At 33.5% G+C, this 69462-nt stretch overlaps 10 protein-coding genes and 1 non-coding gene across 20 annotated transcripts; 7 read left to right on the top strand and 4 right to left on the bottom strand.

Annotated features, from left to right (window-relative positions):
- Positions 1-10649: 10649 nt before the first annotated feature.
- On the top strand, positions 10650-12038 carry LOC120267208 (protein ALTERED XYLOGLUCAN 4-like). Its single transcript, XM_039274902.1, has 3 exons — positions 10650-10782; positions 10877-11175; positions 11280-12038. The coding sequence occupies exons 1-3, from the start codon at positions 10650-10652 to the stop codon at positions 12030-12032; spliced, it is 1185 nt and encodes a 394-aa protein (XP_039130836.1). The 3' UTR covers positions 12033-12038.
- Positions 12039-13254: 1216 nt separating this feature from the next.
- On the top strand, positions 13255-15336 carry LOC120267794 (protein ALTERED XYLOGLUCAN 4-like). The gene is made up of 3 exons (XM_039275479.1): positions 13255-13429; positions 13542-13834; positions 14478-15336. The coding sequence occupies exons 1-3, from the start codon at positions 13294-13296 to the stop codon at positions 15255-15257; spliced, it is 1209 nt and encodes a 402-aa protein (XP_039131413.1). The 5' UTR covers positions 13255-13293; the 3' UTR covers positions 15258-15336.
- Positions 15337-16058: 722 nt separating this feature from the next.
- On the top strand, positions 16059-17591 carry LOC120266686 (protein ALTERED XYLOGLUCAN 4-like). 5 transcript variants are annotated; one of them, XM_039274325.1, is made up of 3 exons: positions 16059-16275; positions 16361-16650; positions 16739-17591. In XM_039274325.1, exons 1-3 carry the CDS (start codon positions 16092-16094, stop codon positions 17486-17488), a joined length of 1224 nt encoding a protein of 407 aa, XP_039130259.1. In that variant the 5' UTR covers positions 16059-16091; the 3' UTR covers positions 17489-17591. The 5 variants fall into 5 exon arrangements, with proteins under 5 accessions (XP_039130259.1, XP_039130258.1, XP_039130262.1 ...); XM_039274324.1 differs by having other exon boundaries at positions 16358-16650; XM_039274328.1 differs by having other exon boundaries at positions 16085-16279.
- A 493-nt stretch (positions 17592-18084) lies between these two features.
- TRNAG-UCC lies at positions 18085-18156 on the top strand. The gene has a single exon. It is a non-coding gene; the product is annotated as a tRNA-Gly (tRNA).
- A 542-nt stretch (positions 18157-18698) lies between these two features.
- LOC120267207 (protein ALTERED XYLOGLUCAN 4-like) lies at positions 18699-20470 on the top strand. Its single transcript, XM_039274901.1, has 3 exons — positions 18699-18773; positions 18860-19149; positions 19703-20470. The coding sequence occupies exons 2-3, from the start codon at positions 18952-18954 to the stop codon at positions 20468-20470; spliced, it is 966 nt and encodes a 321-aa protein (XP_039130835.1). The 5' UTR covers positions 18699-18773; positions 18860-18951.
- A 4194-nt stretch (positions 20471-24664) lies between these two features.
- On the bottom strand, positions 24665-25443 carry LOC120266609. The gene has a single exon (XM_039274250.1). The coding sequence runs from the start codon at positions 25351-25353 to the stop codon at positions 24799-24801; it is 555 nt and encodes a 184-aa protein (XP_039130184.1). The 5' UTR covers positions 25354-25443; the 3' UTR covers positions 24665-24798.
- A 1114-nt stretch (positions 25444-26557) lies between these two features.
- LOC120266614 (probable serine/threonine-protein kinase PBL28) lies at positions 26558-29021 on the bottom strand. 3 transcript variants are annotated; one of them, XM_039274257.1, is made up of 8 exons: positions 28852-29021; positions 28582-28697; positions 28289-28473; positions 27830-28028; positions 27580-27743; positions 27389-27493; positions 27142-27264; positions 26558-27062 (listed from the first exon to the last, which is right to left on the bottom strand). In XM_039274257.1, exons 2-8 carry the CDS (start codon positions 28649-28651, stop codon positions 26859-26861), a joined length of 1050 nt encoding a protein of 349 aa, XP_039130191.1. In that variant the 5' UTR covers positions 28652-28697; positions 28852-29021; the 3' UTR covers positions 26558-26858. The 3 variants fall into 3 exon arrangements, with proteins under 3 accessions (XP_039130191.1, XP_039130193.1, XP_039130192.1); XM_039274259.1 differs by lacking the exon at positions 28582-28697 and having other exon boundaries at positions 28852-29020; XM_039274258.1 differs by lacking the exon at positions 28852-29021 and having other exon boundaries at positions 28582-28823.
- A 9685-nt stretch (positions 29022-38706) lies between these two features.
- On the top strand, positions 38707-42089 carry LOC120266508 (MLP-like protein 423). The gene is made up of 2 exons (XM_039274141.1): positions 38707-38921; positions 41557-42089. The coding sequence occupies exons 1-2, from the start codon at positions 38741-38743 to the stop codon at positions 41826-41828; spliced, it is 453 nt and encodes a 150-aa protein (XP_039130075.1). The 5' UTR covers positions 38707-38740; the 3' UTR covers positions 41829-42089.
- A 679-nt stretch (positions 42090-42768) lies between these two features.
- Positions 42769-47141, bottom strand: LOC120267424 (rac-like GTP-binding protein 3). The gene is made up of 8 exons (XM_039275069.1): positions 46969-47141; positions 46394-46481; positions 46189-46298; positions 46021-46084; positions 43778-43842; positions 43603-43668; positions 43255-43355; positions 42769-43173 (listed from the first exon to the last, which is right to left on the bottom strand). The coding sequence occupies exons 1-8, from the start codon at positions 47071-47073 to the stop codon at positions 43134-43136; spliced, it is 639 nt and encodes a 212-aa protein (XP_039131003.1). The 5' UTR covers positions 47074-47141; the 3' UTR covers positions 42769-43133.
- A 9891-nt stretch (positions 47142-57032) lies between these two features.
- Positions 57033-62005, top strand: LOC120267580 (probable inactive receptor kinase At2g26730). 4 transcript variants are annotated; one of them, XM_039275258.1, is made up of 3 exons: positions 57033-57208; positions 57847-61083; positions 61271-62005. In XM_039275258.1, exons 2-3 carry the CDS (start codon positions 59859-59861, stop codon positions 61843-61845), a joined length of 1800 nt encoding a protein of 599 aa, XP_039131192.1. In that variant the 5' UTR covers positions 57033-57208; positions 57847-59858; the 3' UTR covers positions 61846-62005. The 4 variants fall into 4 exon arrangements, with proteins under 4 accessions (XP_039131192.1, XP_039131194.1, XP_039131193.1 ...); XM_039275260.1 differs by having other exon boundaries at positions 57458-61083; XM_039275259.1 differs by having other exon boundaries at positions 57033-57222.
- A 1316-nt stretch (positions 62006-63321) lies between these two features.
- LOC120267205 (disease resistance protein RPS2-like) lies at positions 63322-65220 on the bottom strand. The gene is made up of 3 exons (XM_039274900.1): positions 64920-65220; positions 64544-64783; positions 63322-63956 (listed from the first exon to the last, which is right to left on the bottom strand). The coding sequence occupies exons 1-3, from the start codon at positions 65218-65220 to the stop codon at positions 63322-63324; spliced, it is 1176 nt and encodes a 391-aa protein (XP_039130834.1).
- Between the last annotated feature and the right edge of the window lie 4242 nt (positions 65221-69462).

Raw genomic sequence — 69462 nt, 5'->3', positions numbered from 1 at the left:
AAATGGAATCAAGTCACATAATTATAAATTATAAATTACTCTCTCTCTCTAGCTTTTTTTTTTTAACTTATTCATTTTAACTAAATTACATAAATTAAAAAAAATTAGTACTGTAATCTAAAAATTATAAAAATTACATTAACTTTCTAAAATTATCTTTATTTAAAATTTGTTTAAAAAAATGTATAGTTGAATATAATACTCCTATTAGAAGTTGTACAAATGTATTAAATATTAAAAGTAAATTTAAAAAAATAGTATTTAATATTTTACAAATTTTTAAATAGATATATAAAAAGAACCAGAAAGACAGAAGGGACTATTTATTTATTTATTAACAATATAGACAAATCACCTGATATTTTTTTTTATTATTATTAGATATCAACTGTGTATTGAGAAAAAGTTGAATTCTCAATTTCCTTCATGGAGTAAGTATTTTATTATTAAACTATAGTCGCATTGATCAAACTATTTAATTTAACTATAAGAGCATTTGTACCAAGTAATAATAATTATAATTAATAATAATAACCATAATTTACAGGTATACATTCATAAAAATTAAAATTATGCATATTTTACAACTATTTTGTCAATATTTAATTAAATTTTGTTTTTGAACAAGTTCAAAAAGTAAAAAAAAGTAAAAGATGGAGAAGTTCTTCCAATCAACACATGGTATATAATAATAAAAGTGTTCTTGATAGTTACATATATAAATTATTCATAATTCATGATTTTATGAGATTTTTTTCTCAATTTATAGTTATATATATAAAAGGAAAAAGACAAAAAGAGCAAAAAGAAATTGGTGGATGTAAATGGACTGAAGAGTCCCTTTCATTTGATGGCAATGACATGAGGTGTCCAGCTACACCAGTGTCTGCAAAAATGAATGGGAACAGCAAAGCACAATCTATTGACTCTGTTGTTCCCTTCTTCTTTGAGCTGGAGCTTTCACTTTTATTAAAATTGCATGTATAACCCTTGTTTATATACTCTTGCAAAATTTTAAATCTTTAAAATATAATTTATTTTGATTTTTTTTTCAAGATAATTTTTTTTTTTTTTTTTTTTTTTTTGACAAAAGAAACAAATCTATCTGTATTAGTCAATGGATGTGTGTGGAATTAAAAGCCTCATGTGCTTTTACATTGGGTTACTAGAATCCACATGGAGATCAAAATTCTCACAGAGTTAATTCTTCTGTATGGGATTCGAATTTTGGTCATCTTTCTCCTCTCTCAAAAGATCCAGGGTTAGTACCATTAGCCTGCCGAACCAGGTGGGTTTTGTAAGATGAATGCTTTTAGTTATTTTTTCATAAAAGTATATAAATAATTAAAAATAATTGATTAGGATATATTAGTATTTTCTATTTGTTGACAGGTATGCAAGTAAAAAAACCCTTTTATTTTTTTTTATATTATTATTATTATTATGACATCACCATAACGTTGGTTTTCGTTTTCAATTAATTAATTACTATAAATATAAAAATGCAACTTTTTCTTTATGCTTGGAATTTGTAGGTAGGGTTTGGATAGAGAGGAAGCAGCATCATTTTAGCACAATTTGACGGACGCATCTCATCTTAAAATTAGGGTTTAATCTTATCTTTAATGAATGATAGAGTGCCGCTTGTCTCTTCCTTTTTTTAAGGGTTGAGGTCATCTCTCAAATCATTCATCACTTGTGATAGCTATGCATGGTTTACTTTTTTGGTTTTAGATTTAGTTTTAGTTTTAAAAAGGGATTTAAATGGACATGTTACTAACTTACTACTAATTTTTATTTATTTATTTTTAACTTGTATTCATATTTTTTTTGTAAAATTATAAAGAAAAACCATGGTTATTAGAATTTAGAAATTTTATTTATAGTTAGTTTTTTTTTTAGAAAATTGAGAAACCATAATAAGCATTATGATATTTTTGTTTTGACCAAAGTTTTTAGTGGAGCTAATTTTTTTAAAAAATATGGATAAATTACATGTTTGACTGTTATCAGATTGTTTTTTTTTTAATAATGGAATTTGATAAAATTAATAGAGTTGAAAAAAAAAAGTATTATTCCATAAAGAAGGCATAAATTTCTAATATATATATATATATATATATAGGCAAATAAGTATAGATATAAATTTGCCACCTCACTATAAGTTGCTTGATATTTTAAAAAAATATATATTTTTTTGACCCATATTTTTAAATATTTATTTTTAAAGACTAACTAGTGTTTTTGGAGTTCAAAAAGGGTTTTTTTAAATAAATATTCAAAACAAAAACACATGGATCTAAAATTAAGTAAAAATTTTAGAAGGACCTACAAAGAAAGTCGGCAACTTTTCATAAATTTTCTAGAAAAAGCACATATATTAAAGTTCACATGTATAAACCTTTTATATATATATATATATATATCTGACACTTTAATGGGATGTCATTGTTATCCCAGTGTGATTTCAAAACTTTTTAATAAATCATTTCCTAATAATTAAAATATAAAAATTTCCACTTTTATAATAAAATAGTTGGTTTTTTATTTATTTATTTTTTCAACTCAAAGATCAAGAGTTAGATATTGGATTTGAATCCATCCCTTAGCTTGATAATATTAAAAATAAATAAATTAAAATATAGAATGATTAAAAACTTGAAACCAATGGTCATATACCTACCATTCAGCAACACTTTAATTAAAGAAACATAGAGATCGCATTCATTTCTAGTCACTAAAGAGCCTTCCTTTTCTGATTATGATATTTTTGATACATTTTATAAAATTCAAGTCCATTATTTCATCCCAATGGATCTTTGACAACTTACTGTAGAAGAAAACAGTACTTAATTATTTGTGGTTAATAAATAAATAAATAATTAATTATAATAATATTAATGAGGATAAAAGGGATATAAAGGTGTTCAAGTTCTTTTTTGATGGGGCAAGCGTCATATTCAAATTTTGAGCTCTATATTTAGTGGACCCATCAAGTTCTTCGCTTTTTTTTTTCAATATTTTAAAATTAAATAGATGTATATTCAATGTAAAGCTAATAATATTTGATCCAAATTGATATTATGATATATGTTTTTAGTGTTTAAAGTGAAATATTATTATAATTTTTTTTAACCTATTGGGTTTTTAGAAACCATAGATGCTAAGAAAATTACTAGAAATTTTTATAATAATAGACCTCTCCAAAAATATTGATTTATATATTAGTATAATAATATTTATTTTTATGGATTTATGTGTATATATATATAGAGTTATACTGCCAAACCACGAGTGAGAGGGTTTTATTCTATATTTAAACATTTAAAATTTTAAAAACTTTGGAAATTAACTTTTTATTTACTATAAATTAATTTTCTCCCTCTTTATTATTATTATTATTAGTAGTAGTATTATTATTATTATAAAACTTGTGAGGAAAGCTATAATAAGAATTGTTCCTATAGAACTCATTTCTATTATATTTAGCCCTATTGCAAAAATTGGTCCTAACATTTAAAACCCTAACTACATTTTTGGCTAAGGCAGACCAATCTATTAATGGCCATTTAATTCACCGAATTTTCTGAATTTTTTTTTTGAGCAATTAGTGAATTTTTGGGCTACTTAGTTAATTCTCTGAAATATGTGGTAATTTAAAATTATACTATAAAAATTTAAAGAGTATGTGTTTGATTGATATAATAATAATTATTATGTTATCCAAACATAGTTTTCTTTTTCTAAAATAATGTGTATTCTTGTACCATATTCTAATTTGAAAGATATAACATGCCAATTAATAAAAAAAATCCCCTAATCATAAAAAATTCAAATTCCTCATTAATTTAGAATATTAACCTAAGCTCCAATTTATGAACATTATTATTATTATTATTATTATTATTGTTGTTGTTGTTGTTGTTGTTGTTGTTGTTGTTGTTGTTGTTGTTGTTGTCGTCGTCGTCGTTATTATTTCTAATAAGATTAAACATACATTTTCATAATATAATAAATTATTAAATATATTTGATCATATGTAACAGGGTACAAAGAAGGATTAAACCATGTATGATAGCTTTACATTAATTTTGGGCTAGTGTTGATTGTGCTATTTATTTATTAAGGGCGTAATGAATAACAAGGAAAAGGAAACGCTAACTAAATAAATGAGGGGCCCTTTGAGTAAAGAAACTAGAAAGAGAACCTTGTGATATATTTACACAATATATTACTATTGATTCAATCATGGGATATCAATTTTTCATCAATTTCATGGCTTAGTGGTTGAGTTGCTCTAGGCTTCTGGAGCCAATCCTTGCTTTGGACCTTGTGCATTCCAATCATTTTATACATACTTATAACTTATAAGTACACGCCCGTGAAGCATAATTTTTTTTTAAAAAAAGAATTAAAAAAACTAGCTTTTTGAAAAAGCTGTTTTTCAGAACTCTTTTTCACAACTGCTTTTCGAGAAAAGCCCAGCATAAACAACATTTTTGGAGCCCGAGAGTGTTTAACTTATAAAAACAGCTTTTCGGGGTTTTCCAGCTAATCCAAAACAGTCAGTAGTGGTTGTTAAATGTACCCAAATTATATCACATAAATGTCTAGAATTATATAATCTAGAATTATATAATTTTTAAAAAGATTATATAATTCTAGACATTTATGTGATATAATTTGGGTACATTTAACAACCACTCTTACTGATCTTACGTTTGGATGACTGAAAATCCGAAGTGTTTTTCTAGGATTAAAGCACTTTTGAGTCAAAATGTTGTTGTATTGAGCTTTCGAGACAGTGTGCAAAAGCGAAAATGCTCAAAAGCTAGTCATGACTAACTTATGAAAAAGCTTTTTTAGCTTTATTTTTACACGCACGCATAGATAAAAGCTAATCCAGCGAAAATACAATGCTTAACTTTCGTATAAAGCAGACTTTTTCAAAAGCACTTCTGCTAAACTAAAAAAAAAACACTTTTTTGATAAGCTAATCAAAACAAGGCCTTAATGTAGTGATATGTTACTTGAATAGTGAATAGATTGATTGTACATATACTATAAACATTAAATAAACATTGTATATATAGGCCTTGTTTGGATTGACATATAAAAAAAGTGCTTTTTTTTAGTTTAGTAGAAGTGCTTCTCTAGAGTAAGTTAAGCATTTTTTGTATTTTCTGTTTGGATTAGCTTTTGTGTAGAAGCAGAAGCCGTAAAAAAAACTGAAAAACAGTTTTTTTTTTCAAAAACTAGTCATGACTAGCTTTTGAAAAAAGCTGTTATTCAGTTTTTTTTACAGCTTCTGCTTTTCAGAAAAGTCAATACAAACAATATTTTTGGAATCCATAAGTGCTTAGCTTATAAAAAAACACTTTTGGGTTTTCTAAAAGCCAGTCCAAACAATGTCATACTGTTCATTTACTGTTTATGGGTCCCTTGTGGGAGGATGTCGTTTCTCCCCTCTAGAGTTACAGGTAGAGGAGATTTATTAATTTTGTTTGGTTCACATGGTATGAATCTAATTGTCTCATGTAACGTCTGTCCAAGTTAATAAATCTCTAGAAAATCATTAAGCCACCATAATTGGTATATCTTCATATATGTCTATCCCTTGACATTTTATTATGGGGTAGCACTTGTCATCTTTATAAAAAAAAAAATTTTGGGTACATTTTAATATAATTTTGTTAAAACAGTATCAACGTTATTGGATTTGTCCATTGATCGAGTAACACCACACAACTTTAGACTCGGCGAAGGAGTGAATTTCTCTTGCTCATATGGGCTACATAGATCATAAATGATTTATTCTAGGATGTTTTTCACTTGCATGTTTTCACATAATGAGTTTCATTTTCATTTTTTTTATTTATATTAAATTATGTGGTCCCTCTAGTACCTAACCATTCAGATGTCTTTCTTTATAGTTACTATTTTTACTTGTTTTTAATTTTAATCATTACAATCAATGGTATGTAAATGATTTCTTTAAATAAAATTATAGTTCAACCACTTTTAGTTTTAAAAAATTATATTAAAAGTATAGGTGGGTTTTTTTTGGGCATATGGGTGTTTTTGATTTAACAAAATAACAACAACAACAACAACAATAATAATAATAATAATAATAATAATAATAATAATAATAATAAAATACAACTATTAAAAATATACAAGATTGATGAAATATTATTTTTGAAAAAAAAACACACCAAATCATTTCACTACAAATAAAATGGATGATAGCAGGGAAGGTATATATGTGATATGTCTAATTATGAGTACCATAATGGAGCTCTAGGCTTGTGGAGCCAATCTTTGCTTTGAATCTTTTGCTTTTTATTATTATTATTATTATTATTATTATTATTATTATTATTATTATTATTAATTTATAGTTTTAAACAAGTGCATTATTTAAAGGAAGAATAAAGAGAAATTGAGTGAGAGTGGACACTTTATGCAACGGAAGTTATTAATAACTAGTCTATGCTTTTAATTTTTTTCACCCAAATTATTCTTAATAAATATGTAACTGTTATTATTTATTGCGATGTTATATTTACATACAAGATTTATTGAATATATTTCTCAAATGTTGTGAATGTGAAGTTGACATCTATATTATTATCCATGCCATTCTTTTTTCATAAATTTTGAATTCAAATTATGGAAACCTAAACTCCAAACACTATAAAATATTATAAAACATAAAATTTAGAACACTAAAAATTTAAACTCAAATACTATACAATCTATAAGTAAAATTCTAAACCCCTAAAATTTAAATACTAAACATTAAGCGCTAAATACTTTATCCTAAACTTTAAATCCCAAACCCAGAGGTTTGAGGTTTACCATTTAAAATATAAAGAGAAGTTTCCGATTTATCATTTACTGTTTATGGTTTAGATTTAAAGTATAGATGTTGAAAAAACTAATTTTTTTTTTAAAGGGTTATGAAAGAGAAGGAATGACGTGGATGTTGATATGACATTTATGTCATTCAAAAAAACTATTCGATAAATATATTATATAAAAACATTGTTAGTGCAACCGCACTATTTATTGGCATGATTTGATACCTAGACCAAGTGACGTGGCAACCAAGGTGACAAAGCATAATTAATGATGTGCATAGACGTGGTGACATGCAGGAGACTTGGGTGCAAAGCGAAACATCTTGAAGATCTTGATGGAGCTATTTTTTTAGTAAGTCTCTAACATGGAGCCAAATATCTTGAAGATCATGGTGAAAGCTATCTTAAAAGATCTTGGTGGAGTTATTTTTGGCAATGCCTCACAACTTGAAGACAAGATCATATCGAGACCATATTTAGGGTGATTTGATTGAAGACAAAAATATGGTGGAGCTTAATTAAAGAAAGATCTATTCATGGTGTGAATGAAGGAGATATGATTTGAAGAATCCTTGATGAGAATCATTGAAGTCTATTAATCGCAAGATTTGAGGACCAAACTTGGGTGAATTGAAGATCAAGTTTGGAGAATCTTTGAAGACCAAATTTAGGAGAATTTGGCAAGTTTCATGGAAGACGACAAGGACGTGCGCCCTTGCGAGGGGATCGCGTGATGAGGAGTCGAGGAGGTAGGCTAGGTTGCCGCGATCGGGATCGGGAGATTTAGGGTGCATCGACTCGGACTAAGCATGACCGGGAGGTTGATGGGTCTTGAGGTCGTCCGCAACGTAACAAGAACTCAGTCAAGTCAGCAGTCAGGGCTATGTTGCAACTTATGTTACAACGGGGAGTTGCAATGACTAATTTTAGCGAGTTTTTAAATTAGTAGCGTGAGATTCTAAAAGAGGTATGTGCTATATTTGGGACGTTGAGGCGTCTATATAAGCTACCTTGCTCGTAGATTATAAGGTGTGACTCTTGAGTGACTCTTTGAGGAGAGTGTGTGAGCACCAAACAATCTAGAGAGGTAGTGATCTTCATTGTTGAGAGTGTGGTGACAAGTGTTTGTACTCATCTATTTTTTTACCTCTTTTAGTGGATTGTTTATCTCCGAGCTTGGCCCCCGGACGTAGGGCGAGTGGAGCCCTGAACCCGGGTTATCAACGTTGTGTGTCTCCTTGTGTTTGTTTGTGTGCTTTTTCTTTATTGGTTTGTGTGAGACTTCTACGAGTGCTTAAGTGCTACTTAATACCCACAAACCACACCGGAGGAACTAACAAACATCATTACTCATTAGTGTTTGGTGTTGCGATAGAGTTGGGATGTGCATATGCTTGTATTAGACCATTAGTGTTAGATATGGGCTAACATCCTAAAATGAAAATTGGCTGGCTTTTATGATGTGGCCCAATTACTATATTGTTGAGATAGTAAGCTGGGAAAAAAAATATTGGAAATTTCTAAGTATTTTTTCCTATTAATTGTTACTAAAACATATTATAGATATTTTATACTAATGTGAAATTTAATTATTATATCAGGGCCATAAATTGTTGTTCTGGTGAGGGATTTGTATGGGCTTAGCCCTCTTGCCAGGTCCAAAACGTTGGGCCTGAGCTCGAGTTAAAATGAGCTGGGCTTGAGCCTGTAAGCCTAAATTGGGTGAGCAAAGCTAAGGTTGGTTTCAATTTAGTTAAGTTAACTTAAATTAACTCATTCACTCTTGGCACTCAATCAATATATTTGTGATTTATCTATTTAGTTTTGTTTAGTAAAAAAACTGATAAAAATATTTTATTTATCAAATTATTGAAATTCTTGATCGAATCGAACTTTTCAATACTTTTGATTAACATGAAAATAAAGCTGTTTTTACCATAAATTGAGACATTTTTTTTTGAGTAAAATGGATAAACCACAAATTTATTAAAAAAAATGAAAGTATAGAGGTACAACGGAGAAGAAACAAACAACGAACAAAAAGAAATAAAGCAGGCTAAAATCCTCACCAGAGATAAGGTAAACAACAAACAAAACATAGAAAAACACAAACGAAATAACAAAGAAAGAAGAGAACAAGCTGGACCGGCGAAGACCACTGTTTGGAGTCACAAGCTTGCCGAGCAACAAGTGAAAGAGAACTACTCCGGATCAGTAATGGGCGCTAAATCGCCAATAAGATCAGTAAGTCTTGTGCTCAGGAAGTTAAAGGAGCGCTTGATCCTCTGGGAGACTTCTGATGTTTCCTGCTGATGAGACGCGGAATCTGTTGAAAGCCAAGAGAGAAGCATATTAGCAGACTTATAAATTATTGAATAAATAGGTAAACAGTTTAGATTAAAAATGCGATTGTTTCGTTCCAGCCAAATATTCTAAATGATGGCTCTAAAGCAGAGATCCCAAAGATTCCTAAAGAAAAAGTTATTGAGGGGATCCAATTGGTCCAGATATTGGAGCCTGAGGATGGAAGGGACTCAATATCAAAGATTTGTCTGAAAAAGGACCAAATTCGATCCGAAAAATTACAATCAAGGAAAAGGTGTTCTACTGTTTCCAAACTATTATGACATAGAATTCATGTGTCAGTGGTGTTTAGGTTGCAACCTTTTTTGAATAGATTATCATGTCGAGTGTAAGAATTTTGTTTTCCCTCACCAGCCAATAGAATAGAGGGATTTTGCTTGGAGATTTAGTTTTCCAGAATTGAGAATAAAGCTGGCTACGAAGTCCTCCATCAATTAAGAAGTTGTAGAATGATTTAACAGAGAAGATTCCATTTTTTTCAAGAGGCCAAGTATAGGAATGCTCCTGATCATTTGCACGATCCGGGATAGTATTTAGAAATGTGACAAGATCATCAGTTGAAGCTTGTTTGAAAAGGTTATCTTGGGAATTGAGTAAAAGAATGAATTGTCTTAAAGTAATCCAAGGATAAGTACAGTGAAAAGTGATGTCCAAAGATCTTTGAGAGATTGACCTTCATGCCATCTATCATACCAAAATAAAGTATTATCTCCATTTCCGATTGACTTGGTGATGCAAGATCGAAAAGAAGGTAGGATGGTGTTAATCCCTGCCTAGAAGAAAGATTTATTTCTTGGTGGTTGTTGAAATAAAATTCCAGGTGATTCTCTAATAGAGTAATTGGCATTGATAATCTTGGTCCAACAAGAATCTAGTAAGGTAGTGATCTTCCACCATAATTTTCCAAGTAAAGCTTTGTTGAACTTTTGGAGATCAAGAATTCTCCAGCCACCCATATTATGGGGGCGACAAATCCTTTTCCATACAACAAATCTGATTCCTTTAGAACTTAGGTCAGGTCCTTTTCACAAGAAATCTCTCCTAATCTTATCAATCTCGCGACAAATTGAGACATCCTAACTAACTAATATAAAAACATATTATTATTAAGAATTCTAACAACTTATGTTATTTAATAGTAAGACAAGCTGCATGTGATTGTCTCACCATCCATGTTCAACAAAGTCGGTTCCCACTTGTGTTTCATAAGCCAATAATTCTTTAATCAATACCAAGTTCCTAATCATTTACACCAAAATAATAAGAAGAATAATTTCTTCAAGCTAGCTCTTCAAAAATGCAAAATATTCATCAAGCTTAATTTAAATTGCCACAAATTTCACCAAATTTTGAATAACTTTGCCATCTTCTATGACTCCATGAACATGACATGCATCAGTACTTAACCAAATCAGAAGGATGGAGCATTATTGCAAATTGATTCAGAGAAACATTGGTCTCATCTTCTTCTCTTCATTTCTTCTTTCCATAATCCTACTTCTATCAACTCTATACTCATCAAACTCCTTCAGCATCACCTTCTCTCAGTTTGGTATGTATTATTCATTCATTAATTTTATTTAATTCACTCAACATCCTCTTGTTAATTATGTTTTATTGAATGTTAATTTTCTTTCTTGATTTAGAATTATATGATCATGAAGAAGAGACTGCTTGTGACTTGTTTGTTGGCAAATGGATTAGAGATTTTAGAGAACCTATATATAATAACTGGACTTGTCCTACAATGCCTGGTCTGAAGAACTGCTTAAAACATGGGAAGGACTCAGATTACATCTACTGGAGATGGAAGCCTGATAACTGTGAGTTACCGAGGTTTGATCCTTCAATGTTTCTTAGTATTGTTCAAAGAAAAAAGCTCGCTTTCATTGGTGATTCGCTTGCTCGAAACCAGATGGAATCCCTTCTCTGTCTCCTATCTCAAGTAAATATTCATGCATGTATGCATGCCCTTATATATATATATATCTGAAGTTCTTCTGAACGTTTATGATTTAATGATGAATTAATTGAATTAATTGTTTCCAGGTAGAGACTCCAGTGAGCAAACACAGAGATGCTGATGATAAATTTCAGACATGGTACTTCCCATCCCATGACTTCACTCTCATGGTCATGTGGACTGAATTCTTAGTAGTGGCAAATGAGAGAATAGTAAATGGAAGAGCTTCTAATGAGTTTGACCTGCATCTGGATAAGGTTAATGGGACTTGGAGTGACAAAATAGCAGGGATTCACTATACTGTAATCTCAAGTGGAAATTGGTTCTTTAGAACAAACTATTTATACAAAGGTGGTAAACTTATAGGTTGTATATATTGCAGAGATTCAAACTTGAAAGACTATGGCCCTGTTTATGCTATCAAGAGTGCTTTAAGTACAAGTCTTGAGTTCATAAGTAAGTGTAAAGATTGTGAAGATATGGTGACAGTGTTGAGGACTTACTCACCTTCACACTTTGAACATGGTGCATGGTTTGCTGGAGGATATTGTAATAGGACTCAGCCTTTGAGTGAGGGTGAAGTGAGTTTAAATGGAAGTTCTTGGAGAGTTAGAGAAAGCCAAGTTGAAGAGTTTGGCAAAATAGTGCAAAGGGTTGAGAGGAAGGAGAAGAAGAGGTTTGTGTTGATGGATGTGAATAAGGCTATGATGTTGAGAGCTGATGGACATCCAGGATCACATTGGCCAAGGATTAGAGATGTTAGTGATTGCCTTCATTGGTGCTTGCCAGGGCCTGTTGATTTGTGGAATGAGTTATTGATGGTGATTCTAAGTAAATAATTAATTAATGAAGCTTATATTAATGGTTCTTAATGTTATGTTTTATTTTTTGTTGTTAATTGTTGATTCTTTAATTAATTGATGTTTGGCAACTGGAATTTGTGATTAAATTGTTAAGCTTGATTTTATGGTGTTCTTGAAATTTATCTTTCTTTATTTTTTGAGTATTTATACTTTGTAAAATATTGAATATATAGTTTCATATCATATATATAATAGAATCTTTTTTTAATAAAGCGAATAAATAATGTATATGAGACTGAAAATAAAATAGAATACAAAACAAAAGATAATACAAGAACAAGAAGAAAAAAAAAAAGGAGAGAAAATAAACTAGCAACTAGAAGTCCATCATGGTGGAGATAAAAACATTAAAAATAAGAGGGAGATAAAGCACAAAATACAAAATATAGTAGAAAATTTCATGAATTGTAAATATAAATTTATAAAAAAATTACAACAATTACATAATTCAGCAAATAAAATTGGAGAATATTTATCCATCTTTGTTATTAATAATGAAAGCTAATTTGATTAAAAAGTAAATTCTCAATTGTGAAAAAAGACGACGAGAAAGGTGATATATACCTCTCATGTTAGTTGAAGTTTTTTTTATTGCCCACTTTTAATAATAATAATAATAATATTATTATATATTGCAGTTTTTAGTTTATTAATCATTGTATGATATTTAATTGTGTCCATTTAGGTTTTATTTTATTTAAACTCATTCAATTAATAAATGAGCTATATTTGAACTATAATATTAAGCTCAATTACTAATGAAGCAATCTCATCATTAATTAATAGGCTTATTCCTGCTTAGGCTAAGACTTGGTAAAATTAATTTAATTATATATGTTATAAATATTAAATAATTTTACGGGTGCATCTTTAATTATATATATATATATATATACATTATTAGAAAAAAAAAATCCTAATAAACTTGTGCTATTTAATAAGTAATTACATATGCCGTACGTTACAAGTGCTTGTCTCACCACCCATTTTCAACAAAGTCAACTTCCAACATGATTACTCCTTTGAGTATTAATTCTATTATTCTATAATCAATACCAAATTCCTAATCATTTACACCAATTAACCCTTTAAAACTTTTCAAAGATAAGTTCCAAACAAGTAAAAAATATACATCTAGCTTTAAAATTCCCACCAATCTCACCAAACCTTGATGACTTTGTCATCCTTCATGACTAGCTCCATGAGCATACCATGGCTTCCATAGCCAAAACAAAGGATGGAGTATTGCAAAGTGATCATTCAGAGAAACATTGGTCTCTTCCTCTTCTCTTTATTTCTTCTTCTCTCCGTAATACTAGTTCTACAAACTCTTTACTCATCAAACTCCTTCAACATCACCTTCTCTCAGTTTGGTATGTACTCATTCACTACTTTTATTTATTTCATTCAATATATATATATATATATATATATATTTCTTGTTAATTATGTTCTATTGATTGTTAATTTTCTTTTTTGATTTAGAATATGATCATGAAGAAGAGGCTTGTGATTTGTTTGTTGGAAAATGGATTAGAGATTTTAGAGAACCTATATATAACAATCGGACTTGTCCTACATTGCCTATAGTGAAGAATTGTGTAAAACATGGGAAGGATCCTGATTATATCTATTGGAGATGGAAGCCTGATGGTTGTGATTTGCCGAGGTTTGCACCTTCGATGTTTTTAAATATTGTTCGAGGGAAAAAACTTGCTTTCATCGGTGATTCTCTTGCTAGAAACCAGATGGAATCTCTTTTATGCCTTCTTTCTCAGGTAATGTTTAATTTCATTAATGCTTTTGGTTTATGCTTGTGTGTTGCAGATAATAGTTTGAATAGTCCTGCATCATTTAATTGAACAAATATATATAGTTTGAAATACTTTTACTTTTATGAGCTTTGAATATGAACAACAGATTTAATAAAATTTAAAATGATAAATTTAGCTGGCAGTGGTTGAACATCAAAAGATTACAGCCAATGCATTGTCCTGTAGTGTTGCAATGAGAACATATATATTTATGTATATATGTATACATATTCATCTACTATAGAATCTTTTAGTTGTTGCCACCATGGCTGCATGTTCATGCAGTTTACTGTATTAATTTATATAAATCCTGCAACATATTTAAGATTATTTCATAATATAATGATCTCAAATAGTTATCATATGTATTTATAATATTCTTGCATTGTTTTGATCATTTCAATCTTAAAACTAATCCATATCCAAGAACCATATATTTAATTTTAAGCTCAATAATCTCTTATCCTTAATTATAGAAGCAAACACATCAATATAACTTGATGAATTGGATATAAATGGATTTAGATAATTAATATGTCTGTTGATTTAGAAAATATTTGCATGTGTAAAATACAAAATGAGATGTTTAAAAATGAATGTATTGCAGGTTGAATCTCCACTGAACACAAACATAAGCACAGAAGGCAAATATCAGACATGGTATTTCCCTTCACATGACTTCACTCTCATGGTCATGTGGACACAGTTCCTTGTTCAAGCAACACAAAGAACAGTAAATGGAACAGCTTCTGATGTGTTTGACATTCATTTAGACAAGATCAACTCTGAATGGACTAACCAACTTCCAGGTATTAACTTTGCAGTGATCTCTACTGGCAACTGGTTCATCAGAAAAACTTACTTGCATAAAGATGACAAGCTTCTTGGTTGCACACTATGCAGTGATGCAAAAGACTTAGGTTATGTATTTGCTATCAAGAATGCTTTAAGTACAACTCTTGAGTTCTTATTAAGTAGATGTAAAGATTGTGAAGGAATGATGACAGTGTTGAGGACTTACACACCTTCACACTTTGAACATGGTTCATGGTTTAGTGGAGGGAATTGTAATAGGACTCAACCTTTGAGTGAGAGTGAAGTCATGAGTTTTAATAAAAATGCTTGGAGAATTAAAGAGAGTCAAGTGGAAGTGTTTGAGAAAATAGTGCAAAGAGTTGAGAGGGAGGAGAAGATGAAGAAGGAGAAGAAGAAGTTGGTGTTGTTGGATGTGAGTAAGGCTATGATGTATAGGGCTGATGCACATCCTGACTCACATTGGCAAAGGTGGCATAATGTTAATGATTGTCTTCATTGGTGCTTGCCAGGGCCTGTTGATTTGTGGAATGAGTTATTGATGGTGATCCTTAGAAAGCATTCTCGGAATTGATTTATGGAGATGGTTTTCTTTTCTTTTCTATTTCTTTCATTTTTTGTTGATTTTTTTGAGGAAATAATAGTTGTGGTTATGCCAGTTTGATATTTATTATCAGTAAATAATAATCATATGTAATAAATATTTATTTGGAGAAAAAAAGCTACTTAACCTGTGAGTTGTTTTCTAATGGAATAGAATTGATTTCTAATCTTGACTCTAACTTCCAAAAAAAAGTTTTGATGGAGATGATAAATTACTAAGAATGACCAGTTTATATCAATTAATAATTAACTGGTCTCTAAAATCAAGAGCATGCTTTAATCATATTATTGTTTAAACTATTTTAGTCTTGATATGTGTTTCAGAAGGTCCACAATTAATTACTATAGACTCCTTCAAGTCCAATTTCCAAGCTATTAGCATTTAATAATAGAAGAATAATGGAATGAAATGTTGACTAAATTTTACCATTCCAAGTATTTGTTATATATCTATTTTTATATATGGTTTATTTATTTATTTATTTTTAAAATACATCTATAAACCAAACTTGGAAACTTAATTGATATAACAAATATTTATACAAAGAATCAGAAGATAACATGAAAGATTGGATTATTTTTTTTACTATTTTGCCTATAAATTAAAATATCAATCAACTTTTAAATTCCAACCAACTTCACCTAACCCACAGAATACCAAGACAATTAGATTAGGTAACCTAAGCAAAGAATTGTGGTTGCTAGCTAGCTCTCCAACTCACATATCTACATAATTGAGACTTCTTTTTCTCATCACCATCTTCCATGGGTTCAGAAAAATGATCAAAATATACAAAATGGATCAATGGATGTTGATCAAGAAGAGCACCATTTGCTCCTTCATTCTACCTTCACTCATACTCTGCACAGTCATAGTTTTACACAATCTAAACAAATCAAACTCCTTCACTTCCATCACCCCAAAACAAAGCCTCATAAAACACAACCAGAGTGCAATCTATCAAGTGACCAAAGACAATTCTCAACATGTTAGTAAGTGTGTGTATATATATGTTCCCATCTATATATGTTCATGTGTGCATTGTTTTGATACATATTTTCTCTGTTTAGTAGGTTCCAATGAAGAAAAGGCTTGTGATTTATTTGTTGGAAAATGGATAAGAGATTTTAGAGAATCCAACTATAACAATTGGACTTGTCCTACATTGCCTACTCTGAAGAACTGCTTAAAACATGGGAAGGACTCAGATTACATCTACTGGAGATGGAAGCCTGATAACTGTGAATTTCCAAGGTTTGATTCATCGATGTTTTTAAGAACTGTTCAACGAAGAAAGCTGGCTTTCATCGGTGATTCACTTGCCCGAAACCAGATGGAATCCCTTCTTTGTCTCCTATCTCAAGTAATACATGCATTCATGCTCTTATATATATCTGAAGTTTTTTTTCTGAATGTTTTATAACTTCATTAATTAAATTCATTGTTTTCAGCTAGAGACTCCTGTGAACAAACAGAGAGATGCTGATGATAAATTTCAGACATGGTACTTCCCTTCCCATGATTTCACCCTCATGGTGATGTGGACTGAATTCTTAGTGGTAGGAAATGAGAGAATAGTAAATGGAACAGCTTCTAATGCATTTGACATTCATCTGGATAAGGTCAATGGAAATTGGAGTGATAAACTAGAAGGGATACACTATGCTATAATCTCAAGTGGGAATTGGTTCTTCAGGACAAACTATTTATACAAAGGTGGTAACCTTATAGGGTGCATATATTGCAGAGATTCAAACCTGACAGACTATGGACCTGTTTATGCTATCAAGAATGCTTTAAGCACAAGTCTTGAGTTCATAAGTAAGAGCAAAGAGTGTGAAGAGATGGTGACAGTGTTGAGGACTTATACACCTTCACACTTTGAGCATGGTTCATGGTTTAATGGAGGGTATTGCAATAGGACTCAACCTTTGAGTGAGAGTGAAGTCATGAGTTTGAATGGACATGCTTGGAGAATTAGAGAGAGTCAAGTGGAAGAGTTTGGGAAAATAGTTCAAAGTGTGGAGAAGAAGAAGAAGTTTGTGTTGTTGGATGTGAGTAAGGCTATGATGTTGAGAGCTGATGGACATCCAGGATCACATTGGCCAAGGATTAGAGATATTAGTGATTGCCTTCATTGGTGCTTGCCAGGGCCTGTTGATTTGTGGAATGAGTTATTGATGGTGATTCTAAATAAATAATTAATGCAGTTAGTAATGGTTTTTAATATGTGTGTGTTTTCAGTTCTTTGATTAATTGATGTTTGAAGACTGACATTTGTGATTCAATTGTTAAGATGGTTTGAGGCTAGTGATATTGTCGGGCTTTTAAATTTATCCGTCATCTTTTTTTAATAATTATATAGCTGAAAATTTCATGAATTGCAAATATTGGACTAAAAAAAAAAATCAACAAAGTCTAGTCATTAACACAGAGAAAACTTATATTACTCTGCACACGAACAGTTTATTAAATATATATTTTTTTTTTAAAATGGATAAATTCTATTATTTTATCAGAATAAATTGAGAAGAAAGAACAAACAAAAGTTAATTAAGACGATTAATGATGTTCTGAACGTCAAAATAAAGGAATTTTTTTTTTTTTTTATGATAATACTGATATAAAAAATAAAATGGGGCTCATCTTAATGGAATCTGCTCGGTAGGCCTTTATAGTTTATAGTGAAAGAAATTACTCCATCTTTGATAGGGGTCTATTTCGGTATTTTGGGTTGTGCTGTCTGTCCCTGTTTTTATTGTTATTATTAAGTTATGTTTGTCCAATTGTACACAAAGCGTTTGTAGTCCAACGGTTAGGATAATTGCCTTCCAAGCAATAGACCCGGGTTCGACTCCCGGCAAACGCAATTTCTCTCTTTTATTTCATATCACATCGCCACCCCATTTTATTCATTTTTTTTTTGAGTTCTCAAAATTATATAAGCTAATTAACATGATTTAATAAATACAAAATAAATTATAAATTAGTTCACCACTGACTATTTTCTTAATAAATAAAAATATTACAATTATATATTATACATGAACTCCGCAAAACATGACACAACTGGACCTGGACATCTTAAATATGGAACCCGAACCGCTCAGGTTATGCTGGTCACGTCATAAGCACAACAACCGTTACACACTCATACACATACATTCCCCAAATTATCTAAGTCCATGTTCCACCAATCATGCCACCATTAATATATATAAAAGTCAATATAAATATTGCATTTATATCTTTCCAAAACCACACCACCTTCCTTTCAAACAACGTTTCCTTCTTCTTCTTTCCTTCATTGACAACTTTCATCTCAACAAAATAACAACAACATGATTGCTTCAAAGCAATCAGGACTGTTCTTATGGATACTGTTAATCTCATCTAGTTTCACCCTCTTCTTCATCTTCATTCTCCCTTTTCTTGCCAAACCTAAACAAGTCTTTTCAGAAAGTCCACTTCTCAGACAAAGCAAAGGTACATACATGCTTGAACTGTTACTCATGAACTTTATATTTAAACTGGTAATAATTAATAGTGAGTGTGTTGCATTTATTATGTAGATATTAATAGTCATGCAACATGTGATTTGTTCACTGGCAAATGGGTGAGAGAGATCAGAGGACCAACTTATGATAATAGAACATGTCCAACTATGCTTGAGTCCAGGAACTGTGAGAAGTATGGGAAGGATCAGGATTTCTTGAACTGGCGTTGGAAGCCTCATGGCTGTGACTTGCCTCGGTTCGATGCCGGGGAATTTTTACGTATGGTGAAGGGGAAGACTATGTTTTTCGTCGGTGATTCACTTGCGAGAAATCATGTTGAATCACTCTTGTGTTTACTTTCTCAGGTGATCACATTTTTTTGCTTAATTTTTTTCTTTTTTACCTCCTTGCATGATGTTTGTCAGTTTGATCACTATGTAATCCATTGTTCAATATTATTCTCTTTATAAATAATGTAGTTATGTTAATGCTTGCATGTTGAAAGGTTAAAGCAATGTAGATTTAAGAATACACAGAAACAAAATAATGAGATACAGTTAGAGTTTATGTCTTAATTAAATAGTTGTAAGGTTAACAGATTTGAATGTTGTTAGTTCAGGAACTGTGAGCTAGCTCACTAGTAACTATCCGTATTTGTGATTGAGAGGTCGCGAGTTCGAACTTCTTTGAGAAATTGTGTCTTAATACTTCTGGTTCTCCCCTCCAGAGTTGCATGAGGGGGTTTATCTTTAGAAGGTCAGTCAAGCCATCGTAATCAGTGTACCTCCGTACTTGTTTGTCCTTTGCTTTGTCGCTTATCAATTTTGTCAAAAAAAAAAAAAAATGTTGTTAGTTCATGGCATGGCTTCTTAAAAAGTTTATATGAATAAAAAAGAAGAAATTGCACTGAAATTTCAGGTGGAGAAGCCAATGAATGTGCACAAAGACAAAGAAGACACATCCAACATATGGTACTTCAACTCCTCAAATTTCACAATAAAGAGCAACTTTATCAAATTCTTAGTCCAAGCAACAGAGAGAACAATCAACGGCACAAAAACAGGAGTCTTTGATATACACATGGACAAGGTTGACACTGAATGGGCAAACAAGCTTCACAAAACACATTACATTGTCATTTCAACAAGCCATTGGTTCTTCAGAAAAAACTATTTCTATGAGAATGGCAAGCTCATAGGCTGCACCTTCTGCTCAGAAACTAATCTCAAGGAAATCAATTTCATCACTGCCATAAAGAAAGCCACAAGAACCGCACTAGAGTTTATAAAAAACAGTACTCATGAAGAGCACCATTTTGAGTTCAAGACACTGACCTTATTAAGGACTTATTCACCAGCACATTTTGAAGGTGGTGCTTGGAATGATGGAGGTTATTGCAATAGAACAAGGCCACTGAAAGCAGAGGAAATGTTGGGTGTGGGTGACATGGAGTTGAGGAATGGACAAGTGGAGGAATTGGATAAGGTTAAGGAAGGTGAAGGGGAGTTTGGGGTGGTGGATGTGACTGAGAGCATGATGGTGAGGGCAGATGGGCATCCAGGGAAACACTGGAACGATGAATGGATGAAGGGGTTTAATGACTGTACGCATTGGTGCTTGCCAGGTGCTGTTGATGTTTGGAATGATATGATGCTCCAAGTGATGAAGAGGTTTTCTTCATTTTAGTATAGAGAAATTTGTTACTTTGAAAGATGTTGAAAAATTTTGGAGATATTTCATTTATACATATATATATATATATGTTTACCTTGAAAAATCTTGAAATTTTATTGTCTTGATGTATATGGTTAAAACTCAACATTGATTTTGACTTATTAAAAAGAAAAAGAAAACAAAAACAAAAACAAACTTTATTTAGAAAAAAATTAACTTGGAAATATTTGTGCGTGAGCCCTAAGGTAAAAACATTTCTTTACAAGGAAATTAGTGAAGGAAATAGTATGTTAATAAACGGTGCAAGTACATGTTATGATAGTTCTCAATTTCAATGTTCTCACAAATGATTTAGGCATGTAATTTTAATAAATATAATATGATAGTTCTCAATGCATGGGATCCTGTTTAAGATCTATGATTAAAAAAAAAAACAGTCAATTCTCACCTTTGTTTCAATTTGCAAACCCTCATTCTGTGGTACTCCTGAGAGCAAGTAAACACAGATAGCTCTTAAATTTATATTGTTTTTAAATTAGTGAAAAATATTAAATGAATTTTCTAGGTCTAATATTAAAGTCTATTTTTATTTAATATTTAAAGTTTTCCATTCAAAAGTTAAAAGTAAAAATTTTCTCACTTACTTTAAGCTTTGGTTAGCTGGTGATGACAACTGAGAGGGGATGAGTAATCTTACTATTCTTTGGGAGCAAAAATTAAATATATATATATATTCAAAGATTTAGGGGTGTAGTGGAACAAGTAAAATTCTTATCTTATATTTCTACAAGAATTGATGCTTGAGTATCATGAATCCTATATTTGAATCCTGAATTTAAATCCTTCTCAAGCTGTGCATGGAGTAAGTCTAACTTCCCTGTGTGACTGCCTGTTCAGAAGGACCTGGGAAAAGAATATATTTCATCTAAAAATAAACATGCTTTCATTATCTAAAAAAATGCATTATCAAAACAAATATTCTATTTAACATTCTGATTGATGGAAAAGCAAAACTTGTCATCTGTCTTTCCCTTTTTAGAGTTTTTCTTTTATTGCATATACCTCCATAATTATTTTAATTGAACAAAAAACTTTTTATTGTTCATAGCTACATACGACTACATACAACTCCCTGACCTACAACCAATGTTTCAAATGTCGATATTACTCCTAGATCAATATTAAAATTAGAAAGAGGTTCTCCGAAAAAATTGGAGGAAAAATTTACATACAATTCCATAACCTTTAATGTCAATGTATCAATATAATTCAACATTCATTTTGAAGTGTCCATGGCAATCATTGAATATGCATTTCCCCAAAATTGACAAAGATACATACATTAACAAAGATATACATCTTCGAAAAGGAGAGGTGCTAGGTTTGAATTTCATGTTGATGTAGGCTTGATATTTGAAAGTTAATTGGGGTCCAGGCTAAACACAACGAATTGACATGGCTAATCAATAAAAAATAAAAATAAAAATAAAAATAAATAATAGAAACACACACAAACACAAACACAAACACAAGAGTACACTGCTAATAGAGCCTAAAGCTAAGTACAACCTCTTTGCAATTTAAATGATCTAACAAAATTAAAACGGGATAAACATTATTCCCCAATCTGCTACGATAGAAGAATGTGTATAAAGTAGAATCTGTTTTAAGTTGAACCTTATTTATTTATAGACATTCTTTTATCAATTTTTTCAAAAAAACATAAGTTCATATGGTTCTCCCACAGAGAATATGTATATGTTTTCTAGATGATGATTACAGTAGATTGGTTTGAAGACATCCCTTATTTATTTTCTACTCATGCATGATTCACAGAATTTTGCAACACAAAATCTTAAAACTATGTGACCTTAAAAAGCCATACATGCAAAAATCATGCATCTCAAATACTTCAGATTATGTTCTGATCTGACCATCTGAGATACTAAACAACAAATTCTAGTGCTGTTAATGAGAAATGCACACGCTGAAACTAAAACCTAATGCCAATTTGAATCAACAGTGAAACTTTTCCGGATAATCCACCATGATGGCCCTCCTATAATTATTCTAAATATTCTACAAACTCAAGGCAAAGGATGCTTTCAAGATAGTAGATGCTCAAAATATTACCTAAGACCATTTTTCTAGGCAAGGCAGTTCAGATCATGAAAAAACCAAATTCTCACATAATTCCTGCTAGATTTAGAAAGATAATACTCCGCAATCATAAGGCATTCTTTTGACCATTAGAGAAAAATAAATGAGTACACAAATTTATGCACAGTTGAACCAGGAGCTGACAAATAAAACCAATAATATTGTGCATGTAAAAGAAGGGATTCAAGCCACCTGTCTCCACCACAAATGGGTTAGTTGATCGAACACTCAAGACAAACACCATCAAGCGTATTCCTTAAATCTAAAAGACTGAAACTCGACGACATGCCTACCCACAAGAAATACCCTCCTAAGACTCAGATCTGCTAATTTTCCATCTAGCAATAGAAAGTAAACTCTTGCTTTCACACCATCAGATGTCTCACCTATCTCTCTTTTCAATGTTACGTTTTACAAGGACTCAAGATCATGAGAAAAGTTTTCTTATTTTAAAATGTTTATTTTTCAATTGATAGGATGCTCCAGCTATTCAAAATCAATAACTCATGTCAAAATATTAATGTAAGGAAAAAGGTAATAACCTGATGTTAAAAACCTTCATCAATTTGTTCACTATGCCAATATCAATTTTACACTGTTAGATTACAATTAGCACCCTAATTATCAAAAGCTTAGCAAAGCAAGAAACATAGCATCCTGAATAAATTTTCACATCTTTATCCAAAAAGCTCCAGATGGATAAAAATCTTCAAAATTTGAAATGGCTTGATGTGAATTCCTGTAAGCAGAGATGCAGGAAGGGTAGTGAACTTGGAAGGAACTAATAGTGCATAGATTTGATTCAAGTTTCTCCATTATTGGGAGAAACTATTAACATTGGTTGATAGAGACTAAGCCACCATATGCACACACAATAAGTTTGACAATAGAATTGGCAAATGCCAGATTCAATAAGCCCCAAAATTTGTCAAAGAAAAAGATATGCATTCAAACTACCAACTGTAGATGTTTTCTTGGTTTGAATTCTGAGAAAGCTCATTTCAATTCCTCTGTGTTCAACAAAGCTTGAAAAGAAAGCAGTACCATATTGGAAGATTTGAAGTCTACACATAAACCTAGAATTCAATGAAATATTGACTCCGAGTATGTGGCATTTAACAATTCAGTTTTATCTACTACAGAATGTATGATTATCATTTATTATTCTTTGCAATCTGCGTGCCATTACACTTCAACAAACAGATACAAATCATGCATATGTACAAATTACCAATCTTATGGAAGCAAGTGAATATTGGTCTCTATTCATTGAAGATATCTTCAAGATTCTCCTTTGCACTGCTCCAATTATAATACCAAGTCTTCAAGGTTAAGTAATTCAGCCTAAAATTCATAATTCTCTAACAACCTTCAAACCATTGATGGAATTCAAGTGCTCCTTTTCTTTCAGTCATTGATGTTTCATATCACCTTCATTTTTCAATATTCACCTTGTTGACAATTAAATCTATTTTGGTCTCCCAATTTTTTTTATGTTGTAGAGTCCTTAGCACAACTCATGAATCCAGAATATTTTAAATTTAAGAACTTATTGAACTTCAGAGTTCAGATTTATCATCATAGGATCTCACTTAATTAAATGCAACATGACGTGGAGGCATAATTTCCAAAAGAGAAAATTTCCATCCCAAGCAGAACAGATTAGGAATGAGTCTGGTTCGCAAAGGTAGGTGCTTATATTCTATCAATCCTAGTTAACCTCCTACCTAAGATGAGCAATCAATCCCTTTCTCTACCAATTGCTTCCTTATCCCCCTGCTATTTTGATAACTATCCTTTGCGTTTCTGCAGACAATTGAAGCAGGATTTTATCTATTAAAAAGAAATCAGTGCCGATCAAGAGAATAAAAGGCATAATTTCTTGAAAACCTAAAAATCCAAGCAAATAGCAATTCAGGTGTCACTTCCCTGGATGATGTACATACCAACCAAATCATCATACAGTAGTCATTAGACAAAATGCTTTTGTAGCACTTAGAGAAAAGCAAGCTCAGGACTAATAACAAAGGAAAACACTGAATCACATCTAGGCATCAAAGACTGCAATTTTGAATCATTAATCATAAAAGATCACATTTTTTTTTAAGAAAATAAAATAAAAAGACAATAACAACAACAACAACAACAACAACGTCTAAAATCCATCAAATGGAAATACCTCAAGATTCAGACAAACTCCCGAGCGGGAACGAGAAGATCTCACGCACGGGAGAGAACTCAACAACTCCAAGCTCAGTGACATACCCAGTGACAGGAAGCTTGAGATCACGGAGAATGCAAAAGGCCTCGGCGACGCGGGTGCCGGCAACGTCCTGCGCGACGGAGCAGTGAGGGACCCAGGAATCGACCCGGAATTCATCAGGCGCATCAAAGGATTCCTTGCGGAGGGCATCACAGAGCTGGGAATGGAGGGAGAGAAGGGAAAGGGAAGGGGTAGGGGAAAGGAAGAGAACAGCAGGATCGCCAGGGAAGGCGGCGGCAGCGGAGAGGGAAAGAGGGAAAGGTTCATGACGGGAGGCAAGGGAGCGGAGGGAGGAGAGGAGGCGGTGGGGGTCGAGGGAGGGGGAGGAAAGGAGGGTGATGTGAGGGCGAGATTGCATGTCGATGAGGTGTTTGGTGATTTGCCGGCGGGCAAGGACGTTCCAGGCCTTGAGGACCTGGTTCTCGAGGGCGGGGTCGAAGTAGAGCTCGACGGCGTAGCCCTGGGCGGTCATCGGGCTGGCGCTCGCGCGAGATCGGTGGGTTTTGTTTGTTTTCTGGAAGTTGGAGAGAAAGAGGAGGATCTGGGAACTGGAAGTCTGGAAGTAAAGAGGGGGACTTCATTGTCTGTTTATTTTATTATATTCTTTTATTTTTTATTTTTATTAAATTAACATAGGGATTAAATTAAATGAATAAATGGGGGGTTTTTCACATTATAGGCAGATATATGTATTTTTTGTTTTTCTTATTTACAATAAAATTGGCGCGCGAGTGATGTAGAATTCAGTTATTTGTGTGCGACACTTGATTTGTTCACGTTTGTTTTTTTAAAAAAAAATTAGTAGTGATGTTGTGAAAAGAAATGATGGTAAAAATGTGTATCTCATTACTCTTTATTTTTTATTTTATAAAAATAATAAATATCAAAATAAAAAAAAATAGACAGATAAAGATGTACATGATTTACCGTGGCTTGAGTGACCCTTTAAAGATAAATTTTTTTTGTCATGCAACCCGGCAGAAAAAAAGAAAAGTATTTTTCATACATAATTTTTATAAAAAAAATTTTAATCACACTGTATAATAGTTACTACTAGGTTAATTTACGTTTTTTATGAGAAATTATGTAATTAAAGATAAAAAAAGAAAATTTGTATTTTTTTAGGTTTTTATGAAATTTATACGTTTATAATTACCAGCAAATAAAGCTATACCATAATCTTACATGATGAATTTTTTTTTTTTTCTAAATGCCACTGTTTCTATTTCCACATATTACTGTTTCGCTTTTTTCATATTGGCAGTCTGTTAGTTGTCTTATCATGTATTGCTTTATTAAGTTTTTGCTAATTTTTTTAATCGTGTCTGTTTCTGTTTGTTCAATTAAGCTTTGATTTATCCAATTTTTAATTATAAAAATTAATATAAACTTTTTAGAATCCACAAATAGTACCCCGCTTTAAATTAATTTGGTTTTTAAATTTAATTCCATTTATCTAATTATTATTTTTTATACACAATATTTTAATCTCTTAGATGATTAAAAAACCCTACACATTCGATCATAAAATTTATTTGTATCGTTATATTATTGTTATAACTCACGGAGAAAGTTGTGAGTTTTATTTTGTTTTAAAACATAGTTGAAGATTTAGAGTGCGTGTTAGGTGATTTGTCTAAATTACTTTAAAAAAATAAAATAAAATAAACAATCTTCTAAAATTCCCCAAAAAAAAAACAGAGATTTATTTGCAACATTTTTCAAATCAAATAAATACAAGTGTTCTACAATGAAATAAACATCATAAACAATCTGCTAAAATCCCCAAACCATTGATTTAATTGCAATCTCAAATGTTTCCCTTAAGAACTCTATATCTGACAATTTCATCCATACTGATACTTAACAAGAGAACAAATAAATGTTTATGTCCAAATCCTTTCAACTGATGACTTTCCGAGTGTAAACTTCTCAGCTCTCAACAAATTCAAACCATTATCACTACTTTTGTCTGCTTTATTTTCTCATATTTGCATATACAATCACTTGAAGTTCTTTCACACATTGTTCCATGGAAGGTCTGCCACTGCTTTCAATACGAACACAACGTGCGGCGAGATCGGCAAACAATGCCATTGATTCCATTGTATATGAACTCCTGGACATGTCAGGATCAATCACATTGCGCAATCGTTTTCGGTCATTCAATAAATGCCGGACCTAAGAAGATAAGCATGTGAGCTGCATTTGTTTCTAATTTCAAGCTGATTGATTGCAGAAATGATTGGAAGTCATGTACCTGAAATATTAGATTTTGATCTGTAGTACATTGTGTTAATTCTACCGCTCTTCGGCCTGTTAACAATTCGAGAAGAACAACACCAAATGCATAGACGTCACTTTGTAATGTGAGCTTTCCTGTCTGAAAGTTTGAGAATAGTTTACATTCATTAAGTAGAAATAAACATTATAAAACTCTATAAGTTCTTATCGAAGAATGACATGCATAACCAATATCAAAAGAAAATCAAGAAAGAGATTCATACCAATGCGTACTCTGGATCAAAATAACCAAATGTACCAAGTACTCTTGTGGTTGCCAATATGTCCTGACCCTCTGGCATCAACTTTGCAAGGCCAAAATCAGATATCTGAGAGTTTTATTTTACAAGCATCAGTATCCAAAGTGCATTGTAAAACTGAATTTAAATCTGTCGATAATGTATTTCTCGATTACCTTTGCTTCAAAGTGTTCACTCAAGAGAATGTTGGTGGACTTCAAATCTCTATGCACAATAGGAATGCCAACTGCAGGGCTTGAATGGAGATAAGCAAGACCCTTTGCTGCTCCAAGTGCTACTTTGAGTCTTAATGGCCACTCCATTTTCACTTCGTTAATCCCTAGTCATCGATGAAAATACGAAAAAAGTTGAAAGATTATGAATTAAAGAAAGGAAACATGCTGCAATTGTATGCAAGAAACCAACCATTCAAAAGATCTTGCAGATTTCCTCTGGGCATATATTCATACACTAAGAACCTATCCTTGCCATCGACACAATAGCCGATCAGAGTCACTAGATTTGGATGATCTAGTCTGCTTAGAATGTCAACTTCAACACGAAACTCACGGTCTCCGTCGGCATGCCTACATGGTGGCAGCTCCATTTTCTTAATTGCAACAACCTTCAGATAAGAACATAAAGCTAAGAAGAGATGTTCTACTGAATTCACAACACTAAACATCACACTGATACATAGACTGCATGTTCTTCTCCTATATCAACTTTCATTATTGAAACAGAAAGACTGAGAGAGTGATAAATTCCAAAATATAAAATTCAAGAGATTTATGCAATTTGTTCACAAGTAAGGAACTGACTCTAGTCACTCTATTGTTTTAATGTTAATGACAACAATGAATTTGCAAAGAATTAATCACTGACCTCTCCATCCCTTAGAACTCCTTTATATACTCGACCAAACCCGCCTTTTCCAATCAAGTTCTTATCACTGAATGAACAAGTGGCTTCCTCCATTTCCTTAAGAGTGAACACTGATGAGCAATTGCGCCGTTTAGTAGGTGGGCTTTGATCATTGAGTTGCCAAAGCTCCACAGGCTTGTATATCCCTGATGAACAAAATGGACCAAATTTAATTAACTGAGATGCCAAAACTTCACTGTCATTGCATCAAGCATATACTCTGCACAATCAAACATATAGCTAATGGTACATACATGGATCAATTTGATCATGTGATTTACTTCTTCTTCTCTTGTTCCATGCTGAAACTAAATTGAAAGGCATCTTGGTTCCTCAATGTATTCAAACAAAGCATAAATAGGTCAAGTTCCTAAATGTTTCAAGCAGTAAAACATGATAGTATCAGCTCAGAGAATTCAGAAAAATCACAATGAAACAGTAAAAAAAAAGAGCAATTTTTGTAATCAATATCAACAAAACAATAAAACATGAAACCAAGAAATGCAAGAAACTGAGAAGCACACCTAAAATGCAAAGAACAATATCATTTGCCTAATACAAACAAGAAGACAACAAACAAATTGAAGGAACCAGGAAGAGAGAAGAATAAAAGGAAACATAGAGTTTGTACAGGGAGTATGTACTAAGGGAAGTAGAGGTTTAGAGACCACTCAACAAACCCTTGTCACCAACCACCAAATACCACACAAAAGAGTAAAGAAAAGGAAAAGATTGTGAGAAACAATGAGTACTTCAAGAACAAGAAAAGCAAAAGTTACTATTAGATTGACTGGAGGGTGAATATATAAAAGAGTTGTTATGAAAAGCAGCAGCAACAGCATCAAAGTGGAAAATACAAGCAAACAAACAAAAAAAAAAAGCACCTCTATTTGTGTCAATTTTGTTTGTCACATGGTCTGATTCCACTAGAATTCAATCTAATTAGTTAAAAACAATAAACTAACAATAAACCAAACATATTTTGACTATTCTAAAACATGAAACATATTTTTTGATAATAAATTGAGATGGTAGTAATGGTGACAAGGAAGTTGGAATGAAGCTTTCATTGATTTCAGCATCAGTACAAGTGCTTTTTCTTCTTGATTATTCATCAATGCTTCATCATGAACTGATTTATTAACAAGTTAATGCATTAGCATCATTTGATTGGGGATGGACTTGTGTTCATTGCAATTCAATTATTATTATTATTATTATTATTTTATTTTATATTTTTTTGGTGTTTTTAAGTAGCTATCATGCCTGATTTTGTTGTTGGAATGCAAAAACTAGTGCAAAGTACTCTATTTGTTTTGTTTTCTTTGGATTTCATTTTGCACCCCACTACAGTTCTTTGTCTCAACACGCTTGTGAGGACAAATAATTCATCCAATATTATTAAAAAAGTGTAGCATATTAGCTTTGTTTAGTGTGGATGATTATGATATTGAATGTTTGGTGAGTGTCTTTTGGCCATATTAATAGATCTTTATCAAGCATGATAATTCTGCAAAAGTTTTGTGTACAAGAGTAGCATATTGCAAATGTAAAAAAATCACCACATTGATTAACACTGCAGTTAATCAAAAGATTGGGTTTTAATTATTAAAATTTTATGGCAAAACTACAATGAATTTTTTTTTGACAATTAGGCGTATGTACAGATATGGAGCAAGCTTAATAAGCATTTGTGCTCTCACTTTGTATGAGTATTGGAGTTTGATCTCATGTTCTCTCTGAAACATACACTCAATGCAAGTACGATAAAGTTTTCTAACAAATTTATTATTTATTTTCTTTTATTTTCATTCCATATTAATCTATGCCCAACTACAGATTTAGACATTTATACATAGTATTTGGATTTAAAAGTAGAAGGAAAAATAAATAAAGGAAAAATTAGAGAAACAAAGGGAAAGTAAGGGGTTGTTTGTTTGCAAGGTTTGAACTGGAAATGAATTGGGAATGAGCCCAACACATTGTTTGGTTAGCAGGCATGTGAATGTGGGAGGTTTTTTTGAGTAATGAGATGAAGGGAGAAGCATAATTGACATTCATCCAAAAACCTTGAGGATTGCCCAATTTGGAATAGAAAATGACCATTTTACCCCTTCAATCAATTGTTTTTTCATCTGGTTTTTGTCTATTTTTGTTTTTGTCCTTGTTCCTTGTTTGTTTTTGTTTCATGGTTGGAACTTTTTTGAATTTTGTCAAAAAAACACAATGGTATATATATATATATATATATATATATATATATATATATATATATCAAGTTTTTATAAAATTTAAATTAATAATAATAAACATTCTTTTATAAAAATAATAATAATAAGAAGAAGAAGAAGAAGCATTTATTTTTTTTATTACAAGAAAAACTGAATAATAATAATAATTATTATTATTATTATTGATTGTAAAATTAATTATAAAAATAAAAAAGATTTAAATTATAAAAATAATGATAACATATTATAAATAAAACAATATTATTGGCTAATATATTTATTTATTTAATATTTACTCTATAAGGGCATAGAAGACATTTCTCACATATTCCTTCTATTTACTTTTCCTATTCCCAATGAATTATTTTTCCATACCCTCTAACAAATTCCAGTTTCCCTTCTATTCCCTTCATTCCTATATCATTCCTCCTCAACTCCACTCCTTATAAACAAACAGGCCCACAAAGAAATAGAAAGAAAGGATTTAACCATTGTTTGGTAGTAAAATTTTATAAACATATGATAAAAGAAGTGGGGGTTGCTTGATAAACTTTGTTTAGATAAAGAGCCGAACAATTATATCCCTATTATAAAATATAAAATTATTGTTAAACACCTGCATCATTAATTTCTCAAATAAATATTAAATAGATTTTTTAATAAATATTGAAATTATTATTATTATTTTTTCCACTTTCCTAATTTATTAAAATTATAAATTTTTTTAAGAATGAATTGCAAATAAAAAAACACAACATAAATTTGTTTTGAACAAAACTTAAACAAGCAAATAAACATATAAAAAAATATATGTGTAAACTCATTAAATTTATAATTGCATATATTTTTTTAAGAAATTATATGCATTAGCAAACAAAATAAAAACCTTATGTTGGAATGATAGAGTGAGATAATAATCTCACATAGGATAAAAACTAGAATTATAATGGCCTTATATAATTCAAGTAAGATCACACCAATAACCTTGAGGTTTATCATAATCCAACCATTAAGTACCGCACAGGATGCTAATCATGAACAATTAAAAAACATATAATAACAAAAACAATATAATAATGAAAACTTAAAAAAAAAATCTAGTGATATAGCAACATTCAAAGTAATATAGATGCGTGAAAGTAGAGAGACAAATAAAAAACATAAGATCAAATCGATGCAAGATATGTAAAATTAACAACAAAGATTGAATCAAGAGTCAAAAATAAGGTGTAAGAATTTTACTTTTTAAACAAAATGATTGGTACTGGATGAACTCTTGATTAATAGAGTCTTTTTAAAAATTATAAAATTGTTAGGAGGTTCTTCATCACCCCAAATCAGGGAGCCAAAAAAAGTAAATTTTGGATGTTTTGGAGGATCAACCCTACTTTTCCTATCATTAGATTAAAAAAAAAAATATTCAAAGGCCACTTTGACCTTCTATAATCTTTTTTTTCTTTACTTTCCCTTTTAAGCTCTCAATCAAAACAACCATAAGGACAAAGAGTTCATCCAACCTATGACACCCTTATCTGGAGTGCAATTCTTGCTACCTTAATTAAAATGAATTTCCCTGATGTTTGGGTTTCCTAGATCAAGGCTTGCCTTACCTCTAGCTCTTTCTCCATTCTTATCAATGGTTCCCCTACTTCTTGGTTTACTACCTCTTGGGGTGTACGCCAAGGAGATACCATTTCTTCCTATGTTTTCATCTTGGTTGCCCAAAACCTTTCTTCCATGATAAATTTAGCTCTCTGTACCAATAGGATCCCTGGCTTTGATAATAACCTCAGCATGAACTTTGATCACCTCATGTTTGCAGATGATCTGATCCTTATCACTAAAGCTTCTCAGTCCGCTGCTCACTATATTAACCTCTATCTTTCCATTTACTCCCGGCTTACTAGTCAACACCCTAATCACTCAAAATCACAAATTTTCATCCCCTCCTGGTTCAACAGACGAGTTGCTATTAGTATCTGTTCTATTTTGGAAATTACACCTGCCTCCTACCCCTTGACCTATCTGGGAATTCTGATTTCTCCCAAACAGCTCTGTGTCCAATCCTTTAACCCAATGATTGATATGATCCGTGGCTTGTGCGCTAGGTGGAAAACCTTCCATTTTTTTGGTGCAGCTAAATCAGTTCTCATTAATACGTCCATCATTTCAATCCCAACCTATTACCTCTCTGCCTACCCTATTCCTGACTCTGTTCTTCTGAAAATCACCAAAATTGTCAGGAATTTTTTTTTTTGGTATAAAAGTAGCAATGAAAAGGGCATCCATGATATCGCTTGGAGTTGCGTTATTGATAAAAAAAACTAAGGGGGGCCTTGGCTTTCAAAATCTTGCACATGCTAAGCATTCCCTTATGGCAAAAAAACATGTTTAAATACCTTAATAGGGACAGTGCTTTTTGGGTTGATATTGTTCACCACAAATACGGCGACATCAATCTTTGGCATAACCCTATCCCCTCTAACTGTTCTTGAGTTTTCCGGGGTCTTTGCAGAACTGTCTCTGTTTAAAAGACCAATCTTAGGATCAGTTCCCTCAACCCCATTCATATATCCTTCTTGCATGACTTATGGTTGTTTGACGCTCCCCTTGCCTTCAAACGCACCTTTTTAAATGTCTGTGCTGACTTTGATAATATTACTATGTTAGATTTATCTCTAAATGGCTGCTGGTACATTCACAAATTAACATCCTCTTTGGAGATAATCTGAGCTATCTATTATCCAATCTCAGCTCTATTGATACTGTTGGTTGTAACAATTGGGGTTGACATCCTATTTCTACCAATTCCATGCTTTCTGCAGCCATTTTTAATCATCTTAATCAAAGTTTTTCTCCTAATGATCATTGGAAAGGGTGGCATAAACTTTGGCACTTACATGTTGCTCTTCATGTTAAGCATTTCATTTGGCTTCTTCTTCATGGGAGAATTGCAAATACAAACTATATTAATAAAATTAATCTTGGCCCCCGATCTATGTGTATCATGTGCAATCTTGAGCTAGAATTTGCTGATCATTTATTTAATTCCTGTTGCAAAGCTCAACTTGTTTGGAACATTTAAACATTAACTTGGGTCTTAACATTTCTTTTCCTGATAATATTATCACTGGTGCTTGGATCAGTGATTACAAGCTCTCCTTATATTCGATTTTAATCATTGCTGCATCCATTTGGTACATATGGAAATCTCGTTGTGATGCTATCTTCAACAACACTACACCCAGCTATTCTCTCGTCGCTGCTAGAGCTACTGCACATGTTCAAGATTTCATGCAGGAGAATGCTTCTTTTCGAGCCCGTTGTCTTCTCCTTAATAACTATACTCATGTTGACAGCCTTTTTCCTTTTCTTCACGACTAACTGGAATAGCGCCCTCAAGGTAAGTCATCTTGGTTTCTTTATTTCCAATTCTAATTACTTGGTTTCTTGTGCAGGTTGTTGTGCCTTCAATTCGGATTCTCCTGCTGATGCCAAGCTCAAAGCTTTGGATACTGCTCTTTGTACAACCATCAGCAATCAGCTACAGATACACCACATTTTCACATGTTGCAAGGAGACTTTGCAAAATTTGAACCCTGCCAATAGCATTGTCACTTGGCGCCTCTCACTTGCTATCTTTGTTGTCAACCTTCTCCTAGAGCATGCTGGCTATCCCAAAATTGTAGAATTCCCCAGAAGTTGGATGACTTCCACCATTTCTCTCGCTGTTCTGGGAGCCAACCTTCACTGTTTAAACCTTTTCTTAATTGGTCGTGATCTACCTCGTTGGGTCATGAAGAGTTTCTCTGATGCTGGTTTCTTCTTCTGATTTTTCTAGTTTCCTTTCTTTCTCTTTAGCTTCTATTGTTTAGCTTTGTTTTGTTGATTGTATATCCTTTGTTTTCCTGGTTCCTCTTTTATCTTTGAACTTTTGTAATATTTTTCTTTATTAATAAAATAGCTCTCCGAGCTCTTTTCCTCACAAAAAAAAAAAGAAAATCATCCAATATGCTTAAAAGTGTAATATATTAGCTTTATTTAATGTGGATAATTATAATGTCAAACTTTGGTGGGTGAATGTTTGCGTTTTATCCTAAAATTAATCAGAGAGTATATATGATGGTTCCGGTGGGGGTGTGATGTGCTAAGTTCACTCAAAAACTCACCCAAATATTGAACACTCATACACAATCAAAACAAGATAAAGGAAACAAGCAAATTGGTAACCCAGTTCGGCACAACCTTGCCTACATCTGGGGGCCAGGCCCGGAGAAATAATCCACTAAAAGAGGTATAAGAACAAGGAGTACAACACTCACTCACTCTCTCCATACAAAGAATATCCTCTCAAGATTGTCCGACGGCCACACACTCAACTCTCACCGAAGAGTCTCTCACTGGTTGGCTCATCCTAAATCTTCGAGCTGGATCTCTTATATAGATGCATCAACGTCTCATACAGTTACCTCTTTTAGAATTCTCCACGGCTTCCTAACTTGGACACCTTCCAAAGTTAGATGTTGCAACACCCAGTTGCAACATGACCCACCTTACTGAACATGACTGAGTTCTAGCCAGATGCACCTGAATTGCCGACCTTTAACCTCCCGGTTCTTTCAGTCCGCCTCGTAGCAGTTGACTCGACCCGAGCTCCTCCTGCCTGCAGCTGCTTCCTTCCTCACGTCACTTCAGCAGGTCTCTCTTTCCCGAGGGACGTGCCCACCAAGGCATACATGACCATCTCACCAAAGATAGCCACCGAAGATCTCCCGATCTTCTTGCCAAACTTGGCCCAAGTTTGGTCTTCCCAATTGATCTTAGCACATGAAATAATGTTACTAAACTTGATCTCATCTTCATCCAAGTTTAGTCTTCAATATCTTCAAGCATGATCTTCAATCATCCATGCTTGGATCTCCAAATCTCTAATCATATCTCTTGCAATCTTCAAACAATCTCCTCATATGACTAGTCTCCATGAATAGTTCCGCCCATAGATAGCTCTTGGATCTTCCTTGAAATTGAGTTACTAAATATGGTCTTGATATTCTCCTTGGCATGTCTTTACCTTATTTAGTTTGTGTCTTCAAATAGCTTCACACCAAACTAAATCTTGTGTCTTCTAATAGCTTAATACCAAGTTTAACTTGTATCTTCTAATAGCTTCATACAATCTTCATGATCTTGAAATCTTGCCAATATTTCTCTCTCTTCAAATAGATCTTTCTAAAATGGAGTTCTATCAAAGATATGAATTATCATCCCGGATCTTACCAAGGATAGATAATTATACCTAAAATAAAACTTACCTTTCTTGAAGAGATCCTTTAGCCTTGATGCACTTTCCAAAAATAGTTTATCATCACATGATTGTATTGAGAGGAATATCTACTAAATAAAATCTTCAACCTTGATCTTCATAACATCTCCACCTTGATCTTCATAACATCTCCTCATTGATCTTCATCACATGTCATGACATCATCCTTTGCCACATCATCATCCTAGTCACCTTTTCCTTTGATGAGTCATTTCTAGCCACGTCATCATTCTCATGCCATGTCACCACTTGGCTCGTTATATAATGTCAATCCACGTCATCAGACTTAACAATATACTATATACATAAAATCCACGATTAAATGAAATTTTTTATTTTTTATTTTTAAAATTAAAAGATATTCATTAAATTAAAATTAATTATTTAATTTTGTCTTTTTTTTCTCTCCCTGTGTTAGCCATGTGTATACACCAATTATATTCATATCTGATGGTTTGTGTCAAATATAGCCATGTATAATTAAAAATATATATATTGTGAACAAAATTCTTTCACTATTTTATATAAATCACTTGGGACAATAAAAAATAGAAGGATGCACACACATTTTTAATAATAAATGAAAAAAAATACAAGTTTAAATCAATAAGAATTAAAATTGAATTATAAGGGGAGTACTTTTTAAGTGTAAGTTAAAGGTGTATATAAGCTAATGCATTATAAAATCATCATTTTAGTTAAATTTTATAATAAAAACATCGCATAAGTATTAAGATAAATAATCACATCGGTTAACCATTGGATAACCCATGATATGACACAAAAATAGTAAGAGAGAGCAAGAGTTTGAATTCTTTCGATAAAAAAATTGTTCATATACTGTTCATGCAATGTACATTCAGGTCAAAATACTGTTCATCAATACTATTAATGGGCTTGGGTGTGAGTCTTTTGTGAGATAAACAGTAATTTCACGACCTCTAGAGTTGCAGAGTATGGAGATTTTTTTTAAGAATTTTGTAAGCCACTGTAACTGGTGTACCTTTATACATATATGTTCCATTGATAATCCCTTAAACTGGGGCGCTTGTCGGTAATAAAAAAATAATAATAATAAAATAATAATCACATCAAATTTAATTATATCATCTCCAATAAATATTTTGTTTATTACCATGGTTGTATTTTTGTAGTGTCATATTGAACATATGCATCCAATGAACTGATGAATGTGTAGCTTTTTTTTTTATTATTATTGTTATTTCTTCTCATAATTTATCACCCTTCTTATTTTTATTTTTTTTATATAGAGATTAAATTCTAAATAAAGTGTGAAAAACAATTGTGCAAGTCTTGTCTTTGGTTAAAAAGTATCATTTGAAACTGCTTATTCATTTATTTTTTTTATCAAAGTTGGAAAACTTTCTTTACCCTTCTTTTAATAATCACTATTCAAAATACATTCTTTTTTTCTTCTAATTTTTATATATTTTCTGTCATTAAAATTTCTTTAAGAACAATAGAGAACTGGCTAATAATTTTGTGTCTTTCAAGGGGCTGATAGATAAAATTGCACGCAGCATTGCTCATTGATGATATATTATTACATTACATCAAGTATTTGCCGGCCATTAAATTTTATGGTTGAGAGGTCCCCATTTACCATAAAATAAAATATAAAAAATAATAACACCATATTAACTTATTTGCATTATAATAATACCATCTTTGGTAATGTAGCTCGAATATCTCCAATATTTTAAAAATAGATAAAATCTAAGAAATATATATATATATATATATATATATATATATATATATATATATATATATATATAAGTAAATTAAAAATTTACTAAATTGAGTTAATTATAAGGAGCAAACAATATATTAACAAATGGTTGCTATAGATAAAAATTTTTAAAATCATTAAAATATTTTTTTATTAAAAAAAATTAGTCCAAGTGATAGTGTCTAAGTAGGTGGATATTCGAACCCCTTTTCTATGAGGATCTTAGTCTTTTTTTGGACTATTTTAGAAATCATTATTCGTAAAAGTTACTGACTCAAAAATATAAAAAATTTAAAATAAAAAAAATATTATATTTGCATTATTCAAAATGATACCGTGTATGTGTGTATATATATATATATATGACAATAAATCAAATATTAACTCACAACCACTCCATTGTTATTATCTTGTTGGGATACGGCCGGCAATATTTATAGCTAAATAAATTCAATTCAATCTACAATTTAAAATTCCTTAAATAAAAATATAAAATATTTATATATAATTGTTGTAAATATTATTTTTTATTGATGATCCCTAAGATTGTTTTAACTGACTAGTTAATTTTTCATTTTTACATATAAAATTTAATCTAAGGATCTTAGTCTCCAAAATGTGATCATTTAAGCAATTTAATCTCATGTCTTTCATAAAATGAACACCTTATATAAATGATAGAGGCCAATAGGTTTTGGCAGTTGGCTCTTGTTATTTTGATAATGTTTTAATTAATTCATCTTTTTATATAATAAATTTACTACAATATAATAGTACATGTTTTAAACTCAAAATTATTTTCAAATTCAGTAGATATTTTCATGGTAATCATAATTAACCAGACATCACAATGCAGCCATTCAAGGTGGCCAGCAATATTAGTTGGTAATAAATAAAAATACCACCAAAACAATAAAAGAAGAAGAAAACTTTCCAAATAAAACACAGAAGAATTAGTTGCAGTAGATGGAAGTTGGGAAACCTATTTAATGAAAAATAAAAATAAAAAAGAAATAAATCATATAATTATCACTATAAATAGAGACATACTTCAGTAGGTCTCTTCAAAGTCATTCAAACTAAAACTATTGAGAGAAGAAAATCAAATGGCTTCCAAGCTTGAAGTAGATGTAGAGCTGAAGTCTTCAGCAGATAAATTTTGGGGTGGCATCACTGCCACAGATGAACTCTTCATTAAGATCTTTCCGGAGCAGTATAAGAGTATCGAAATTCTCGAAGGTGACGGTAATAATGTCGGCACTGTCCGTCTTATAAAGTTTAATGAAGGTAATGTTCCTAATTTCATATTTATTATTATTATTATTATTATTATTATTATTATTATTATTATTATTTTATATGAAAACGACATGCGCTATAGATTAGGGACATATAAATGGATCAAGAATTGATTATCTAGTTTGCGAGTCCTCACTTTGTGACATAAGATTTGGACATAAAATCCGTATTCATAACTGAGAACCCATTATCATTACTGCATTTCACGAGAATAGAATTTAAGACCACTTTACCCCTTGTTTGATTGGAGGTTTTTGGAGGGGTGAGGGGGAGTTAAGAGAGGTGAAGGTTGTTTGGTTGGGGGAGTGAGGATGAGGATGAGGAGAAGTTTGGAGGGGTGTTTCACCCCTCTAAACCCCTCATATCTCACTCCTCCAAATCGGGGTCTTTTGGAGGAGTGGGATTATTAAAACAAATTTTAATGTTTAAATTTTTATGAAAATGTCAAAGTACCCTCTATCAATTTGAAAAATTATGATGATTTCTTTTTAAATCTAATTTCATAATAATAATTATTATTATTAATATTATTATTTGTCTTATTTTTTAATGTGTCAATTAAAGATTAATAATAATATTTTTTAAATTAATAATAATAATAATATAAGAATGATAAACAAATATAAAAAAATTGAGTTATACAAATAATATTATTACTAATATTAATCTTAATCTTAATATTAACAAAGTTTATACAAAATAATCCTTAAATATGTATAAAAAAGTGTTATAATCAATTTTATATAAAAGGGTAAATTAATAAAATACACATTAGATCTCTCCTCACTCCTCCTCACCCATTCTTCTAACTAAACAAAAAAATAGATTATCCCTCCACACCCCTCCATTGAACCAAACAAAAAAATATATTACCCCCTCCACACCCCTTAACCAAATATAAAATTTTTTCAAACCCTCCATACTCCTCCCCTCCTTACTCCCCCTCATCCCTCCTCTCCTCCACTGAACCAAACGAAGGCTTATTAATGTTTTACCACCGGGTTAGAAACTCTTTTGGTGTTTCTAGTACTATTGTGAAATGAGTTCGATTTAATCTAAAATTTAAAAATAAATAAATCTAGAAAATTATTATGTAAATATGAGCAGCAGGGATGATAAAAGAATAATATATATATAAAAAATGGATTTATATATTAAAATATAAAGTGACTAGTGGTTTTTGAAGTTTAATTTTATTATTTAGCTCGATCTCCAAAATATAAAAACATTCATTCTAACCTCTAAACGGCCCAACTGTCTTCTTTATAGCCTCTCCATCTTGTGTGGATTCACAAGAAAGTACGTACCATGTATTTTGTCACATCAATTGTCATGTTCAATAAAAAAAAGTTTTAAAATTTAAAAATAAACATATTTATAAAATTCAAAAACTAAGGTCAAAATGAATAATGGCAAGAAAGAACTCAAAGTACTTTCTCCGTTGTGTATATTTATGATTTGTAACGTTTTAAGCGGTATATGCCTATATCATTAAATTAAACTTTTCTACTAATTGGATTTATTTTCAGAAAAATGTGAATAAGTCATATATATATATATATATATATATATATGATGAGGCCCGATCATCTATCCACGTTGGTGGAATTGAATTCTACGAACATTGCTATCAACTTTTGGATTTCGATCCAACGGTTGATCACAATTCGATGAACACTATTATTGTTCTTATGAACAGTAGCACAGTAAAAATTAGAATGCACAGCAATTTGATCTGAATCGTTCAATTAATTTATGCACAATAAATAAACGATAAACAGTGTTGCATAGTAAATAAACTAATCTGAACCGTCTAACCCTATTTCTACTAAACTTATAACAACCATACTATAAATCAAAATTAGATTAATGAACCCAACTTAATGCTACTATTGTTGTTTGTGAACGTCTATAAATAACCTTTTCCTCTATATATAACCCTTGTAACTTTCGTAAATATATATACAAATATATATAAATATATGAAAGTGATAAATATTGTAAAAAGATAAATATGTATAGAGGTGTAATAATTATTGTGTCTTACCGAACTTTTTAGAATGCACCATAAATGACTTGAGTAATCATATGTTATGTAACTATCGAGGAAAGAGATGCACCAACCCTCACAAAAAGACCTATTTGGACCCAGTAAAATATATATGAATCTCTAAAATAATTCATAAGTAATACTGTTATAGTACTTAACTCCACCCAAGAGATGCTAGCCCTCTGCCTTGCCCATACACTGATTTTTAAAATCAATTGGCTAATCAATGATTCGTTAAGCTATATAGAGCTAATATGACAATTAGAATTATCATATTTAACATTTACTTTATTATTTATAAATGTTCTTACAAACTAAATGAGTTTAATTCAACCTAAAAAATACAATATATATATATATATATATTATAAACAGATCTATTGAATCAAACATTTATTTAATGAAATGATGTATCACTATCAAGATTATTACTACCCGGTAATAGGGTAACTAATTTTTCATTCCCCTCTTTATTTGGAGAGTTGAATCTTACTCATGAGTTGTTCATAATATATATATATATATATATAAATATTAAGATTATTAACTATAGACAATAAACATATGTTACAGGGATGCCAATAGTGAAGTTTTCAAAGGAAAAGATAGAGGTGGCAGATGAGGCAAATAAACTAGTAACATACAGTGTGATGGAGGGTGATATACTGAGCTACTACAAGACATTCAGGGCAACACTGCAAGTTATTCCAAAAGGAGATGGAAGCCTGGTTAAGTGGTCTGTGCTCTATGACAAGACCAATGAGGAGGTGCCAGAACCTGACTTTGTTAAGGAGACCGCTATCCACACCTTCAAAGGTTTGGATGAATATCTTCTCAAGAACTAGACTCTTTGATTATTATTATTATTATTATTATTATTATTATTATTATTATTATTATATACATATATATTTAATGGTATTATGAAAGTTGGAATAAAAAGAATTGAGGGAAGAAGCATATGAAAATATGTTATATCTATGTTGATGTTGTGATCAGCTGGTGCCATTAGTTTGCCTTTTCATGTATTCCGATGTTTATGTAATCTATTTATGTTTTGGGTGTTCTGTTTTGGGATATTGATTATTAATAATTTGTGGACCAAATGTCAAAACTTGGAGGGTACTTGAAAAAAATATTGACATCAATATGTAAAACTTTTATTAATATAAATAAGTATATCTAATGGTTCTGATCCATTAGATCTTGTTTTGATCCAAGAGTAGAGATTTCAATTATCTGCTTGAAAACATAAAATATAGAAATAAATCTAATAAAACACATACATCCCTGGAATACTCGATAATAATAATCTTTGTTTTTTTGCCAAGAAAAGAAATAAATTGTTCCTTTGCAAAACCACGTAAAAACATACATAAATAACATATTTATATCTTCAAGTTTTATGCAAAAACATTCTATCATGGTCCCTGACTTACAACATAATACATAGCAATGTAAAACATTATGCTAAGTATACAAACACAAGTATATAAATGCAAGCGTGTGTGTATATATATAATGAACATATATGCTGTGAAATAAATAGAAACGATCATACTACGCACCTGCACCTGTTTAATTGAAGTATGAGTTTAACAAAACTAGACAATGAATTGAAACAAAACACACTAAATAAATAGTTTCACCAGAATAAACATAAACAGAAGAGAACAAATAGTTATGTCCCATAATAAAATAAACACTAGAGTATAAACAAATACACCACATCATAAGTCTTAACACTGAATAATAATAACAGCTATGATAGACATAAGAACCAAATTGCAAGAAAACCCACAATTTTACTGAAAAATATAAAAGACCAATCGACTGATATATCTTTACATTTCACAAAAGAATGTTAATTCAGATGTTTGGCAAATTGTAATTGTAGAAACCACATTTAAGCTTCAAGCTCATTAATTCAAACAGATATAAGAAACTATAGAGTTTTGGATTGAAGTGATAATGCCCTGTGCAAACAATCAACAGAGTGATTTATCACCCGGCTAGGAGCTTCGTCAAACATCACAACTACCGAAGCCACTGATAGAGCGGCGACATAACCAGCTCAAGGGTAAAGCAATCTAATCTCGGCATAAGCACAACAAAATCAGACCAACTAAACAAAACAACTGTGCAAATCTTTACTTGAGGCACACAAGTTTCCTCCCACAAAGGACATTCCTGCGGTTAGAAAACGGTATTTTGGTAAGTCTGAAAAGTTATCAAGGTTTGTTTCAACAGAAAGGGAAATCATTTACTCACAATAATGAACATCCCCGTCTTGGTTTTTTCTTCTTTTCCTTCTGCTTTGATGGGGGCTGTATAACAACCCTGATTGCAGCATCAAACACTGCCTTTACATTCTGCATATCAGAGACAATTGGTGGAATTCTATTAAGAATTGTGACACACACACAAAAAGAATTTTTTTTTTTTTAAGAAATACTAGTTTGAATGAAGGTGGGATTGAACAGCATAACAATGGGGACGTAGTCACTACCAGTGGCTTGCAGTCCATTATTTGTCCAAGTGTAATCAATATATTACCATGAGAGGTTAAGATAAACAAAGATACACTTGACTAAACATAGAAATAATTTATAAACCAACCTGCTGAGTTTTTGAGCTGCACTCTATGTAGTAAGTGGCACCAATCTGCTTCCGCAACTCCTCTCCCTAGCATCAAGATAAATATCACAAAAATATAACCCACAAAAAAAGGATAAAAAAAGAGATTAAGGTGATTTAAAAATAGTATTATCTCGATGATAATCAGGAACACTACCTGAGCAGTAGTAACAGGCAACATGCCAGGATGATCTGCCAAGTAGTGCTTATCTTCTCGAAGATCTGCCACCGGCATAAAGTGTTCATTACACAATGGTAATTAATTATGACAAATGTTAGTCTGAGCAAGTTAAATCTCCATTTACTTGGGATTGATGTATTGTATACATATCCTTTTATTGTTACTTCATATGCAAGCTTGTGTACAAGCCAAAGGAGGCTTCACTCACTCCTCCGTCAGAACCCTTACAAACAATCTGTATCATGCAACATTGTTCCAAAAATAAGTTTTACGAGCACGATTCATTGAACCCCAAACATCAGCAAATCCCAGTGAGGCAATCTTAGGGCTTCTACTTGAAGTAGATATCAAAGCAACACAGGGCAACCCTAAAACTTGATGAAAGGTTTTCATCTGAAGTACCAGTCAAATTAGATATCGTTTGTAGCAAATAATACACACACCCACACCCACCCCAAAGTTATGTTATAGGTAAAAAATTGAACATTATCTAATTAATCTAAACCAACACATAGGTAGCATATGCCTTTGTGGAGTGACACTCAGAAAAATATAATGTGAAGCAAAATATTTTTCATATTCAACCTAATTGCCCTTGATGTGATCCAATAAGAGAGAAGATAAATTGCTTCTTCCAATTCAAATAATTTGACAGAGTTGAAGAGAATGAATTTCCATGAAGAAATTTAACAATATGATTTACCCCCAATTACATGTTGATGCTCATTAATATTGCATTTCTTTAGCATCTAACAATTTGTTCACCAAAATAATGTACATCCAAAATGAGCACAAACTATCTATATGGTTAGGACCAACTTCATTATCATGATTGCCATCTGATGCAATCCATTTTCGCGACAGTTGAAATCATATGACCCAGAAAATCATATCAAGATAAAGCAGAAACTACATAGGTCACAATCACTGCAGCTCAGCATCGCAGTGCAACTAATTGTAGTAGTTAGCAAGCTTGTCATTCCAGCTTTTGGATAAGCAAGAACACAACCCATTTAAGGAAATTGTGGTCCTCTAGATGTCACCCAAAAACAGAAAATGATTATCAAATGTAGCAACTCACCATAAGATGGTCCAGACCAGCGCCTAGATATCAAGATGATTAAGAAGGTTCTTTCATGCATCAATTTCCCTAAATATTAGATCTCCTCAATATTATTTCTAATATTAAGATATAATAAACATAATTTACCTGACAACTATGTGGTAAGACAGGATATTCAATGTACTTAATGCACCAGTTCAAGTCTTAACATATGCTAAGTGCTCTCAAATGCTCAAAAGTCAAAACAAAACATGTCAGGAAGCTACACCTCATAAACTTTTTGCGCTTGTACAAACAATTCCAAACCAGGACTTCTCCTTCCTTTGTTTCATAAAAAAGCACTTCCAATTCCTTCATTAACATTACTTCATCCTACTCCAACAAATAACATATTGATCCATTAAACCTCAAACAGGTCATCATCATGTAAGCCTGAAAGGTAATAAATCAAGAAAGAAGTACCAGACAGAACTATGGATGTTGCATTTCTTTCACATTTGCCACAAAGACAATATAAGAAAAAAAAAAGTAAAGCTAAAAGACTGGTTGGACAAAAGGTGAAACATATTTCTAAGCATTGAGAAATCTATGTCCGCTAAAAAAGATGTGACATCAATGGGAACATGAAACACCCAGGTGTCAATAAAGAGGGTCTTGATGGAACAAGTAATATTGGATTGCATTTACTCCTTTTTTTTTTTAACTCTTGTCACGTACTTGAAACATTCAGGCAGCATTTGTGCAGAGTTTGTTGTCTATACTTGTGTAATTAGTAATTATAAAGATTTCATGCCACTGATAATCTTCCAAAGAGCTTTTCTCTTTCTTCCCAAAAAAAGTAACATGTAATAAAACACTGGCATCCCCAAGTTTGTCTCATGTATATAATTTTGGATAGTTATATAATGCCTATGGTATAATCTCTTTGTTGCAATACTTGCTAAATTCATATTTGCTGACACAAGATTTCAGCCAGTTTCTTCAGAATTTTGTGAACTAAAGCAAATTTAGGATCTCACAGGCAGCAGTCCAGTGCATTTAATGATTACCAAGGATTACATATGGATGGCAAAAATAATGCCAAAATTGGTCCACAATTCTTACAATAAAGCAGAGTTAAATTGAATGCTGATTGCTCAGATGCCAGTAAACTTACCTAATTTAGTGCCAACAAGAACCACGGGCACTCCAGGAGCATAATGCTGGAGTTCTGGTACCCACTAAACACCATGAACACAACAGTCAAAATTCCCAGTCGAACCCAATTTGTAAATAGTGAACCTAAAAACACAATTCTAAACAGAACACAAGATCCAGCGCTCACCTTCTTAAGCACATTCTCATAGCTTGCCCGGCTCACCAATGAGAAAGCCAGCACAAACACATCTGCTGCTCTATAACTCAAAGGCCTCAATCTATTATAATCCTCTTGCCCTATTCAGAACCAAAAGAATTAACAATTAAAAAAAAATCAGCTTAATTCAGCACAATAAGAACAAGCACACGAAAAGACAAATCCAGAAATCTACCAGCAGTGTCCCATAGGCCTAAATTCACGGTAGTCCCTTCCACAACAACATTAGCACTGAAGTTATCAAACACAGTAGGTATATAATCCTGCAGACAAGATATTCAACAAAAAACCTCAGTAGAAATCAGCAAAGCCAAACACACAAATCCAAGCAACAGAATCAAGTCCATGAAAAAAAAAACCAAGCAGAAATCAGCAATGCAAACAACCAAATCCAACAAAACATACCCAAGCTCACAAACTGTTCAGCAAAAAATCCAAGCAAAACCAAGAAACAGAACCAAAGTCCACAATGTGCTCGATGAAAATTCAAACAAAAGATAAGAAAGAAAAACAATGAAATCCAACAAAACACAGTCAAATCCACAAGCCGCTTGACAAAAACCAAGCAGAAATCAGCAAACAAAACAACCAAATCCAAGCAAAAAATAAATAAATAAATAAAATCCACAACCCATTCCACAAAAATCCAAGCAGAAATCAGCAAAGGAAAAGGAAAAAACAACCAAATCCAAGAAGAAGATCCAAAATTTTCACAAAAGAGAAGAGAAGAGAAGAGAACACTCGTCGCACAGTGGGGAACTTGTTGCTGGTGTAGCAGATGAGCATGCAAGTCTTGCCGACAGCGCCATCACCGACGGTGACGCACTTGATGAACCTGGAGGCGCTGGAGGACATGGGAAAAGGTCCAATGCGGAAGAGGAGGAGGAGTAGAGAGGAGGCAAAGGAGGGTGGGGTTAGGGCTTTGGAAGGAGGAGATGAGGAATCACATGAATCTGTAAGTATTGAGGAAGTGCTTTTGGCTGGCAATTACAGATGTGTGGGCTCTTTTGCTCTTCTTTCCCGGCTTTTTAGTTTTTATCACATACTTGAGACTTGAGAGTGTGAAGGGGTGGTTGGGACTTGGGAGACTGTTTTTTCTTTTTTGTTTGGGATCTTTTACTAGGAATGAAAGACTAAAGAGAGGAATGGGATGATGATATTATTATTTATTTATTATGAAGTGTTTATAACTTTATAGAGAGTGGAAGAATGTGAGTGTGTCACACTTTCACTTGAGGGAGAGAGTAAATGAGATCGGTTGGTGAGAGAGGTTGTGTTTCTTTCTGTGGACTTCTTTATGACTCTTTCTTTCACTGTTTAGAACCGGGATTGATGTTCACACATAATGCTCAACCATATCATATTAAAGAGTCAAACTCTTTAATTTTTTATTCCCTCTATTTATTTTTACTTATCACGTTTGTAGCTCTTCTTTATTTCTTTTTACTTTTCATGTGAAAAATTTTGTACAAAATTAAATAATTTTTTTTCAAATTTATTTTTTTAATTTAATATACTTGTACAATTTTTAATAAATCACAATCAACTAAATATTAAATTATATACTTTACTAGTGAAGTTTTAAATAAGGGGTGGTTTTAGCAAATAATAAATTTTTTTATAAAATATAGGTGACCAACTAATTTTAATCAATTTTTTTAATCAAGGTGAATTAGATAAATGTGACAAGTAAAAAAGAACAGAGAGAGTATAATAAATAATAACACTACAATTCAGTTATTGCATTGGTTCTACTTGTTTTCAATCTTTTCTGTATCTTGTAATCTCTTTTTTTATTTCTTCTTCTAATTATATATTTTTTTAATGGTTTTATGTTAACATACTATATTTTGAATGATTTGTTTATTTTTTAGGAAAAAAATTTTAAAATAGAATTAAACTTATAAATATTTATAAATATTGAATTAAGAGTTTCTCGCTCGATCAACTTGGATTGGAACTTATAATATTGTTCGTTTGGATATAAGGTTTGATTTTAAAATGATTGAATATATAACCAGATGTAATTGTTAAAAAATAGAAGCTGTGCGTTATTAAGATAAAATAAAAGAGGTGGTTGAGAATAATTGAGTGCTAGGGGAGATGAAGTTCCTGGGCGGCGCTCGGGACTATTACGGCGGTGCTCGGGATTCTCACGGCGGCGTTCGAGATTCTCTTGGTGGCGCCCGTCCCGTCCGAGGTGGAGCTCGTGGTGGTGTCCGGTTCTCGCAGGGTGGAGCACGTGGAGGTGCTCGGCTGAGCCATGGTGGGCTCCGTAGGGATCTCCGATCATCAGCACCACTACAACAAACTTCTTCATCCGAACACTTGGCTTCTTTTCCTCAATCTCAAGTGATTGAACCTCTGAAGAACAAGAATTCCCCTGTAAAGGATGGCGTTTCCTTTGCAGATGTCGCTCGCCTCCCCGTTTCTCCAGAGAACACCACTTCATCTTTTAATACCACGCTGAAGCGTCGCCGATCTCCGGAGTCTGACGAGATTTGCAAACGCTGTCTTAGACCGGGTCACAAAGTAGATGACTGCCGTCATCAACTTACCTGTCGCCGCTGCTCTGGAGTTGGGCACTTCGCTGCTCGTTGTCCTCTCAAGCATTCTCATTCTGGTTCTCATGCTTCGAACCCTAGTTCGACGAGAAAGCTGTCTCTCTCCAAGCCTCTACTTCACATACCTGTTCCCCGACTTAACTCTGAGATCTCTTCTCTTAGGGTATCTTTGCCCATCTCTGAGGCTATTATCCACTCTAAAGAGGATCTTAAGAGACGAGTGATTGTCAGAATCCTCTCTGGAAACGCCAGCGTTCAATCGCTTCATGCTGCACTTCCTGTTCAGTTAAACACTGATCAATGCGAGAACATCACCCCGTTTGGAGACCATTTCATTCTCACTCTCTTCACAGCTAGAGCAGCTCTTTTCATAGTTAAGAAAAATCATATCACCCTCTCTACCAAACACGGCCCCTGCACCGTCAGCTTCTCCCACTGGACACCGGAATTTGGTTCGCATGCCGTCGCCGCCGGAAATTATAACTGGATCAGATTATCTAATCTCCCTCTCCATTGCTGGAACTGGGATTCAATTGTGGAGGTTCTGAAGCCCCTCGGAGACCTTATTTTCGTTCAAAAGGATGAAGATGTCTCCCTTGAATTCATGAGAGCCCTCGTGAGACTCAAATCTCCCACTCGTTTCCCTATTGAGATGATCGTCGATGTGGGAGTAAGAAGCTTCAAAGTTCGACTAGATGATGATGGCAAACCGATCATTCGTTCGAAGTTGACTCACGGCTCGGCTTCTGTGATGAATCCAGTCGCGTCCTCATCTTCCCGTCATCCAGAACCTCAGGGAAACCTGCAACCAACCGACAAGAGCTCGGACGGCCCTTCCTTGGTCAAGGAAAGCCGGAGCTCCGGCGACTGTTCCGCAGCAGTCCCCCAGATTCCTTTGGTTTCTCGTGAGAGAAACAAGGAAGGGGACGTGCTGTTCATGCACAATGCTCACGTGGAGAAGGAGCTCACAACGACCACTCGTTTGCCTCGTGATCAGCTTTCTTCGGATCATATTGGAGGCTTGTTGGTGGCTGATTCGTCTCGGGATCCATCTCACTCTGATTCCTTTAATAATTCAAATTCAAATCGATCCCTAGGCAACCAAGTTACATCCTTGGACTCCCAAGATATTTCAGCTCCTCGGGATCCGGTTGCACCCGAATTCAAAGATGATATTTCACCAGCGTTGGGTTTGCCTCGAGATGGGTCTGATCCTTTAAACACCTTAATTAATTCAAATCAATCAACCCACTCTCACTCGAGCCCAATTTCACAAAATCCGAATCCGGATTTGCCTCCTAATTCGGCAACTATACAACCCACTTCTTTATCAGATCCTTCAATTAAAATCAAAGGCAAGGAAATTGTTATTCCAATGGAGATTGATTCCAATAACACAGATGTTTTACCTACACATCTTAAATCTTTACCTCCGATTATTCCTATTCCTGATGGATATAATTGGATCTTTGTTCATGGTGGTTGGACCCTGGTCCCTACCATTAATTCAGAGAAATTCTATTCTCAAGATCCTAACCCACCTGTCACTCCCCTAGATCATTCCGATGACGAGTTGCTCGACTGGGGGGATGATGATGACATTCCTATTGATGGGATTGCAGATGATGAAATTATTTTGAACGAGGAGAATTTACATCAGTTGGATTCTGAAATCCTCACGGACGACCTGATTTCTAACATCGCCCATGTTCCTGGGAATTCTCCTATCAGGGATATGGGTCGTAATTCAGACACTATTGGAATAGAATCTCATGACTCCCTGCCTAAGAAGAAGCTTCCTGCCGCTGTTACCATTCCTTCCCAGGCTTAACAGCAAATTAGAAGAAGTGATCGGCAAAAGAAGCCTTCTAGTCGTTGGAACAAAGAAGCCGGTTTCATTCCTAACCCACCCAGATCCTCAAAGAAGAAAGTACCTGACGATCCTAGAGACGGTACGCCTAATTCTATTAATGCAGTTGTTTTTTCTTCATGGAATGATACACAATTCTTTAATTACAGCAATGCTTGTGGTATTAAATTCCAAGGTTCCCCAAATCATAAGCTTAAATGTCTTGATAAAGTTCGCAGTCTAGAAATTTCTAGGGTTGGAACCTTTTCTTCCTCTGCTGGATCTCCTTCGAGATCTGACATTTAGACCTTATCAGTTTTGATGATTATTCTATGTTGGAATGTTAGGGGCCTTGGCAGACCCTCTAAACGCCATTTAGTTAAAGACATAATTATCTCTTCACGAGCAGATATTGTTTGTTTACAAGAATCTAAACTCAATGAAATTCATAGCTCCACTTGGAGAACAATTGGTGGATCGAAACTGAATTCTTTTGATTATCTTCCGGCCATCGGGTCTGCTGGTGGCATCATCATAGCTTGGGATAGTTCCATCATCATGGGTACCTTAATTCACAAGGGGACCTTCTCTATTACTTTTGAATTCATAAATACTTCACTCAACATTAAATGGGCTTGTACAAGTGTTTATGGCCCTAATGACAGGACTTTAAAAATTGACTTCTGGAATGAACTTCGTACTGTCAGAAATTTACACGATTTACCTTGGCTCATTTGTGGAGACTTCAACACTTCTTTCACCTTTAATGATAAAAATATTGGAAACCCTAATCCTAGGAAAATTGCTAATGCCCAACAACTTCTTGGAGACCTCAATCTTATTGACCCTCCATTACATGGGCGCAAATTTACTTGGACTAATGGACAACCCAATCCCTTATGGGTTAGACTGGACAGATTTTTATACACACATGATTGGCCATTATTTTTTCCTAGAACAACTCAAAGTTCTTTTCCTAGAATTGGCTCCGATCATTCCCCCATTTACTTGGATTTCGGCAACCACTACACTCGTTCTAGATTATTCAGATTCGAAAAATCTTGGTACTCCAACGATCTTCTAGAGAGCTTAATTCAAGGATGGTGGTCTGATCAAAATCCTATTGGTTGTGGGGCCTACATTATCACCAAAAAATTTACCTACTTGAAATCTAAACTTCGCCTTTGGGCAAAAGAAAATTTTGGTGCTTCTAACATTCATAAAAAAAGTTTGCTCGCTGATTTAAATTCACTTGATACCACTCGTGAAAGTAGAAATCTTTCTGAGGATGAATCTATCCGTTTCGCCCACATTCAATCTGAACTTCACACTCTTCTAAAACAGGAGGAGATCTACTGGAAACAACGCTCTAGAATTACTTGGCTTAAAGAGGGTGACGCAAATACTAAATACTTCCACCTTCTGGCTAATGGCAGGAGGAATAAAAATTTTATCCCTAGAATTCGAAGTAATGGGAATTGGATAGAGGGTAACCAAGAAATTGGAAAAATTTTCACTGATTACTTTCAGAACCTTATTGGTACCCCAATCCCTCATAGATTTCTTCTCAACTGGCACCATCTTTTTAATTTCAAAGAAAGAGTTGACCTTTCTTCGCTAGAACTTCCTTTTTCTTCTGATGAAATCAAAAATGCTGTTTTCGATCTTAACACTAATAAAGCTCCAGGTCCAGATGGTTTCCCTATATTCTTCTTTAAAAAACATTGGAGTTTTATTCAGAGAGATCTATTTCAAATCTGCAGTGATTTTTATGATGGCACTTTAAACTTTGAACGCCTCAACTGGGTTCACATTGCTCTTATAGCCAAAACCAAATCCCCAACTGAAGTTTCTGAATTCAGACCCATCAGCCTTATCAATTCCACTTGCAAAATCATTTCCAAAATCCTTGCATCTAGATTAAGCCAAAAGGTTGGCTTATTAGTGGATTATTCTCAATCCGGATTCATTAAGGGTAGATGTATCGCTGATAATATTATTGCTGCTCAGGAAGTGATTTTCAATCTTCAAAAAAGGAAAATTCTCAGCTACGCTCTTAAAGTCGATTTCGCTAAAGCCTTTGACTCCTTGGACTGGAATTTTCTACTTGAGATTCTAGAAGCTAGAGGCTTTGGTAATCGTTGGATCTCATGGATACACACTATTCTCAAATCTGCCAAAACTCAAATTCTCATTAATGGTACTACTCAGGGTTACATTCGCTGCAAAAGAGGCCTAAGACAAGGTGATCCTCTCTCTCCTCTTCTTTTTGCCTTAGCGGCTGATACCCTTAGTGCAATGTTCTATCACGCGATTCACTCCAAAGTTCTGATTGGGGTACAACTTGACCATTCTAACAGCATTTGCTATTTACAATATGCTGATGATCTTATCATTTTCTCGGGGGGTGGACATGAAGACCTTAAAATTGTTAAATTAATTCTTTACCTATTTGAAGGCTGCTCCGGTCTCTCTATCAACTTCTCAAAAAGCTGTCTTTACTCCACCTTTTTCGGTTTTCAACCGAATTCCTTCTCTGCAAGAATTCTTAATTGCAATAGAGATTGTCTTCCCATCACTTACCTAGGGGTACCCCTCTCTGGTAAACGCCCTAGAAGAGCTGACTGGGCGATGCTGATTGATTCTGTTCGGTCTCGGCTCACTCAATGGAAAGCAATTTACCTCTCTTTGGGGGGTCGCTTAAGTCTTATCAACTCTGTGTTATCTTCCATCCCAGTTTATTGGATGTCAGTTTTCAAACTTCCTACCTGGGTCATACATGATATTGACAAAATCAGGAGAGACTTTCTTTGGAAATGTCCGGACCTGGGATCTAAGGGGTTAAGATTAATTGCTTGGAACAGAATTTGTCGACCCAGAAGCATGGGTGGCTGGGGCATCCTTAATCTTCAGGAATTCAATAAAGCCTTACTTGGCAAATGGTGGTGAAAATTCATTACTGCACCAGAATCATGCTGGTCCATGATCATTAAAGCCAATTATTTTTATAGTGACTCCCCAACCTTTCTTTTCTCACAACCCCCCAGAAATAAATCGTTCTTTTGGGCGGGAATTAATACCATACTTCATTCATTCCGTTCCTGCCTAACCAAATCAATTGGCAATGGTGAAAAAACTCTATTCTGGTTTGATAGATGGTTAGAGGGCAGGTCACCTAGAAACGTTTATGATTCTCTCTTTCTGGACTGTCCTTACCCTTGGATTACCTTAAAACAATTTATTCTTATTATCAACTCCCAGGGTAATCTCTTTAGATCAGCCCACTACAAAATGATATCATCGAGACTTCTAAATTCTTTACTCGGGATTGTTCCAATGATAATGATGACTCTTACTTCGGGTCATCGAGAAAAGAATGGAACTTTCACGATCAAATCTTTTTACAATTTTCTAATTGATGGAGGACTTCGTAATCAACTTTATCCCAATTTCTGGAAAACTAAGACTCCTAGCAAAATCACCTTATTCCATTGGCTTGCACGGGATAACAAAAATTCTAACTCTTGAGAACCTATTCAAAAAAAAGGATGCAACCCTTCCGCTATCGACACTTGTACCCTTTGCCATAATAACATCGAATCGAGTGGACCACCTTTTTCTTACATCTGTATCTCATGCTGAGCGAATTTGGTCATTCTTCAAATGTTTATTCGATCACCGAAATTCTACCCTCCTCGATATATAACATTTTGGACGATTGGATTCCCTCTATTAATTCTTCCCTCAGAAATATCTGGGACATCTGTTCCCGAGCCATCTTCTGGAATATCTGGCTGGAACGCAACAACCGTATTTTTAACCAAAAATGTTCACAAACTTCTGTTACAATTTATAATACGGCTAATATGATTCTTTCTTGGATTACTGCAGATTCTGACTCCCACTCTTTGATTGTCTCGGAGGGTTCTCAGAAGATCAAGCGTTCTTTAAACTTCCTCAGTTCCAGATCCTCTGTCTGCACAGGTGATCGGGCGCCCGATCAGATTCAGGAGTAGTCCGTTTCCTCCTCCTCTGAGCTGGCCTGTGCCTCCTTATGGTTGGCTTCGCCGGCTTCAGATTGCTCCTCTTTTATCTTTCTTTTTGCTTTCCTTGTTTTCTGTTATTCTCATCACTGGTGAGGATAACAGACTTCTGCTTAGCTCCTATGCTTGTTGTACTTTCTTTTGTACTTTGTTGATTTCAGTTTGCTCCTTTTCAATAAATTTGTGGTTTATCCACTTTATTCAAAAAAAAAAAAAAAATAATAATAATTGAGTGCATTAAGAGTACTAGTGTGGGTTATTCTTGCCGTACTTGCAATCATGAGTCACTTGCTAGCCCAAATAAATAGCCGCGCCTCTAACCTTGTTTGGGAGCAAGGAGGAGATGATAGGTAAAATATAGGATATGAAAGAGAAGTCAGTCAAGTGTACATGAATGCCAAAAATCAAATTTTAAAAAAAAAAAAACATTAGAGTTAGGCCCTTGTTTGGATTAGCTTCTGGAAGCCCAAAAACACTTGACTTATAAAAAGATGTTTTTGGGCTAAAAAAAAATTGTTTGTATTAACTTTTCTACAAAAGCATAAGCTATAAAAAAAGCTGAAAAACAGTTTTTTTTCATAAGCTAGTCATGACTAGTTTCTGAAAAAAAGTTGTTTTTTACCCCTTTTTTTTTTACAGCTTCTGCTTCTACAAAAAAGCTAATCTAAATACAAAATACAAAAAATGCTTAATTTACTCTGGAGAAGCACTTCTATTAAACTGGAAAAAAAAACACTTTTTTGAGAAGTCAATCCAAACAAGGCCTTAAACTTGAAGTGCCCAAGAACAACTCAAGGGTCATCTTCTTTGTATGATGTATTACTCTTGGTATACTAATTAATATTTTATTTAAGAGAAAAATTCATTGGTTGGAGTTAAATTTGGACTGTCCAAGAACATTTTTATGGGACGTTTGGTTCATAATAATGAGATTACAGTGGATCATGGTAATGAAATCAGGAATGCTATATTGCCATGAATGTTATTGTAATTTGTAATAACCATGTTTGGTTGGGAACTCAATTACATTGTAATCAACTTAATAATGTTCCAAAATTTTCAAAATATCCTTCTACAATTTTAAGTAGGTTTAAATTTAAACTCAAATAAAATTTGGGATCAAAATAATTAAATTATAACATCAAAAATTAAGTTTTGTACATTTTTCCCAAAATATCTTTATATCTAAAATTTGGAGCAAATTAAGGTTATAAATAAAACAAAATTTTTATAGGAAAAACATTAATTATAATACAAAATTAAAATTTTGAAGTTGCACATATTCCCAAAATAATGTCATCAAAATTTTTTTTTCCCAATGCGTAAAGTATACTATCTTTTAAAATTTATTTTTTAATCGAAAAGCATATTTGTCAAGAAAAAAATTTCAGATTACTAAACATTTGGTAATCCAACATAGGCACATGTTTTGGTGGCAATAAAATTAAATTTCTTGGTAATATTTAAAAATTGGTAATTATAAATTACTATCAATATTACCATCATCACCAATTCAAACATAATAATATTTTCAGATTACTATGTCTATTTTTACATTACCAATTCAAACAAGTTAAATTGGAAAAAGTTTGTTATGAGGATAAAAAAAAGTAGCCTGAATTTCATAACATTTTAAGATGATGCAGCTCTTGATTCTCTAGCAATATGCAAGCCTAACAGTCCATGGCCTTCTTGACTTGTCTCACAACGCATGCACTATTGAAGTTGTTTAAACAGGCCAGTGTTGTAGCTCTATTTTTATTCTTCTATCCTTTTTCATCTCCAGTGGATGTTTTGTTTTTGTTCATGTATCTTTTGGTCTCTTATTCTTGTCCTCTCATATTTTATTTCTTTTATACGTTTATCTTTTCCTTTAGTTATCTTTGATTTTTTTTTTTCATTTTTTCAATCAATTGTGATTCATCCATTTTTTTGAATAATAGACGATACGTCATTTTTTATGAATATAAACAGATCTAAAACAAAGACTGGAGCCCTGGATGTACAGATATATATCTGATATGAGAATAGTATAAGAATCCCGGGAGTAAGCGATGTATGAACAGATCTGAAAGCAGATCATGTAGGGGAAAGATTTGAGCCCACGACTTTTCCCTTACTGACTTTTGATGTCATACCATCGAGACTTTATCCAATGGTTGACTGATTCATCCATTTTTCCAATAAAAAACCAACAAAACTCATTTTTATATATATATATATTTAAAAATATAAATATAATTAGTTTTTTTAACTGGAAATATGAAATTTGGTATTTTATTTCTTTCCTGAAAGGGAATATATCTATATATATATTAAATAATTTTGAACAGACAAGCATTTATTCTTTCATTCCCATCTTGCAGTGTGCGTGGTAAGACAAGGTTCATTTCCCTTCGGCGGTTATCCACGAGAAACAAGTGCCTTTCTCTCTGCCTAGAATTCCTCTACGTGCTCCAATGGAGAAGATGGGAGTCGCCGAACCACAGCTGGAGGACCTCTTCAAGCAGAAGAAACCCGCCAGGAACCCTCTCGTACGTCCCCATCGGTAACATTAATTTTTTTCTCCATTCATAACTCCACCGATGATTTCACTTAGATATCATTCAAAATGGTTTCACTGTTCACCTTTGATTTTGGCTTCTTGATTTCTGATGCTGCTGATACTGAATGCATGCCTTGAAATGGAAAAAATATGAATTTTTTTTTTGCTGTTATGCTTTGTTGTTGTTCTTCTTCTCTGTGTTTATAACCTTGTATATTGTCCTTGATTTTCAATTTAGGGATTTTGGTAACCTCATTAAGCTGAAATCAACCAAATTGGTTCTGAATTCCGCCCAACGGGACTTAACATTGGTGAAATCTGCCACTGATTTCAGTGGTGTTTGTCTGGAATTTATAACCTTGAGATGATTAAGTTAAAAATTCAGTTTAAATAGTATTATTTTGGATTAGAGGTTTTGGAGAATTTTCAGATTGAGAACCAAATATTTTAAGCACTCAAACAAAATTTTAACACTATGGTGTTAATGAGCTACAATTTAGAAACAAAACAGATTTGAATTTTAAGTGTGATATGTTTGGCATTGATTTCAATAAAGATTTTTATTAATCAAGAGTTTGACCTTGGATATTATCAGAATCTTTTTAATCTAATATTAAAGTTCATAAGGTGCATTTGTCACTGCTGGTGTGCTCACAGCAGGGTTAATTAGTTTTAGACAAGGGAAATCTCAGTTAGGGCTCGTGTGGTAGCTCAAGGTGCAACAGTTGCTTTATGTTTGGCAGTGCCTACTACTATGGAGATCAATTTAAGTGTACAAAGTAGGACAACTTCTTCATTTTCATTTGCTGTCTCTGTTCTGCGTGTTGAATGACTGTATCTTCGCTTTGGAAATGCTTCTTTTTCATGAAGATGGAATCGTGAAATTGACTGTGAAATGCATTCAGATTTCATGCTTTGAAATTTTATTATTGCCCATCTGAACTTTGCACCAGTCAAATGTAACTTTCTTTGATGGGGATCTTCTTTAATGCAATTCTATTGGCAGTTATTTTTTTTGGTGTTGTTAGTTAAGTGTTGATCATGTTCTTGTGATCATTAGATATGCATGTATTTTTGTGTGGTATGTTTCTTTCTTATGCCCTACTTTTTGATATAAGTATAACAAAATTGGAATGTTCTGATGATGAATAAAAACATTAAGAGGACTGTTCTAAGTTGTGCACAAAGACAAATTCTTGCAATGGTGAAATTTGATGTTCTTGTCCTGTTAGGGAAAGGTGAAGAATTTCCATAGTGAAATCTGAACACCACCAGAGAGTATGATAAGAGTATATGTTGTTCAAAATTGCTGAACTTCTAAATGTGCCCAGATTATAAAAAATACCATGAGGTTAACGGGACTAATTTGCATGGAGTTGTTGACATAAAACTCAAAATCATCTAAATTTGTAACACACATGAATGTCTCTAGATTTGCAATAGAATTACACATTATAGCCCCGACAGAATAATATCAGGAATAATTTCTTTGATTTAAGAAAAAGCAAAACACTCAATTCATTATTTTTACTAGTAGTTTTGTGTGGGTCAAAAACTTTTATTATGAGATAAGTTCATACTCCTCTCACCAAGTATTAGTTTATTCTTGCATTTTAACAGAACATAATGGGGAAATCTTGGGAGGGGAATAAATCCATGTCTAGTTCCAGGATTTCACATATATATGTAGATCATCCATTGAACCTTCAATATCAGAAACACTTCACACATGGACATATCAAAACAGACATATCACCTTCTTTGTATTCTTATGAAAGTGTGGATATATTGAATCTAATTGTTGTTCAGTCAATAAATACAACCAACTAGTAATAATGATTTGTGAATTTTGACCAAGTTATTTGATGCATATGTGGAGTTACTAGTCATATGATTAGTTAATTATCAACAATTCCAGTTGATGTATGCTATTTCCCTTATAACTAAAAGAACCTAACTAAGGATATTTTTTTATTTTGAGAGGGTGGATAAGTTACTCATGTAATTAAAGTAAAATTTAAATACATGAGACCATGGAAACCGCAAGGTATGATAGTGCATTGGAGAGACTAAATAGAAATATACTAACAAATATTCCTGAACCAATTTTAAAAGGAGTTTTTGGACACTTTCAGAGTGGATATATGTCATATATATATATATATATATATATATGTACATATCACGCCCTTCATATGTCTTTTGGTTTTTATTTGAATAACTAAATTTGAAACAAACCCAGATAAAGACTATACATAGTTCAAGGCTGTCATAAGTAATCCAAGATGATAAATCCAAACCCTTGCAACAACCTTCAATGAATTGGCACATTTTCTCATCTACCTATAAAGTTAAATCACATCAAACACAAAAACTAAGAGCCATCTTGTTAACCTATGCTCTCAAACTAATAACCAATCAAAAGCACTTGACCAAGTAAGAGCCAATGCATACTTTACTATTCTGTAATTAAAAAAAAAAAAAAACAATAATCTACCTGTTTGGAAAATTCAATTGTCCTTAGCTCCAAATAACCACCCAATTGGAAGCTCCATAAGTTCCTCTTTTCTCCTTCTTGACTTCTCTCCATAAGCCTAACTACAACTTCCTCTGCATCACACTCTCATGAGTGTCCCAACATGGAGTTCAAACAACGCTTGAATTCCATGATCTCCTTAGTCTTCATCCTCATCCTCATCCCCCCTCATTCTTCAACTTCACAACAAGAAGAAGACTATGTCAAGATATCTCTGATCACTTTCCTTCAGACACTCTCCGGAAATGCAGTGAAGATGAGTCAGCAACTTGGCTGGGATATATCATCTAATCCATGTTCCGGTGGGTGGACTGGTGTGATATGCCACAATGGTTCATCATCGGTAACAGAAATAACTCTTAAAGGTTATGATCTTTCTGGTTTCATTGATGCTGGTATTATCTGTAAATCACTGTCACTTGTTGTCTTGAGCTTAAGCAATAACAGTCTTCGTGGTGAACTCCCGTCGGAGATCTCTAACTGTTCAGCATTGACAAGTTTGGATGTCAGCCAAAATGAACTTTCAGGCCGGCTGCCTGATTCACTGTCTGAGCTGAAGACCTTGGAAAGTCTCAACTTATCCCATAACAATTTCTCCGGTTTAATTCCAGCTTCAATCTTCGGAAATCTAAAACAGTTCGATGTGTCAAATAATAATTTCTCCGGTCCGGTCCCTCCTGATGGTACCCGTTTTGGCAATGGCAGCTATTTGGGTAATGCCGGGTTGTGTGGGGCGCCTCTTCATATTGCCTGTACATCAGCAGCATCACCGGTGGAGCAACCAAGGAAGAAAATGCCGGCAAAGTTGCAAATTCTCATGTATTCAGGTTATTTTATTCTTGGTATTGCATTCCTCCTGTTATTAGTATTTGTGTTGTCATTGAAAAACAAGAAGAGAAAGAAGAAGACTGAGGAGAAAACCATGGTTGAGAATTATAAAGAAGTGGTTGGAAACTCAAATGGATATAATAAGAATACAAGTCGGTCTGATTATTCGACATCTTCTGCATCGCTTGTGTTACTGAAGAGTACTCAGGCAAATAATGGATTGAGATTTGATGATTTGTTGAAAGCTCCTGCTGAGTTGATGGGAAGAGGAATTTATGGAAGTGTGTATAAGGTGATGCTTGGAGATGGGACCAAGTTGGTTGTGAAGAGGATTAAGGAATGGATGATTTCTGATGAGGAATTTGAGAAGAGGATGGAGATGATTGATAAGGTAAGACACCAGATAGTGCTTTCAGCAGTGGCCTTTTATTGCTCTAAACAGGAGAAACTTTTAGTTTATGAGTTTCAGCAGAATGGTAGCCTTTTGAAGCTCCTTCAAGGTATGCTTTCAATCTGGTGATTTAGTAACTGTGATCTATTTTTCATTGTTAATATTTGAGAGAGTTATGATGATGATATAATGCCTAAATCATATTGTAGAATCTTATTCAAATAACTCTATTATCCATGAAATTATTTGCAAAGAATGAAACAATGAACTTCTCCATATATATTTCTGAACATCAGATGCGGAAAGAGGCAGGCCATTCAACTGGAGCAGCAGGCTAAACTTGGCTGCAACCATAGCCGAAGGCTTAGCCTTCATGCACAACAATCTCCAAATCATGAGTCATGGCATCCCCCATGGAAATCTCAAGTCCTCCAACATTCTCTTGAACAACAACATGGAACCATATATAAGCGAATACGGGATAATGTCGACCAATAACAGGACTCATCCATCTCCAAACAAGGAAAACAACAACAAAGACGGTGACATGAAAACTTTCAAGACTGATGTTTATAGCTTTGGTATTCTTCTTCTTGAGCTACTGACAGGGAAACTGAATCAAGACAATGGATTTGAATTGACCAAATGGGTTAACAGTGTTGTTAGAGAGGAGTGGACGGTGGAGGTTTTCGATAAGGCATTAATTGCAGAAGATGATAACCAGGAGAGCATGGTGCATTTGCTTCAAGTTGCTGTTAAGTGTGTAAACGCGTATCCTGATGCTAGGCCAACCATGAGCCAAGTCTATGCTATGGTCAAGAGTATTAAGGAAGATGAAGATCAAAGATCTTTGGCCTCTGATCAGTTCTAAATTGATTGAATCCTTTTATTTATAGATTGCATTTTCTTGAAGTTCTTTTTAAGTAATGTTGTTTTATATTAGTGTTGTGCGCTTTTGTCTCCACAAAAATCATTCCAATGATATGCTTATTTTGCAAATGCACATGACTAAAGAAGTCATGTTGATAGAATTGCAGAGCACTGACTCCATTCTGATTTTTTATCACTGTTTTCCCCCAAACTTGTAAACTTGATTGGCCACAAAAATTTGTTTACCGTGAAATCTGTCTTATTTTTATTCTTGATCTTTGGTTACTGTGTATGGTTGGGGAAATACCCGTTTATCAAAGTGTATATTCTTAATCTTTGAATCTCATGTAGAAGAATTAACTTTGTGGCAGTTTGGATTCTATACGAGTTTGAATAACCCAAGGTATGGGTACTTAAGGTATTAACTTCACATACATCTCTTCACTAATTCAGGGGTTTATTTCTTTTGTAAAAAAAAAAAAATATATATATATATATATATATAAATATATCTAAACAAAAAAGTTTTCTTAAAACAAAAATAAAAATATTTTCTAAAAATAAAAATAAAAATATGAGAATTTGGAAAATATTGTCCAAGCAAATGTGGTTTTACGGTTTCACTTTATATATAAATGGTATTTTAAAAATATTATTTTTAATTTTAGAGAAAAATAAAAGCAAGTGTGTATATGTAACGTCATTCTTCCAATTGAAGGTCAATAATACAATTTTTCTTTTTTTAATTACACCAAAAATATTCAGCATAAAGTGAATACGAGTCTTGAATGTTGAATTCGTATTAAAGGAAAAACTCTCATTCCGACATATTGAGATTTTTTTCAAATTAATTCAATCAATTAGTTTTTTATTCAAATTGTATTAATATAATTAGTGATTAATAACTCAATTAATGTTTTTAATAGATATATTCATCAAATGAATTTTTTTTAAAAAAACTCATTCTTACTCTAAATTAATTTAAAAAAATAGATAAATCATAGTTTATTGAAAAATTTACTTCAAATTATTTCAATAGGTTGAATAAAAAAAATCAAATTTTTTCAGAAAAAAAAAAGAAAGATTAAAACTTGTTACATTCACTTGTAGTTAGTATTTTATATCTCGATCCCCCTAATAAAGGAAAAATGTTTGAATCCTACACCTGATTTATACACAATACTTTTATATATATATATATATATATATATATATATATATATATATATATATATATATATATATATATATATATTAAATGAGACAGAGTGTGTGTCTGTGTGATCCATTGCTATATCACTAACTATTAAAAAATACTAATAAAAGTAAAGTAGTTAAAAAAAAAAAATGATTAGACATATCCACGAGAACCAGACATTTTATTTCGGGGCAAAATCACAAAAGGAGCATTTGTCATTGAAAGGTAAACAAAATCAATAACACAATTGTGACTTAGCTATATAGATCATCTCAGTCATTAGATAAAGTGGGCTAAATGGGAGAAGTGATCTTTGTGTGCCCAATCCATGTTGTCCCAGATGACAGATGAGACCTTTATGGTCTTTAGGTTCTTAGCACTGACAAATCCAAGTGGGAGCTTTCTCAGCTTGTCACGACCTATCAAAATGACCGTTTCAATGGAAGGCAAGGATAGTTCTCCCTTGTATATGCATTCCAAATTTGGATTTCCCCGAAGATCCAAAAACTTGAGACTCTTGAAAAGGTTACCTTCTTCTTCATTCACCTTTGTAGCATCATCACAAGCTTTAGTAATAATCTCCAATTTATCACAACCCCATATACGGAGTTCTTTAAGACGTGGTAGGTGAGCAGTCCAGCGCAAGTTAGTCAAGCTATTGCATCCACTGATTTGTAAATAAACCAGCCCGGGGAGAAAAAAGTGTGTTTCCAAGTCCTTCCAAATGACATTCTTTAGATGAGGGAGATATTGTAAAGATAATTTGATCAGATGAGAAAGGCAACAAGAACTGTCACCTTCTGTTGTCATTACCAATTCCTGTAAGCTTTCGATATTGGAAATTTCAAATTCATGAAGGTTTGTCATGCTGTTGCTTCCAAGCTGTGACGGAGATATGCTGATGGAAGTAAAATCTGATTCATCATCCCCCAGCTAGCAGCTCAAACGAAGTCTCCTTTTTGGAACATGACGGACCCTTTCCAATGTAGAACTACTGGGTTTTATGTTAATCCCCACTCCTTTCAATTCTTTTAAGATCAGCAACTCATCAGCATGTCTGTCTTCAAGGTAGACAAATAATAGATCCAATACTCCCAACTTTGTTAGCCTTGCTATCAGCCCATAAGGAATCTTTGGCTCAAGCAAATTATAAATATATAGATACTTTTAGTTCTTCAAATCACCCAAGGCCTTGGGTAAATATCTGAGATATGGTGGTAACTGGAGATATTCCAGCCCAATAAGTCCACCAATCTCTTCAGGTAAAGTGTCGATACAAGCATAATGTAGATCCAAATACTTAAGGCAAGGCATTTTTGTAAAGAATTTAAGAGGAATAAGATGTTCTCTAGTATCTGCGGAGAGAATCAATGTTTTGAGCTTATGGAAATTAATAAATCCATCCAATGCTTTCATATTGTTAACTGATGAAATGTTAATCACTTCCCTATTGATGATATGCTCTGGTAATTTTTCTAAGTTTGAGTTTGGTTGCACCAACCATCCTTGCTTGTTCTCCCACAATCTGAAGTTATCCATAAGGCAAGATCTCTGATCACATCATGAAGCTTCACATAGCTCTTGTATTCATCATACCAAGATGATGGGGCGACTGATTCTAGTAAGCATGCTTCTTTCAGGTTTCCAATGATGATCCCACCTTTGTTGTAAGCTTCATTAAGGTCATCAAAATCATCTAACAAACCATGCCCCATCCAACATTCTATGAGATCATTAGTATCTATTTCCACATCCTCACCCCATAAGGAACAATATAAGAAGCACTGTTTCAAAGATTCCGTTGCCAAACTGTCATATATAACTGATCTTCAGAACGCGAAAGAAGTTTGATTCCTTCATAACTGATTCCTCCATACCTGGAATGCTTTGATACTTTGATTTCCTCACCATGCTAGCCACATACTCCCATTCTTGTGCTGTCATCTTGGTACGCATGGCTTTTTCAACTGTGACAAGAGTAAGTGGCAAACCAGCACATTCCCTCACAATATCCTTTGCATGCTGTTGAATTAGATTATCAGATGCAATGAATTCTTCACCAGCCTTCTCTTTGAACAAAAGCCATGAAACATCTGGACCCAAGCACTCCATTTTGATCTTCTTGTTAGCCTCCATGAAAGCACAGACCTTCTCCGTGCATGTTGTGAACACCACCATCCTCTTGTGCTTGTTTTGATCATGATGCATTAATTTAGGCTGAGGCACCCCAATCTGCTAGAGATCAAGTTTACTCCAGAGATCATCCAGCAGTAGGAGGAAACTCTGCCTTTTCAAATAATCATTAATTGCATTAGCATCAGCATCTTCATTGGTAGATGGCAATCCCAAATTCTTGGCTATAGCCTATATTGGATCAAATCTTTTCAGGATTGCATTGTTGAGAAACCACAACCCAAATGACATGATCAAACATGCCATTGTTTGAGCGATAGAATTTGTTGTTGATGCTCTTCAAGAATGTGGTTTTGCCGACCCCTCCCATGCCCTATATCCCAATGATCCCAGCCGTGTTTTCTTTGAGATATTGGCATAATATTGTCTCAAGTTTTGAATTTTCATTTTCTTTTTTTGGGGAAAAGAGCTTTGAAAGCTATTTATTCAAAAAAGTTTTGAATTTTCATTTGAGACCATTAATGAAGGAGTTGCCAACTCTCTTGCAGGATCCGGAGGCAATTTCTTGGCCACAACATCGAACTTCGCTGCTTTGTCAAGTAGTTCCACCATTTCTTCCTTCTTCTTGAAAGCTCGTGTTATATTCCCTTACATAGTGAAAACCAAAGAAGGACCCATTGACCAGTCAATGGAGTCAAACAATGGGGATTCATCACCAGATACAGTGCGTCACCCTTATGCAAGAAAGAAAAGATCATGGGGAAGGAACGAGGGGGTAGTTCAGATGAGCTGGAAGCTATAACAACAACTTCCAAGGAACCAATAGCAAAGCGAAACGTGGGTGAAAGAATTAAAAGGGTGAATCAGCTGTACAAGGATTTTGTGATGGGCTGAAGATTTGCAATATATAAGGAGTGAGGGAAGGAGAGGAAGGGAGCTTGGTTTTTGAAGAGGAAGAACTGGCCTGGAGGCTGGAAGGTGTTGTGGGAGTCGCGTCTGTTCCTGCGGTTCTGGCGAGGGACTGCTTCTATCTTTTGGAATCTACTACATTTTGTGTCTATTCTAATCGGTGATTAGAGTGTGTGGTATGGTGTTTGCTATTCCTGGTCATGTTGTGCTCTTATTTATGTGTTTGCTTGAAATGATGGTGGTATGTTAGTGCTCCTTGCTGTGTAGACTCCTTATCTTGCTTATGTGTATGTGGAGTCATATATTGTGGGCTAAACTATTTATGTTTATGAAGTTATCTTACTGGCTCTAGGACTGGAGCTATGCTGTTAAGTTCCTTGAAACCCTTGTCTCCTAGAAATTTCTGAGTGGGTTCTTACTTGTGTGTGTGGCCCATACTAATTACGGGGGTGTTCTATAACAGCTCGCCTGCCAAGCTTGTAATTTGAAACTATATTGAGTGAAGGCATTGCTATGCAGTTTGTTCTTTGATCATATGCTTCTTTGATGGCAGTCACTTCACGCTGATCAAAAGCCTTTACCTTTTCAAGCCAATTCGCTACTTCTGGGGAGCAAGTTTTGCCTTCTAACTCAGCTTTTTGAATGTCTTGCTCAATGCTCACCCTTTTGGCTCTCAATTCATCCATGGCATCCGTCATGGCTTTCACATTGTGAAAAAAAGAGCCCCAGGGCTTTTATTGAAACAGCAAAAACAAGAAACAAAGAAACAACAGAAGAAAGAAAAAAAACTAACAAAGAAGAAAAGAAAGAACAAAAACTAAAAGAAGAACCCAGAATTAGCAAAAATCTTCATCACCCAGCGCGGGAGATCAAGGCCAGTGTGAAACAGAGAAATTAGATGAAGATTAGCACCAGAAACAGCAAGCTTAAAGACAATTCCCAACCAAGACTAAGGAACAACACGAATGCGAGGAGAATTGGCAGCTAAGAGGAGATAATTAATCTTGATAATCCATTGAGCAAAGTGCCAGGAGCAGACTGGAGAAGAAGCTCGGAGCAGATCTAAGACAGCTGAGTTGCATATGAAGATGGTCCGCACAGGGATAGAATGATCCACAGCCAGCTGCAAAGCGATAGCAAGAGTTTGGAGGTCCGCCTCAAGGTGGGAATCAGCAAAGGAAGCATGCTTGCCTGCAAAGAGAATATTGAAATTAGACTTCGAAGAAAGGAATCCTCCTCTGCAGGAAAGAGAAGCATGATTCCAGCGCGAAGCAGAGAACAAGAAGGGCCCATCCAAGCTGCAGAAATTGTTAGAAATGTTTATCCTGCAAGAGAGATTCCCAGCAATATTAATGTTTGAGGCAAGGTTAACAGCTCTACGAGCAATGAGGTAGAAGTTGGGAGAAATGTCACGAAAAATTGCATCACAACGCGCCTTCCAAATGTACCAAGCACCAAGAGCAATAATGGCTTTAGATTTAGCAGGATATTGAGAGCCAATTAACCAATCCCCAGAACAGAAACCATCAGGGAACTGAATGTGTATAGAGATAAGATTAGAGATAGTATACCAGATTTGTTGAGATTTATAGCAGTGATTGAAAAGATGCTCAGACGTTTCATAGCTAATATTACAAAAGATACACATTCTTCTGGGACCAAGGTTGATAGAATATAGAAAATCTGCTGTAGAAATGCGGCCATGAAAAACCAACCAGATAAAAAATTTAACGCGAGGCATAACATTGAGTTTCCAGATTTTCCTCCAACCCACCCAGGTGGAGGAAGAAAGACAACCACGATTTAAAACATGATATACATTAGAGGAAATGTTAACAGAAAATGGTTTATGAACCCAAACCCAAACATTTGTTGAATCAGAAAAATTCTGGCCAAGACAAGGAAAAATATCTCTAGCATGAAAGCCAAAAAGTAAAAACAAAAGATGTAAATCCCAACAGCCATTTGAACATAAATCAGAACAAGTAAAGGAATTAAGATCAAGATCCATGTTCAAAAAGGTTGGTTTAAAAGCTAAAGGAATCTCAAAGCACCAGGGGTCATGAAGAAATGAAGTAATAGCCGGATTAACACCCCTAATAAGACAGTAAGGTTTAATAACATTCGCCGTACTACACAGGCACTTAAAAAACCAAGAACAGTTCTGAGGCAAAGAATCCCTCCAAAAATTAATCAACCCGTATTTATGCTGCACAATGTTAACCCATAAGGAATCCGTGGAATTAAGATAGCTAAAAACATGTTTAGCCTTAAGAGAATGAGAAGCAACACAAAGGTTCCGGATAGCAAGCCCCCCCTCAGTCTTGTCCTCAATTAACCGACACCAAGAGACCGCATGGATGCCCTTTCCATTGCCACCCTTGTGCCAAAAGAAGCTTCTAACAATCTTGGATATATCATGAAGAATGGATTGATAAACAGGAAAGACCGAGAGATAATAGACTGGAATAGCTAAAATGGAAGCATTAATAAGAGTAGCTTTAGCTGCTAAGGAAAGGTGAAAATGCTTCCATCTGGAGCAGGTACGGGAAATTTTATCCACCATAGGTTTGAAAAGAGAAACCTTAAGTCGTTTAGGGGAAATGAGAACACCGAGATAGGTAAGAGGGAAAGAAGCCATAGGAAAGTTGATGATAGAAGAAATACTTCTGGCCACATGAGAATTGAACCAAGATGGGAAATAAATAGCAGATTTATTAACATTGGCTTTTTGACCCGTAAGAAGAGCATAAATTTCTAAACAAAGCTTGATATTTCTAGTAGCTAACCGAGAAGCCCTGGAGATAATAAGAAGGTCATCAGCATACATAAGGTGATTAAAGTTGTAAGTAAGGTTTGCATCAAAGCCAGGAATCAAGCCAGAATGAAGAGCCTTGTTCAGAATTGAAGAAAGATTTTGGGACACTAAGATAAAAAGATATGGAGAGATAGGATCCCCTTGGCGAACACCACGGGAAGAGGAAAACCAGTTCGAAGGGGAACCATTAATAAGAAGAGAGAAAGTACTGGACTTTAAACAAGTGTCAATCCAAGATATCCAAATGTTAGGAAACTTCATCTTAGCTAAGGTGGCAAGAATTGCACTCCAATTAAGCGAATCATAGGCTTTTTCAATATCAATTTTAGTTAACATCCTAGGGGGGGTCTTGGTATCGATCTCCAAAGTATGCACAATCTCATGTAAGGCAATGATATTATCAAAAGAGCAACGACCCGAAACAAAGCCAACTTGCTCACGACTAATGAGCTTAGGAAGAACACTCTTAAGCCGATTTGCCAGGATTTTAGTCACAATTTTGAAACAGACATTGCATAAAGATATGGGACGATAATCAGAGACATACCTGGGATTATCCT

Source organism: Dioscorea cayenensis, chromosome 8 (genome assembly GCF_009730915.1).
Source record: "Dioscorea cayenensis subsp. rotundata cultivar TDr96_F1 chromosome 8, TDr96_F1_v2_PseudoChromosome.rev07_lg8_w22 25.fasta, whole genome shotgun sequence".
Classification (NCBI taxonomy): Eukaryota; Viridiplantae; Streptophyta; class Magnoliopsida; order Dioscoreales; family Dioscoreaceae; genus Dioscorea; species Dioscorea cayenensis.
The sequence above is the reverse complement of the archived record's forward strand: the minus strand, read 5'-3'. Positions and strand labels throughout refer to the sequence as shown.

Excerpts from the sequence above, each read along its gene's own strand:
- LOC120267208 (XM_039274902.1), top strand. The coding sequence starts at position 10,650 with ATGGAGCATTATTGCAAATTGATTCAGAGAAACATTGGTCTCATCTTC. Across the intron at positions 10,783-10,876 it reads CATCACCTTCTCTCAGTTTG|AATTATATGATCATGAAGAA; the intron begins GTATGTATTATT and ends TTCTTGATTTAG. Across the intron at positions 11,176-11,279 it reads TTCTCTGTCTCCTATCTCAA|GTAGAGACTCCAGTGAGCAA; the intron begins GTAAATATTCAT and ends AATTGTTTCCAG.
- LOC120267794 (XM_039275479.1), top strand. The coding sequence starts at position 13,294 with ATGGAGTATTGCAAAGTGATCATTCAGAGAAACATTGGTCTCTTCCTC. Across the intron at positions 13,430-13,541 it reads CATCACCTTCTCTCAGTTTG|AATATGATCATGAAGAAGAG; the intron begins GTATGTACTCAT and ends TTTTTGATTTAG. Across the intron at positions 13,835-14,477 it reads TTTTATGCCTTCTTTCTCAG|GTTGAATCTCCACTGAACAC; the intron begins GTAATGTTTAAT and ends AATGTATTGCAG.
- LOC120266686 (XM_039274326.1), top strand. The coding sequence starts at position 16,096 with ATGTTGATCAAGAAGAGCACCATTTGCTCCTTCATTCTACCTTCACTC. Across the intron at positions 16,286-16,357 it reads TTCTCAACATGTTAGTAAGT|TAGGTTCCAATGAAGAAAAG; the intron begins GTGTGTATATAT and ends TTCTCTGTTTAG. Across the intron at positions 16,651-16,738 it reads TTCTTTGTCTCCTATCTCAA|CTAGAGACTCCTGTGAACAA; the intron begins GTAATACATGCA and ends CATTGTTTTCAG.
- LOC120267207 (XM_039274901.1), top strand. The coding sequence starts at position 18,952 with ATGCTTGAGTCCAGGAACTGTGAGAAGTATGGGAAGGATCAGGATTTC. Across the intron at positions 19,150-19,702 it reads TCTTGTGTTTACTTTCTCAG|GTGGAGAAGCCAATGAATGT; the intron begins GTGATCACATTT and ends CTGAAATTTCAG.
- LOC120266609 (XM_039274250.1), bottom strand. The coding sequence starts at position 25,353 with ATGACCGCCCAGGGCTACGCCGTCGAGCTCTACTTCGACCCCGCCCTC.
- LOC120266614 (XM_039274257.1), bottom strand. The coding sequence starts at position 28,651 with ATGCCTTTCAATTTAGTTTCAGCATGGAACAAGAGAAGAAGAAGTAAA. Across the intron at positions 27,744-27,829 it reads TCTGCAAGATCTTTTGAATG|GGATTAACGAAGTGAAAATG; the intron begins GTTGGTTTCTTG and ends ATCGATGACTAG. Across the intron at positions 27,494-27,579 it reads GTGAACACTTTGAAGCAAAG|ATATCTGATTTTGGCCTTGC; the intron begins GTAATCGAGAAA and ends TAAAACTCTCAG.
- LOC120266508 (XM_039274141.1), top strand. The coding sequence starts at position 38,741 with ATGGCTTCCAAGCTTGAAGTAGATGTAGAGCTGAAGTCTTCAGCAGAT. Across the intron at positions 38,922-41,556 it reads TCTTATAAAGTTTAATGAAG|GGATGCCAATAGTGAAGTTT; the intron begins GTAATGTTCCTA and ends CATATGTTACAG.
- LOC120267424 (XM_039275069.1), bottom strand. The coding sequence starts at position 47,073 with ATGTCCTCCAGCGCCTCCAGGTTCATCAAGTGCGTCACCGTCGGTGAT. Across the intron at positions 46,482-46,968 it reads CCAGCAACAAGTTCCCCACT|GATTATATACCTACTGTGTT; the intron begins GTGCGACGAGTG and ends TCTTGTCTGCAG. Across the intron at positions 43,356-43,602 it reads GCAGCTCAAAAACTCAGCAG|AATGTAAAGGCAGTGTTTGA; the intron begins GTTGGTTTATAA and ends TCTGATATGCAG.
- LOC120267580 (XM_039275258.1), top strand. The coding sequence starts at position 59,859 with ATGGAGTTCAAACAACGCTTGAATTCCATGATCTCCTTAGTCTTCATC. Across the intron at positions 61,084-61,270 it reads CCTTTTGAAGCTCCTTCAAG|ATGCGGAAAGAGGCAGGCCA; the intron begins GTATGCTTTCAA and ends TCTGAACATCAG.
- LOC120267205 (XM_039274900.1), bottom strand. The coding sequence starts at position 65,220 with ATGGTGGTGTTCACAACATGCACGGAGAAGGTCTGTGCTTTCATGGAG. Across the intron at positions 64,784-64,919 it reads AAAGTATCAAAGCATTCCAG|ATACTAATGATCTCATAGAA; the intron begins GTATGGAGGAAT and ends ATGTGGAAATAG. Across the intron at positions 63,957-64,543 it reads TGGGAGAACAAGCAAGGATG|ATTTTACTTCCATCAGCATA; the intron begins GTTGGTGCAACC and ends ATGATGAATCAG.